The following is a 70805-nucleotide window of genomic DNA, read 5'->3' as shown; positions in this document are numbered from 1 at the left end:
TCACAATTAGTACAAGTAGATTCATGGTTCATTGATAAAGTCTTTACTTGTGTTGTAGTGAAAGTTTCAGATTTTGCTGTGTCTGTGGGAGGAAGTTTGGAGGAAGTAACCTCCCCATATACACACCTTTGTCTGACATGCTATAAAAAGCTCAGTCGGGGTAGCAGAGGACACAATATCACCATGGAGATCATTGTGTTTTTCTCGCTGTTGCTTTCAGTCTGCACTGTTTCAGCAAATCTGGCTGAAGCAGATAAGTCTTCAAACCAACAACCCTGTCCACAGGACACCCAAGCTGTGCTGAGAGCGCTGACCGCCTCAGTGGCTGTGCAGAAAGAGCGGATCACGGTCCTACAGAAAGAGACTCGAGGTACAGTATCATGTCAGGTAGTCAGAGAAGTAACAGCAAAAACAAATTGGCATATGATCCAGTGTTGTGTTAGAGAGATATCAGTGTCACTCATAAATATTCAGAATGACTGAAATGACAAATGACAAACATTCATGGTTTTGTTTTCTTGTGAAAATTTATATTTTGTATAGAAATGAAATATAAAAGTAAGTATAGAAATATTGGCCCAATCCTTAAAGAAATTGATGGTCCAGGGAAATAAATTTTATTTTGCACTTATTTCAGAACAGACCGCAAAGCTGAAGAGTGAAATTGACCAGCTGAAGCTGCAGTCTACAGGTATTGTGTGGAAATCATCATGGCTCTGATCATTTCTAACTGTTAAAAAAATCTGCAGCTGACACATTTTTGATGCTAAAATATAAAGGGTGTAAATATTTGACTTAAAACTCTGTGGATCAGCATGTGTCACTGCTATAAATCTGTCCACCAGGTGGCGCTACTGTGCTAGAAAATCTGTAGTTCATCACAGAGGCAACTTGACCACCAGCAATGTTTTTATTTGTGGTAAAGCAGGGAGAGAGCGAGGGCAAATGAGCTGCACTGCAGTCTTTCAGCATACGGGGCAGCTGTGGCTCAGGTGGTAGCAGCTCATCTACCAACTGGAAGGTTGGTGGATCGCTCTCTGGCTCCACATGCTGAAGCTTCTTTGGGCGAGATGCCTCTATCAGACTGTGTTAGACAAAGCTCTTAGACAAAGATTAAAACTATGAGTATGAATACAAGCACATTGTGTGGTCAGCTGAGTAGAAAGGTGCTATGTAAGTATAATCAATATTGGTCACCTGCTCAACCAGCAGAGCTATAGTGGCATGATAACGCCATTGTTTACATACAGTCTAGGGTTCATGTCTAAGTGAAAGAGAGAGGGAAACACAAAGTGGAGAGTTGACAGACTGTGGATAAACATGACAGCGTGAAACTGCACAGATTTCAAATGAGAATCAGTTTGTTCAGTGATGCAGTCAAACAAGTCTGCTTCTTCAACTATTCTCCACCCAGCACCTGTAGGAGGTGTGGTCCTGTGGCTCTGCAGTGTGTGAGGTGGAGGATGAGGGGACGTGGGGGAGACCACCGCTCAGTGTAGCATGAACAGAATGAGAGTCACAGTTACTTTCTTACTTACAGATAAAAACATGTGAATCACTGTGCTGTCAGTGAGATTGTTTGATTTCTTTGCTTTTTTCAGATCGTGCAGCAAAGCTGAAGACTGAGATTGACGCGCTGAAGCAGGAGCTACAAGGTACTGTGTGGAAATCTTATCTGACGCATTTACTGGCTGTGCAGATGTTTTACTTTTGGTGGATCAACATATGTCAGTGCTATAAATCTATTCATAAAGTGGTGTCACTGTGTTTGAATATTTTTATTTTATTCACAGAGATAACTTTAGTACACACAGTGTTTTTACACATCAAGTACAATTACTGGATCAACTTTTCTGAATTACATTATGAAAAAAGAATTTCTGAGGGACTCTAGGATAAAATTATGGAAAAGAAATTGAATTCCTGGAGAAATTTACCAAGAAATACATATTGCCTCTGAGACTTCATATAGTTTTTATATGTATGGACCTCTGTATTTTGGTAATTTTCACTTTTAGCATCTGCTACGGCTGGGGTGTTAAACTTTAAGCCCAGGGGCCAGAATTGACTTACCGAACACTCCAATCTGACCCACTGGTCAGCTTAGGAAAATATGAACAAGGCCATAAACTTTTGGACTTGTCACTGTTTCAGTGAGAGTTCTGTATTAGTTATTATTAGTTTTATGGCTTTTCCTACTCATAAAAACCTCTCCATGGTCATTTATACTACGCTAAAGAAAAAAAGAACTAGACAAAGAATTAAATGGCAGAAACATCATGTTTTTTCTCTCCTAACGAAATCTGTCATCACTGAAAAATGAGTTTGCTCTAAGGTTTAAAATACATTGGCACAGATGTAGGGTGAGAGCCACTCAGGGCTGGGATTTAATCCTGACTGACTGTATATTTGTCAGACCTTGATGAAGACTCAGACTTGATACATGTTAGTCTATTTTAATGTTTTATTTTTATATGATCTTGTCAGAAACAGGTGACCCCACGAACTCCTGTTTTGTATTGAACTTATGTTCACCCTGCTGATGAGCACCTGTTGGATAAGCATTTAAAGCCATGCACAGTTTCCTTTTTCCTGTTTTTTGAAAACTGAATGACATTAAACTGAGCTTATGTTTTTCTGAAGCACAAACCAAAATGCAACTAAAAGACTGAATAACACAGTTTGTTGTCTTGGCAGAAGCTACAAAATAACTTCCTGTCTGATCTAAAGGACGAGTTTGGGATCCTCAAAATTAGATTTGATCAAATTTCATTTTCAAGTCACAGAGTTTGATTTCTTCTGTGACAATGAAACGCTTCCAGCTGTCAAACATTTCTTTCATTGGAGATTAAAGTTTTTGTCATGGTCACTTTTTTGGGAAGAGTCTAACTCTACAACAGGAAGTTTAAATAATGACATTTCTCTCTCTCTCTCAGCCACACATGTGGCTTTCTCAGCAGCTGTGGTTCTTCCAGGCAGTGGACCATACATCGGACCCTTTAACACAGAGACCACTCTGATCTTCAAACATGTTATCACGAACATTGGAAACGCCTACAACCCATCCACAGGTAATAACACTGAATGTCACTTCTCAGCTATGTTGATGTCAGGCTGATGTTCCAGATGTTCTAACAGCTGATTTTCCATTTAACAAAAACAAATGTCCCACAGGTATTTTCACTGCACCAGTGAGAGGAGCCTACCACTTTGAGTTGCACATGTTTGGACATGGTGGTGTTGCTGTAGGTGCTTATTTGTACAAGAATGAAGGGCTCATTGTTATTGCATATGAACACCAAACAGCAGCTGGAGAACTGAGTGGCTCTAATGGGGCCTCACTGCTTCTAGAGGTTGGAGATCAGGTGTTTGTGCGTCTCCTCGATGGTAGAAGGATATATGACAATCAAAATCATCATACCACCTTCAGTGGTCATCTGATTTTCACCATGTGAGAGGTGTGACAGCTCCAACACTTCCTGTTTGGCCTGTCCTGTGTGGGCGGAGCTTAGCCATTTTTAGAAGTAAAACAGGAAGTAAATCGCCTGCTGGAATCAGTTTCTTGCTCTCTCTCTCTCTCTCTCTCTGGTTGGGTTCTAGTTTTGTGTTTATTTGTTTCTACTTCTCTGAATCTACTGACTCAGATAATTTACTTCTTCTTCTTATCTTTGATTCAAATCAATCCAGTTAAATGCTCAGTGATTCTCTTCTCTTTGTCCTTTCTTTGAGTCGGCTCTTCATAAAGTGCTGCTCCTCCATTAGGTCATGACTATTTTCTACAAGTTGATAAACTGCATCATTTTTTATTGGCTCCACTGTCCTGTGTTGGTCAGTCTGTTATTTTGGTGACTGCTGGCCCACATGTTTGCTTTTAACTGGAGTCTTTCCTGTTAAGTTGAGCAAAATCCAACAGTTCCTCTTTTTCTCTCCTTTGATAATCATGCAGGTGTTTTTCTTAAACTCTTAACAGATGTTAAACTTAATCTGACCATCATGATAAAAATGTAAACAGCTGATTTAGGTTGATATAAAAATGTGTGTCAGTGCTGTGGAGGAATTTCTAGAAGCTGAAATGTTTCCTTATTTTTCATCTGAATCCAAATGCAGACACAGATAACTGACTGTAAACTTACTCGGGTTCATTTCTTTAAATTCTTTACTTTCAAAATAAAAGCATCTTTGAACCAGCATTGTTGATTTCTTTTCATGTGTTTTACACATAGAGCAGCAATCAAATCTACACATGCTGGGAGTTACTATCACAGGTGGAAACGCAGAATGAGTCCTGTCCCTGAACAAAAACTAACACACACACATAAAGAGGAGGGAGAGAAAATGGTAGGCCAGCACAGAGAGGATTGGGGGACTATGACAAATCGTGACTTTAATAATAATAATAAGGAGAAGAACCAATAACATTATCGTATGTTTAATCGTTTTAACAACAAAGTTTTCCCAGTTCAATGTCTCTTTTACAGAGAAACAGAAATAAACATTGTTTCTCTTAACAAGTTTTCTGATTAGTCACGGAGGAAAACTTCAACAAGTACATTCTGGTTAAACTTTCCATATGGGATAGGTGGATAGTAAAATCTGGTTATATAATTGGAAAATTCCCCTTTTTTCCAACATTACAAGTTTATCTTAAAGCTGGGATTCCTTCTGGGCCAAAATATATATATATATATATTTTTTTTTTTTTTTTTTTTTTTTTTTTTTGTGTCCCGTTTGGATCTTTAGCCATCAGAATTGTTGTCTTAAGGCCAAGAAAGATGCCAAGCGGATTTATTTTACCAAGTGGATCATCATGGCCTTGCCATATTGGTCCATTTGATTGACCTTTATTATAATTATGTAGTTATTTTATTTTCGGTTGCTACAAACGGGACAGACGTGACTGGGGGATAGGACAGGGAGAAAGAATGAAAGAAAGAGAGGGAGAGAAAGAAAACCAAAGGGGAGAAGAGACGGTGAGAAGGGGGGGAAGAAAGAAAAAAACAAACAAACAAACAAACAAAACGCCTGGATCACCTGTATGGAGAAAAAAAAACAGAAGAGAAAGCAAACAACAAAGAGCAACATAATAAAAACAGGACCATCACAATAAACTAGCTAGCAGTAGATAACAGTAGATACTAAATAATAAACGATATTGTGCAGCACGCAAGATAGACAGCGCACAATGTGCTTTGAGGCAGCAGCCAAGAAAGGTGTAGTCCGCGTCTGTGAACACCCGTGTGTACACCTGTGTGTACACCTGTGTGGATCAGCATGCTTGTATTCCAAAGGTTTCTCCATGTAACGATCTGCTAGGGAGTGTGGGGAGCCATAGCCCCGTCCACCAGGGTATGAAGCAGGTATGGAGGAGATCCAGGCCCCAGATATCCAGAGGCCCCAGAGTACAAGGACCCGAGGAGGACCACCAAAGGGGGGGGGAACCGTGCCACCCTCCTGGGAAGAGCTGAGTAGAGCCCCAAACGAGAGGTCACCCCGCAGCTACGGAGCAGAGGCCAGAGGGGGTTGCAGTGGCGTGCCCGCGGGCTCCGCCGGCAGCCAGCTGTGCCAGAGAGGACCGAGCTTCAGGCCCAGAGGCCAGAGGCCTGAGGGCATCCCACCCCCCGGAAGGAGCCCAGCCGGGCCACAGGCGCCCGGCCCCGCCAAGTAGCCACCAGGAGTGAGCCGGTACATGCATGAGCGCCCAGCCCCAGATGACAAGGACCACCAACACACCAACGTCTAAGGGCATCAGCCACTGGCAGGGAGTGTGGTGAGGGGAGATAGGCCTCCGTACTTTAGAGGGCCTGAGATGTACCCAGAGAGGTTGAGTCTAAGACCCAACCTGACATATAGACACAGACAAACAGGCACACGCGGACACAGACGTGCATTCCCACCCCCATATGCACAACCAAATACTCGGCACTCACCCAACGTGTAGACAGACACAAATAGACACTGCACAGACAGTCGCACTCCCCAAACATACTCTATATCCCAGGTCCAGGTACCCCCGCCCCCAGAGGGGCAAGCCGCACCTAGACCCAGGAGATGTAACCCTTCTCTCTGGGGTGGAGGCAAGCGGACCACCTCCTTATCTGCAGTAGCAGGGAGGCCCCGCATCCCAGACCCCAGTCTGACGGCCAGCAGCACCTCCCAGCCCCCCAGCCCTGACGGCTAACAGAACCGGGGTGAGTGAAGACCTCAAACCTCCCTACGCCCGCTCATATGTAATGTTGTTGTGTGCTGTTCTAAAGTGCATTTAAAACTCAGGAGAGCATGGTACTAGCTTCCTCTCAGAGAGCAGCACGGCTCCTCCCGAAAACCCTCAGTGTCTAAATGCATTTAAAATTGAGGGTAGGGCACCAGCGCCAGAGGTGGGTTGGAGTACAACGACCATCCTCTGGATGCTGTAAAACGTGCCCACCCCCAAGGCCCTATATGTATGTGTTATGTGAGAGTGTGAGTAATGTGGATGTCTAGGTTGCAGAATAAAATTGAGGCACAGGCGGCCAGAAGGGGACAGAGGGGGAGTGCCTCCCCTGCACCCTGGTGACATACCTGCACCCCAAGCCCTGCGTGTGTGGGTGGGTGTGGTAGAGCGGGAATAGGGAGGCAGCTGAGGATGGGGAGGGAAGAAAGGGAGGGGCAAGCGGCCCCTCCCTGGGCCAAAATATTTTTTAATATAATCAATAATAACTAGGGATGGGTACCGGTATCCGGTGCCATGATGGCACCGGTTCTGTCATAAACGGTAGTAACCAGACCGAAAAGCAGCGCACATTTCGGTGCTTTATTTCGGTGCTTTTTTTTTTTCCTGAGCTGTGATACACTTTAGATTCTAGCCAATCATTTTACGTTTCCGAGGATAGTAGGCGGGTCCAGGTACGTCCGTTCTTTTAGAGCAGAGCTACAGATTAAAAATGCCCAAAGCGAAGCGGTCAAAAGTCTGGCTGTACTTCACAGCAAAATATGCAAACTCAGCAGCAACAAGTGCTTTAAGCTGATACTGTGATACTGTCAAAGGAGGTAACACCTCAAATCGGACGAAACACCTGGCAACGCATAGCGTTTTTTTTAAAAGCCGAGAAATGCGCCGTATTTGATAGCTTGCTGCGAGACCTCACACCGAGCACATCTACTCCGGGTGTGGTGCCTGTTATCGGACCCGGAGTTAGCAACATCCCCCAAGAACCCGAAGAGGAGAGTCCTGGCCCCTAGCCCTGCCAGTGTAGCAGAATGATGAGGATGATGATGCAGCAGCAGCCGTTCTTCTCTGCGTGAGTAGCTTAATGTTGTTCGTGTGTAATCTACGTTGAGTAGGCTAACCACGTTATTACATTAATGCACGTAAGGTGAACTAGCAAACACAGTCGTAGCTACATGCGGCTGTCTTCTTGTTTGATGGCAGATGCTCCCTTCACCCTGGCAAAAAAGGCTAAAATGACCAAAGAAAAAGTGGAAAACAGTTAAACATGAGAGGTTTTTGGACAAAGTTTGTGTTTTTTCCATTGTTTAAGCACTGCTTCCAGCCAAGAGTGATACCATATCTGCCCCATAGCTGCAGAAAAGGCTAACATTGTTATCTTTTTACAAAAAAACAGCTGAACATGAGAGGTTTTTGGACCAATTTTGTGTTCTCCATTCTTTAAGCACCGGTTTGAGCACCGTTTAAGCACCGGCACCATTTCAAAAGTACCGGTTTGGCACCGGTATCGGATAAAACCTAAACGATACCCATCCCTAATAATAACTGTATTAGATTCCGGAGAATGATGTGAATTCTCTGTGGGATGGTTGTCTTTCTTTTCCCTTTGATTATCTATGAGTCTTTTTAGCTTCTTCTTGATGCCTTCTGTTGGTGATTTCTCAAAACCTGTATGGCCTGAATGCAACATCAGGGTTTGTTACACTGGACTTTTTCACAAAGGTCATAACATATACCATTTGTGTGGTCTTTGGCGCTCTGTGGATGTCACTTCCTGCAACTTGGTGCTGTTCCCCTCAGTCCTAGAGGCCCTGTTGAGGAGATGTGGGTCAGTGTGAGTGCAGCAAAAGTGCTAAGAAGTGGTTCAAAGCTCATTTGTTTCACTCACAGAATTTTCTCTCATTTTTAGCGTTGACTGTCAAGCTTAGCAAAATATCACTATCCAGAGTTGAGAACAGAAAGCAGTGTTGCAATCTTATGTGACTCTCTGCAGTTTCTCTCCTCTTGTCATCCTTCTAAAACTGCATGCCCACAGACACTGTAACTGCTCCCAGACCACCAAAAATAGGCAAGCAATGAATTACTTGTGATTTCTGAGATTTCTTTTTAAAATCTGATTTAGTGCTCAGTTCTGAAAAAAATAATTTTAAGCAAATTAAACATTCAAGTAGTTGTTGAAAATGACAACCTGTAACGTGCGGTGGAGATGAAGCCAGCCGCGGAGGTGTGCAGGTGGAGAGCGAATGAGCAACAGCTTCTGACTTTCCACAAAACTACACATGAGCGGGAGGAGGGAGGTATGGGGTCTTCACACACCCCCGTTCTCTGCTGGCCATCGGGGTGGGGGGGCTGGGAGGAGGTGTTGGCCGTCCGATTGAGATCTGGGATGTGGGGCCTCCCTGCTGCTGCGGAGCCTGGGGCGGTCTGCTTGCCTCCACCCCGGGATAAAGGGTAACATCTCCTGGGTCTAGGTGCCATTTCCCCCTCTGGGGGCGAGGGTACCTGGACCCGGGGTATAGAGTATGTTTGGGGAGTGTGATTGTGTGTACATGTCCATTTATGTCTATCCTTACGTTGGGTGAGTGCTGAGTATTTGTATATGTGAGCATGAGGGTGGGAATGCATGTTTGTGTCTGTGTGTGCCTGTTTGTCTGTGTCTATATGTCAGGTCGGGTCTTAGACTCCACCTCTCTGGGAACTCCCAGGCCCTCCAAAGGCCTATCTCCCCTCACCACACTCCCTGCCGGTGACTGATGCCCTCAGGGGTCGGTGCGTTGGTGGTTCTTGGTGTCCAGGGCTGGGCGCTTAGGTTTGTACCAGCTCACTCCCGGTGGCTACTTGGCGGGGCCTGGCACCTGTTGCTCGGTCAGGCCTCTTCCGGGGTGCGGGGGATCCTCGGGCCTCCGGCCTCTGGGCCTGCGGCTCGGTTCACTCTGGCACAGCTGGCTGCCGGCAGAGCCGGCGGGCACGCCAGTGCAGCCCCCTCTGGCTTCTGCTCGGTGGCTACTGGGTGACCCCTCGTCTGGGGCTCTCCTCAGCCCTTCCCAGGAGGGTGGCACGGATGCCCCTCTGGCGGTCCTCCTTGGGCTCTCGCACTCTGGGGCCTCTGGATGTCTGGAGCCTGGATCTCCTCCATGCCTGCTCAATGCCCTGGGGGACAGGGCTATGGCTCTCTACACCCTCTAGCACATAGGTGTCAAACTCTGGCCCGCGGGCCAAATTTGGCCCACAGCCTAATTACATTTGGCCCGCGAAGCCATACCAAATTACTATTAGAGCTGGCCTACTGGTATTATACAGCTAATATATATATTGTTTAGTATTAAGCTTTGCTTGTTCCATATTCAGTTTTTCAGCAAAACTTGTTTGAGTCCATAAGAAAAGATTCATTCTCATATCTGGAGGAAGATTTTTTTTCAATAAATATTAACGTTAGCCCACGACTTTGTTCCAGTTTTGAATTTTGGCCCACTGAGTATTTGAGTTTGACACCCCTGCTGTAGCAGACCGTTACATGGGGAAACCTTTTGAATACAAGCGCGCTGATCCACACAGGTGTGCACACGGGTGTTCACTGTTCATAGACATAAACTATACCTTTCTTGGCTGCCACTTAAAAGCACATTGTGCGCTGTCGGTCCTGCGTGCTGCACAACAACATTCAATATCTAGTATTTACTGCTGTTTACAGTTAGCTAGATTAATGCGATGGTGTTGTGTTTAGTATGTTGCTTTGGGTTTTTTTTGCTTGTTTTCTCTTCTTTTTCTCTCAACAGGTGATCCAGGAGATTTTTTTTTCTTTCTCTTTTTAAGTGCCCTCTCTCACTGTCCTTCTTCCCTTCTGTTTTTCTTTTCCTTCATCTTTCTTTCTCCCTTTCCTATCCCTCAGTCATGTCTGTCCCGTCTGTAACAACTGAAAATAAAATAAAATAAATAATAACAACAAAGGTCGATCAAATGGACCAATACGGCATGGCCGTGATGATCCATTTGTCAAAGTAAATCCATTGGGTCTCCTTGTTGGTCTTCAGACAACAATTGTGACGGCTAAAGAACCAAATGGGACAGGCAAAAAAAAACAAAAAAAAAAAACACCCAAGTGACCTGCTCTGGGTGGTCGTGAAAATAGTCCCGCAAGGTGCCTCTCATGCAGTAGGGGCAAACAGTTTCAGCTCTTTCAAAGGGTGCAAAGCACATGTGGACTTGGGGTCTCTGTAACACAAAAGAGAGTCATACACAACATACTGCAACACGGTGGCACTGTCTGAGCTGTTCAGAGAGTCTGCTTCAGTGTCTCTGAGGAGTGGACCTGTGACATGATCATCTAACTGCAGCTGTCTCAATTGTCAGCCAGAATGACGGGGGGCAGAGTACGAATGTCCAGGCTGCCCATGACAGCATGATCTGGTAAAAGATCTGTCAGCCTGTCACTGGTCACAGGCAAAGGATTGCGTGACAGTGCGCCAGGAACTTTGTTTTGTGCACTTTTGTGAAATCAAAGTCCTGCAGGGCCCATATCACAGCAAGGCACTCCTTCTCTGAAGTGCAGTAGGGGAGTTCAGCTTTGTGAAGGGAGCGACTAGCAAAAGCCACAACATACTCACAACCCTTGTCATCCTTTTGCATCAACGCTGCCCCAAGACCAATGTCATATGCATCGGCGTGAATAGAAAAGGGGCGGTTGAAATCCGTAAATGACAGGACCGGGCTGATGTGACATGGTCTTTCAAAGTGTCCATGGCTCTTTGACAGCTGTCTTCCCAGTGGAAAGCATTGTCCTTTCTGGTGATGGCATGAAGAGGTTCAGCATTCCGGGCATAATTCTGAATGAAGCGCTGATAATAACCAGTCAGGCCAAGGAACTGACGGACGTGCTTCACTGAGGTTGGCGTATCAAACTCTTTTACCACCCTTACTTTGTCTGGATCGGGTTTAACACCTGATGATGTGATGCGGTACCCAAGGAAGAACGCTCATAAATCACAGCAGCATAGCTCCATATATTAAAGGGCTGATATAATAGCATAAAATACAATACAACGGGCAGGTTGAAGTCAAGCCGAGCAAAGGCGCCATCTTCCTGCCACAGTCGGGAATGGGAAAAAACAGAGGTGTTGGTGTTTGGACCTAATGGTCCCTGTGAGTCCTCTGTTGATTTGGGACTTCTGGAAGTTTATTTTAAACCTGCTATTACTGACCTTGGTTTTAAGTTGAACAGTGATTTAATTGGACAGCCGGATAAGAGCCGTGGTGAAGTTCAGTTCTTGTCATTTAAGGCGACTGGCAAGAGCTGCAAAATGTAGCTGCACAACTGCAAACAGCAACTCGTAAAACAGAGTATATAACCCCTGTGCTGGCCTCACTGCACTGGCTCTCTGTGTCTTTTCGAGATCATTTTAAAATTCTCATGTTTGTTTTTAAATGCTTTCACAATCTTGCTCCGCCTTACCTCTCTTCATCCATACACACCCCGTCTGTCTCTTAGTTCAGCTGACCAGCTGCTCCTGGAAGTACCAAGATCCAGGAGGAAGCTCAGAGGAGACAGGGTCTTTTCTACAATTGCTCCTAAATTATGGAATAACTTGTCCTTGCACGTTGGAGAGGCCCCTTCACTGTTCACTTTTAAAACATGTCTTAAAACACATTTTTATTCTTTGGCTTTTGGCCTCAGTGAGACTTAGTTTCTCTTGTAATTAAATTAGTTATTAACTGACTAATTAATTATTTTACTTTTTTCTTTTATTTGTCTTTCATTTATATCTCATGTAATGTCATTATTTAGTTCTAGTGATGAAGAAAAAATGGTTAAACTGAAATAGGCTGTTTTACAGCTGATCAAAACTTTAGGACCACACCTCAAAAAAAACCCGTAAAGTCCCCAAAACAGAAATCAAAGTTCCAAACATGAACTCAGTAATGAGTAGTTCCACCGTTATTGTTGATCACTTCAAAAATTATTTGCAGCATGCTTGATGCAAGCGTTTCCATGAGGTGAGTGGGAACATTTCTCTAAGTGGTGAAGACGGACACATGAAGGGCATCTACTGTCTGGAGCTCATGTCCATTTTTGTAAATTTCCCTTGCCATCCATCCCCAAAAGTTCTCAATTGGATTTAGATCAGGGGAACACGCAGGGCGGTCCAAAAGAGTGACGTTGGTCTCAGATGCCGTCTGATGGTTATGGGGCTGCAGTCGGCACCAATGATGCCCTTAATTTGGGTCGAGGATCGTCCAGTATCTTGATGGACAGCCAATTCGATCCTCCGGCTCAGTGCTGGGGAAATTTGGGGGGTCTTGACTTGACTTTTTTGTTTCATAATCCTCAGGATCATTTAAGAAATTCCAAATAACTGTCTTGCAGTGAGAGACCCTGCTTATCTAGTTCAACAACCTGACCACGGTCAAAAAAGGGAACGTTTTTTGCCTTTGCCATCAGAACGTCATGAGAGTGAGACTACCTGACAGAAAATGACAATGAATCCACATTTTTGCACAGATTTTTAAAGACATGTGGTCCTAAACTTTTAATGAGCTGTAAAACAGCCTGTTTCAGTTTGAATGTTGTTTTCAATAAATTGCATGCTCAAAAAATGTTTTCACTCCCATTTCTTCTTGTTGCATATTGAAGCTCTACTTGGAGCCTTGCTAAGAACCATTTGTCAAGTGGTCTTAAACTTTTGATCAAGACTGGCAGTTTTTTTTAAAACTGTCAAAACAAGTTCTTTTTCATGTTTAAAAAAATTGTAATGCAGTCAATAGCTAAATAACCATTCCATGTGCTGTGTCAAATATATAATACCAGAATAGAAAGAACTTTGCTTTACTTTTATAAAACACTTTGTAATGTTTATCACAGTGTTGAGTTCTTTGGTAGTTGGATAAATATAAAGATATTTGTTTCCATGCAACACCTTGTAGCTGCTGCACCTTCTTGTCAGTCTCAATCTCCTTTTTTTCCAGTTCCTTCAGTTTTGTCACATGGTCTGAAAAGTAGAGTGCAAGACTTTAAATAATTCCTGTGTTGTCTGACTTTGTTTTTGTTTGTCTATTTGTTTTACGTTACGACAATGACTTTCTGTAATGAGATATTTTCTTTTTTTAATGAGAACCAATAATGTTTGTTACTTATTTTATTTTTACTTATATTTAATCTGATTATTTCTGACCCGTGACAGTAGTAACACAACAGTGGATCATTTGAAAGGTTTCTTGACGATCTTACTTCTTTCACTGCCCGACTTAATACCGTACTGTACCTTGATTCTCTTTTTCTAAGAACGCAATCTTCACGCTCTGTTCAGCCAATGCGGCGGTCTGCTCTCTCAGCACAGCGTGGATGTCCTGTGGATAGGGTTGCTGGAGTGCGATGTGCTGGTTAACAATATCTCTCTTTATCTGCCTCCATCTGATTTGTGAGCAGATCAGAAGCAGCAGCAGGAAGAACAGTTTCTTTGCTGTTTCTGGAACTGTGACACCTGTATACCTGAGTGAGTGATCTATAAAGTGAACAAGACCATAAAAAGGTAACTTCCTCATTGTGCTATTGTTGTGATATGCAGTGTTGGGACTAACGCGTTACAGTAACTACGTTATTATTGTGGTAACGAGCACGGTAACTAGTTATTATGCCAAAATCAGGAACGCGTTACTCGTTACTGGGATTTAGATAAGCTCGTTACTTCGTGTGGTGGCTATCGCGGAGCTTCCACAGATTCAGTAACATTAGCAGGTGGTGGAGGCCAGCAGGTGGAGGAGGGAAAGGGGACGCAGGAGGAGCAGAGACCCGAGGCGGCCGCCCGTCCGAGTGTCAGGTGAACTGAACTTCAGGTAAGAAGTTATGACCTGCAGTCTATCTGGTCAGATATGAACCAAGTTTAGGTGGAGTTTATTTTCGTTATGCTGACTTTTTCCGTACTGCGTGCTAGCTAGCATGACGGGGTTTCTATACAGCTGGGTCGGGCTATGTTACTGATGTTGAACTTTATTTTGTTCATACGGTTAATTATTAGAGTTGCCAACCGTCCTGTAAAAAACGGAATCGTCTCATATTCGGAGAAAATATTACGCGTTTCGTATTGAGGTGAAAAGGAACAGTTTGTCCCGGACTTCAGCTACAGAGACGGGGAAGACGTCTCATCGTGACGTGTAAAGTTTATCTTGCCTGGCTGGGCAGCTCTCTGGGTGCTCAGCACCCCCAAAACTCTGATCCTAGAATCGCCCCTGCTACCATACATGGACTTATGACTAAAGCATGACCTTTCAAGAATCTGAGCACCTGCTGCCCCCTGTGGGATAAACATGAATTTCATTGGCCTATGGAAATTTTATTTCGAGTCATGCATGTGTATTTCTCTGGAAACCATTCTGTGAAACCTGATGATGTTGGATTTAACCAAAACCACTGCAGAGGGTACAGAGACAACAACAATCACACTGTAAGAGAGAGAAGACACAACATAAAGGTATGAAATCATGACAGGGCAGCTGTGGCTACAATGTAGCTTGCCATCACCAGTGTGTGAATGTGTGTGTGAATGGGTGAATGTAGTGTAAAGTGCTTTGGGGTCCTTAGGGACTGAGTAAAGCGCTATACAAATGCAGGCCATTTACCATTTTACCATACCCAGTGCACCGTGGGAGCTTTCCCAGCAGTTTTAGCTTATACAGCTTAACAGTGGAGTGTGTGCAGTGGTTTTTAATAATACAGTCGAAGAGGAAGCACGTGTAAAGTGAAACAATGTAAGTTCTACTGCAAAATCTGTGGAAATCCATCAAACTTGGATATGTGGGTCGATACATAAACTGCTTTTCTCAGATGAATGATTTTGTTTTTCTAAAAAACAGGCTTGAGTCTCTGATCAATGTTGTGGTGAGATTTCCTTATGCAACACACACCGACTAACTTCACTGTTGGTTACTGGTTTTCTTTTGATCTCAAAATCATAAAGATCACGTTAGTCATTAACTTATTTAGATCAGCTGGGCCTTTATGGTTTAACTGAAACACATAAGGAAATCACCTCACCAACAGTCATACACTGTCCAAAGACAGAATAAAGACAATCATGTTTTTCACACATTTCTACAAATCAGACAAAGGCAGGTAATGAAATTATTGACCAGCCAGTTGCTCTTCAACAATCCTGTCCAAAGGACATCCGTGCTGTGCTCAGTGACAGAACAGAAAGTGCAAATCATGTTCTTGCAAAAAGAGAATAAAGGTTAAGTATTATGTGTCATGGTCTGGGCGAGTGGCAGTGTTTTTCCACCTTGTTACCCTTCTTTGATATTTGTTCTACATTTAATTAGATTATCTACAAAATAGTTCAATAAGGAGAGATCGTGTGGAAAAACTGCACATGATTTATTAAAATACAGAAATTACTTAATGGATGACCCATCATGGAAAAAAAAATCCCAGCCTTCGAAGGAGGAGAGGACCCTGCAGAGTCTTGATGAAGATGGAGGCTTGGAGCTCGTCACCCTGGTCATTCCACACACCAGTGTGAGGAGGTGGGTTGCATGGCTGAGTGTCTGAAAGACACAAGACCAATGAGATGTAAAGCATGCAGTAAAGGCTGATTATCTTGGAGAAGGCAGAAAATGATTGGACCATAGAAATGATCTCAGCACTTGTTTAAGTAGTCTTTTACTAGCAGCTGAACATTTAATTTGGGTATCCAAATGTAAACTTTGACGGCGCGAATTTTAAAAATAGCACCAAAAAATAAATTAAAATGCATATTAAGAGCCTACAGGAGTTACTGGGTATTATGGAATATAATAAACATTATGCTTATATGCGCAGTTTTTGTAAAATAATGTTGATAAATTTCGGTTAGACAGAGTCCGCGAGACCAAAGGAAGATTCCAAAGTGTGGAAACAGCGCCCCCACAAACCCGCGTGTGGCCATAAATATATTTCGCCTTTAGTGGAGTGAACTACGTTTCCGTAGTGTAGTGGTTATCACGTTCGCCTAACACGCGAAAGGTCCCCGGTTCGAAACCGGGCGGAAACACTTGTTGCTGGACGACTTTTTCCCGTTTTTATTTATTTTTTAATATAAAACAAACATACTGTATTATGTGACGTGTGAAAAGGCTATATTTATAAAGTGACGACAAAATTATGATACTCTCAATATAATAATATATTTATTTGATATGTAGTGGCAAATGATGTACAATCTATGTCTTGATGCATTCTCAGTCATCCAGGAAAGTAAATCTCCAAAAGTTGATTCTGTTCATCTGGACGTAGCGTTTTGTGGGAGAAACGTTTCGTCACTCATCCAAGTGACTTCTTCAGTCTCAGCTGACTGCAGGTTTCCAATCTTATAAACAGTAAATTTGCGTAATGACTGAAACCAGCCCACTGAAGGAACAATGGACTGAGAGGTCAGTTCCTTAATCATAATTATGCAAATTCTCATGACCATTGATCAACAACCACTGACCAAAACCCACTGATCAAAGACCACTGATCAATGGCCATGAGTCCCATTCACAGAGAGTTGGGGAATGGCTGCAATCACAGCATTGTAAGATGGCAAAAGATGTACCCTTAGGCCCCCTCCTCGATTCAGAGATGGTCTTTCCCTATGTACAATCTAATTATATATAAAGCAGAAGGATGGGATCTCATCTTGACATGTCGAGATGACATTAAAGCTTGGTTGGCTTTAATCTTTTTAAATATTAATGAAAATAAAACAGAAGTGTTGGTCTACGTGAGTCCTCCTCTGTTGATTTGGGACCCTTGGAAGTTTTTTTTAACCCCGTGTTACTGACCTTGGTTTTAAGTTGCACAGCCAAATCAGAGGCTTTTGGCCTTAATGAGACTTAGTTTCTCTTGTATTTGTATTTAAATTAGTTATTAACTAACAAATTAAATCTTTTACTTTTTTTTCTTTTATTTTTATCATATGGAATTTTATCATTTAGTTCCAATATACAGCACTTTGTGTCAGCTGTGGTTGTTTTACAGTGCTTCACAAATAAAGATGATTATGATGATGAAAGGTCATAGGAAGACTAAAGTGAAACTGTATGATCTTATTTAATAAATACTATCTCGCTGATATGTGCTCAAACCTTGTCAGTACCGGTGTAATATATTTGTGGCCACACGCGTGTTTGTGGGGGCGCTGTTTCTTGCTGTGTGATCAAAATTAAAGTAATTCCTGGACATCACACTGATGTGTTTTTCTTGTGAAACATGTCGGCCCATCCTATTTAGTTTTTATAACCTATATATGTATGATATATTTGAATTTGAGAAAAAAAAATCGAGAATTAAAAGAAAAAGGAATAAAAACATGTTTCCGCCCGGTTTCGAACCGGGGACCTTTCGCGTGTGAGGCGAACGTGATAACCACTACACTACGGAAACTGCTAGTGCTGGCTTTCGTGACGTAGCCAAAAAATATGTATCACCAGAAAGAAACAAAGTTAACCATATTTATTTCTATAGTAGTAAATTTGAACAATCTAAAGTCCGAAGTGCGAGACCTTCTTCGTGTTTTCCAAAGACGTCCAACGGGCTGTGGGAGTATTTGCCGGGCTGTGTTGAATATAGATTCTTATACACCGTTTTATATTTATTCTTTATTCTCAGAGTATTAACCCACACCGAGGGAAGAAACAAAAATGAACACATTAATTTAATGTTTATATAAAGGTAATAATCAGATTCTCCCACAGTGTATTCTGGTCTTCCTCTGTGAAATCTGCCGCTCTGCTGCCAGCACACTTATCAATAGCTGATTGATCAGATGCTGCCAACACCACCTCTTTCACCTTGGTTCAACTTTGTGTGACCCCCAGTGTTAGGGTAGGCGAAGCCACAGAAACATACCGTGTGTAGCTGATTCAGCTCTCAGATGTTGGTCCTGCCTGATCTGAGCGACAGCAATGTGACTGAGGATGTGTCACATGGAGCAGCGACATCAGCCTTTTCCAAATATGACCCCCATTACTGATGAAACAGCCTGAAAATGATCTCATTCATCTAAATTTATCTCACAGTCACTTATTACCGTCTCACTAATATGTAAACAGAAAAGCGTGGGCAAAGCAGACCCACGTACCTCTCAGTACGTGACTTCACCCATGTGTGTTTGTTTGTGTTTCTTTCGGAAATGTGGTAGTTCCTCCTGTCCTGTTGCAAGAGCTCTGGCATGTCACAAGCTCGGCTCAAAGCCCCCCTGAAAGCCCACACAATCAGCTGCTGGAGTTTGTGTTTCCCTTTCTGGAAGGTTGTGAAAAACAAACGAGGGAAACTCTGAACTTTCAGCATTTCTTCAAAAAAGGTTGGAGCGTGACTCCTTCAGCTATTACAGTAATTCATCCAGCGTTTGAAAAGGAGATCAGAGTTTGTCATCTCGCCCTCATTCATTCACAGCAAAGTCCAGAAAGAAACCCTCCAAACGCACGAGGCATCAGGAGGACGCAGAGGGGACACGTCTCGTGGTTGAGTCCACGGACAATGTAAAGTAAATAAAGGAAATCATGTTTCTATCATTCCTTTACAGGGAGTGCAGAATTATTAGGCAAATGAGTATTTTGTCCACTTCATCCTCTTCATGCATGTTGTCTTACTCCAAGCTGTATAGGCTCGAAAGCCTACTACCAATTAAGCATATTAGGTGATGCGGATCTCTGTAATGAGAAGGGGTGTGGTCTAATGACATCAACACCCTATATCAGGTGTGCATAATTATTAGGCAACGTCCTTTCCTTTGGCAAAATGGGTCAAAGGAAGGACTTGACAGGCTCAGAAAAGTCAAAGATAGTGAGATATCTTGCAGAGGGATGCAGCAGTCTCAAAATTGCAAAGCTTCTGAAGCGTGATCATCGAACAATCAAGCGTTTCATTCAAAATAGTCAACAGGGTTGCAAGAAGCGTGTGGAAAAACCAAGGCGCAAAATAACTGCCCATGAACTGAGAAAAGTCAAGCGTGCAGCTGCCAAGATGCCACTTGCCACCAGTTTGGCCATATTTCAGAGCTGCAACATCACTGGAGTGCCCAAAAGCACAAGGTGTGCAATACTCAGAGACATGGCCAAGGTAAGAAAGGCTGAAAGACGACCACCACTGAACAAGACACACAAGCTGAAACGTCAAGACTGGGCCAAGAAATATCTCAAGACTGGTTTTTCTAAGGTTTTATGGACTGATGAAATGAGAGTGAGTCTTGATGGGCCAGATGGATGGGCCCGTGGCTGGATTGGTAAAGGGCAGAGAGCTCCAGTCCGACTCAGACGCCAGCAAGGTGGAGGTGGAGTACTGGTTTGGGCTGGTATCATCAAAGATGAGCTTGTGGGGCCTTTTCGGGTTGAGGATGGAGTCAAGCTCAACTCCCAGTCCTACTGCCAGTTTCTGGAAGACACCTTCTTCAAGCAGTGGTACAGGAAGAAGTCTGCATCCTTCAAGAAAAACATGATTTTCATGCAGGACAATGCTCCATCACACGCGTCCAAGTACTCCACAGCGTGGCTGGCAAGAAAGGGTATAAAAGAAGAAAAACTAATGACATGGCCTCCTTGTTCACCTGATCTGAACCCCATTGAGAACCTGTGGTCCATCATCAAATGTGAGATTTACAAGGAGGGAAAACAGTACACCTCTCTGAACAGTGTCTGGGAGGCTGTGGTTGCTGCTGCACGCAATGTTGATGGTGAACAGATCAAAACACTGACAGAATCCATGGATGGCAGGCTTTTGAGTGTCCTTGCAAAGAAAGGTGGCTATATTGGTCGCTGATTTGTTTTTGTTTTGTTTTTGAATGTCAGAAATGTATATTTGTGAATGTGGAGATGTTATATTGGTTTCACTGGTAAAAATAAATCATTGAAATGGGTATATATTTGTTTTTTGTTGAGTTGCCTAATAATTATGCACAGTAATAGTCACCTGCACACACAGATATCCCCCTAAAATAGCTAAAACTAAAAACAAACTAAAAACTACTTCCAAAAACATTCAGCTTTGATATTAATGAGTTTTGTGGGTTCATTGAGAACATGGTTGTTGTTCAATAATAACATTATTCCTCAAAAATACAACTTGCCTAATAATTCTGCACTCCCTGTAAATCCTCCCCTGCTGGAGGTTTTCTCTCTGAAAGAGAAACTCGTGCAGTAATTACCTGTGTGCGTTTAGTAAATCTGAAAGCACTTGTACTCTGTTTTAGTTTTATAAGCATAACAAACACAGGCGTTATTCTTACTATAATTATTATCATAAAAATTATATTACAGTTGAGAAGTGAAAGCAGCAGAATTCCCTTCTTTCTTTTTCTCTGTGTTGAAATGTTCACAAAGAGGAAGTAAACTTTGCCGTGGCACACAGACAGTATAAAAGCTTCGCCTCTGTTGTCTTTCAGCTCAGTTGGACTCCGCTGGTGTGTTGCTTCTCAGCATGGAGAACATCTACGTCAGGCATTTGGAGCTGCTGGGCTACGAGAAGCGCTTCTTCCCGAGTCAGCACTACGTAAGGCTGCAAACATCTTATTCTGCTGCCCTAAAACTCAGATAAAGTCCTAAAAACCCCGAGTGTAGAATCTTTTTTAACATCACCAACAGCACCGAGTTCATTTCTGAGGGTCGAGAGTCTTTAAACGTCTGATGAACTGTGAAAGTAGCTCCTCTGTTTGTGCCTTTAAATGCTGTTTAAATGTGTGCAGGTGTACATGCTGATGGTGAAATGGAGCGACCTCTCAGAGAAGCTCATCTACAGGACGTATCCTGAAATCCACACTTTCCACGTAAGTCCATCTGCACCACGAAATAAAGGCTCTGCTCAGTAACGTTTGGACAGAATAAAGTTCAGTCGTCAGAGCTCAAAAATATTTTGTTTTCATCACAGAAATCTTTGAAGGACATGTTTCCCATCGAGTCCGGTCAAATAGAACAGAGAGACAGAATCATCCCCTCATTACCAGGTAAGAAAGAGGAAGCTCTCCTACTGTAGGTAAGTTAGTTATATGTAACACTGCAGATGTCAAAATCAACACCTCAGCAGGTAATCATATGAAACCACAGAGTAGTATTAAAAGAATCATTTCCAGTCGTATCTTTTCTGTGTAAAACCCCTCCGCTTTCAGGAAGCACCTGTGATTATCAGACTCTTGCAGCCGGGCTCACTTCTGCTTTTCCTCCAAACGCAACACAGCTGAAATCAGCGGGTGTCAAAATGCAGCTCTTGAGCAGCAGTTAAAGTGAAATTTAAATACAGGAGAAAAAATACGTTACGAAAAAGAAGAAGTGGGAGAACTGTGATTAATTCTCCGAAGAATATATGGCAACACGAGTCAGAGCAGCGTGTTGCACTGGTGACACAACACACAGGTTACTTTGACTGGTCACAGCGAGCAAAGCCAGCAGCTGTGAGACGTGCAGACTTTTAGAGACATTTTAGGGCATTTCCCGTCTGATTTTTGGAAGTTTGGATCCTTTCATTTTAAACAGAAACGTGCGAGTCCTCGTTTTCACTGTCATTTTCTGTTCCTCTTCAAAGAAAACAGAACTGCCACCTTATACACTCCTCTTATGAAACTTTCATTACAAAACAGCTGTTGCGACGTGAAGGACAAGACAAAACTACATCTGTATAAATATATTTAAATATATCTTGTAAATATATTATGTTTGAGATGCAAAAGTAGGTGAGTCTTTTTTTACAGTGCAAATGTTTCGTTATATTTTGCTTCCAAACAGCCAAACCTTCTTGTAGTTTAAAGCCATTCTCCAGGTTTTCTGAAGATCTTTCAACATTTTGAACATCGGCTGCTTTCTTACTCAGTTTCAGTCAAGTTCATTAAAGCATAAAAAATGCACCTTACTCAAATAAACCACTGATGTGTGTCCACAAAACGGACAGTTTGGCAAAGAACCAATTTTAAATAGGTTCTTTAGGGACCAGCAGTCTGTCTCCAAACACATCGTCTGTTCCCGTTTCTTTAGTCGAATGTATGAAAAATTCAAGAAGATAACACAGGTCAATAGTGTAATATTACGGAGCCCCGCAGGGGACATGGGAGAAAAAAAAATTAAGACGGACTTTTGCGAGAAACCGGTCCGTGCGAGATCCCGAGTTAGCTTAGCTCGAAGCTAACGGGAGGTCGAGACCTACTACAGCCGGGAGGAACACCGCCTTCCCGGCACATAGTGCCTCGACCTCCCGGTCGGCTTCGAGCTGGCGACCTCCGAAGAATGCGGCTAAAACTTTTGCGAGATCCCGAGTTAGTTTTGCGAGATCTCGAGTTAGTTTTGCGAGATCCCGAGTTAGTTTTGCGAGATCTCGAGTTAGTTTTGCGAGATCCCGAGTTAGTTTTGCGAGATCCCGAGTTAGTTTTGCGAGATCCCGAGTTAGTTTTGCGAGATCTCGAGTTAGTTTTGCGAGATCTCGAGTTAGTTTTGCGAGATCCCGAGTTAGTTTTGCGAGATCTCGCAAAACTTTTGCGAGATCTCGCAAAACTTTTGCGAGATCCCGAGTTAGTTTTGCGAGATCTCGCAAAAGTCCGTCTTAATTTTTTTTCTCCCATGTCCCCTGCGGGGCTCCGTATAATATAGTATTGTAGCACTAAGAAGGCGATTCCTAAAGATAAGTTAGCTGACAACTTGGCACATCTCGTAGCATCCATCCAACCACTCATGTTTTTCCACCCATCTAATTCAGACAGATGGGTGGAAAAACCCATCTGACATTTTATAGTGCAGTAGCCCTGCAAGGATGGATGGATGACATCTCTGCTACAGAAAGCATTGACTGAGGCCAAGGCTGGATGTCTCTTTGCAGCCACAGGTTCTGCATCTTTTACACTGACTGTAGATCATCCAAACAGGAAGCTCTTCCTCAGTTATTGCAGGTGCAGAAAATTGAGTGTCATCAGTTTAGCAGTGAAAAGTTGGTAGCATTTACTGAGCATAAAAGAGGACCTAACATGGATCTTTGAACAACAGTTTCCTGTTGTTATAGAAAACATTACCCCAAAGACACAGACTGTGTTTCTGTCCTCAGCTCCTCGGTGGTTATGGGAAAGCGAGAAGTCAAGAGAAACCACGAAGAGCACCCTGGCTGAGTACTGCCAAAAGGTCATCAGCCTGCCGCCTCACATCTCCCGCTGCAAACACCTCTCCAGCTTCTTCAAGGTCCGACCAGAGGATGAAAACCCGCCTGCCCCAAACACGTCAGTACATCACGCACGTCTCTGTTTACGCTACGGCAGTTAAACATAGAACGATGTATAAATGACCCTTTCCTCCTCAGACTGAAAAGAGCCGAGACCTTTTTGGTGTCCAGAGACCAGGCTCGAGACGTGGCGTCCGGTAAGACTCACACTCACAGCCTTCTGTTATTCACGTGTTACATTCTGTAATTCATTCAGGACCACTATGGTCAGAAGCAGCAGTTATATTTGGTGTGATGGCAGCCATGTCCTTCTAAAAGGTGAAGGAAAGCAGCAAGACAGAGCAGACAAAAGATGTGACACTGATTAGATCAGAGACCCTGAAAGGGAGGAGCTGAGGAAAAGGTGGGCTGCAAAGAAACTTGGAGAGACCAACGTGTCTATTTCCTGATCCCACCTCAAGATTTTCCTTCATAACTCTGTTTCTAAACAGACTGTGAGCTCTTTGATCAAATGTTTTAATAAAAACAAAAGTTGGGTGTGATTTGTTTTGGCCACACGGTTACTGGGCACATGTTCAGAAACTGGAAGACATCATCATCCAGATGTTGCAGGTCTTTTTAATGAGACTAAAACAGATTCTTGTGTTTGACTTCTCAGAGATTTCCGCCCCCATCATCTTGGACACCTACAGAGTGATTGCGGACTTCAAAAAGTCGACCAAGTATGAGATCACTCTGCACACCGGTGACCTGGTGGAAATCGTGGAGAAAAATGAGAACGGTGATAAAACAACTGAATCTTTTAGAGTTTATTTGTTATTCTGAATTTTACAGCCTTCGTCTTTTCCCTGAAAATTTTATTTGCCAGTGATTGTTTTTTTTTTTTTTTCTATAAACCACATCAGGTGAAAATTAAGACTTGCTATTTGGTTTGCTAGCCCCACCTCTCGAGTGACTAGTGATTTTACCACACATCTGGTTTTTATATACATTTTAATTCTGGCCTGCCAAAACTTTGCATGTTTCTTCTGATTCTTCTTTAAAAGGAAGCCTACCAAAGGGCATTTCTTATGAGCAGCACGTCCATCATTTCCTGGTCGTGCTGTCTCTGCAGTAAACGACCATATAAAGAAGTCAGTGCGATGAGCTGATATTAGAGGAAAGCTTTTGACTCACTGGGATTACGCATACATTAGTTACCCACATTCTTTCTTAATTTCAGTAAAAAGAAAAACAACAATAATCAAACATGTCTGCAGGTAAAAAAGACAAAACGTAAAACAGCATAGTACAGAGTTTATAATAAAGGTACAGATTTGAAATCCCTATGTTAGGGAAAATGAAAAGATACAAATACTCTGAATGGGTTTTTTGTTGTTGTTGTTTTACTATTCAGTGATGATAAATTCTAGAGAAACAGGAAGTTGGTGTTACGGCACAGTTAGTCAAGTTTTATGGTGACACTGCCTGAAAAAGGAGGAGAGGTTGCAAAGTAGCTTGCAGATGCAGAAGGAAAACAAAAGTGTTTGCTCTGATGGTGGCTCGAATTGGTTTAAGTAGAGTGTTATGCGATCTGTCTTGATGCACGCTCAATCATCCAGGTAAGTAAATCCCAAAAGGTTGATTCTGTTTATCTGGACGTAACGTTTTCAGTGGGAGAAATGTTTCGTCGCTCATCCAAGAAGTCACTTGGATGAGCGACGAAACATCCTCAAGAAAATTAAGGAAGTCCAAGCTCCTCAGCATGACCCGGATGACTGAAAACCTACACAGACATCTAAATACCACCTTTACCACTCTGACTTTTACTTCAGCTCTTGTTTCCTACTTCTAAATTATGCCACTTTGGTCCAGAATCTGCAGTATTTCCAGTCACAGTATCACCAGAGATGGGCAGTAACGCGTTACTGTAATCCGATTACTTTTTTCAAGTAACGAGTAAAGTAAGGGATTACTATTGCAAAAACGGTAATTAGATTACCGTTACTTTCACGTAGGAACGCTGCGTTACTGCGTTACTAAAACCGTGATTTTTTTGCGAGAATGTCTCATGACAGTGACGTAAGCAAGTGCGACTTTCGTGAAAACAGCTGTGTGCAGATCAACAATGGATAATATATCGAGTGCGGGAGAGAGTATGAGCGTGCAGCGTTTAAAGCGTGGAAGTACTGACCTTACTTTGAGTTTGATTCTGTAAAACGTGACAAAAACATTAGTGTCCGTTGTGCGTGGGAAGAAAACTTCTTTTTACAGCGAAAAAAACCCCTAAACTTCCAAGCAAGCACCGAGTGCGCTATGACGTAATGGGAAACTCACAGAGAAACTCGCGGATTCTTCCACTGACCGCTGCGGCTCACCTGCACCAGGGTAAACCTCCGCCTACACCACTCCTGCTATACAGGTGAAAATAGAGCAACAGGACCGCTAGTCTGTGACTTTATTTATTTTCTGCTGTGTTTTACTTGCATCTATTTGAAAGAGTGAGTGTAAACACACACATAAAAATATTTTATGTGCTGGAATGTGCAGAAAATAGGTTTAAATATTAAACTAATTTCTTCCAGTCAGAGAATGTTGCATATAATTAAATTTTTGCTTGATGCATAAAGTTAAAAGATTAAAACTAATAAAACAAGTTTTAAAAAGAGACTTTTCCATTTGATTACATTTTATATGATGGATTAAGTAGAAAATGTAGAATTGGGCTGAAAGATCTATCGCTTTATCACCTATTCAGGTTGTAAATCGTTTTTAAAAAGTAACTAAGTAATTAATTACTTTTGAAAATAAGTAATCAGTAAAGTAACGGGATTACTTTTTTGGGGAAGTAATCAATAATTAGTTACCGATTACTTTTTTCAAGTAACTTGACCAACACTGAGTATCACACACCGTATATAAAAGAAAGTCTGAAAGGTGAAGCCAGTGCAGAAGTGCCTTGAATGTGCATTCTTTCTCATGGCCACCAGGGGGTTTGTTTTTAAGCCAATAGAAAACAACCCATCTTCTCACTTTAACGCTGACCTCAGTAAACACTTAGCTGAATAATTTATGTTGGTCTCGAATTTCAAGCCTTACTGAGTGACACTTGATGTTCCTGCTGTGATCAGGTTGGTGGTTCTGCCAGTATGAGTCAAAGCGAGGCTGGATTCCCGCGTCATACCTGGAGCCTCTGGATGGACCGGACGAGGCCGAGGACGCTGAACCCAACTACGAAGGCAAGAAGCTCTGGTTTTAATCTGCCGTGGGTTGTGGCACTCTTTCTTTTAGGCACATGTTCATATAAAATGCTGTGTGTCACTGCAGGAGACGAGCACATCACCATCCAGGCCTACAAGGCGGAGCAGGACGACGAGATTTCTTTGGAGGTCGGTGAAACTGTCGAGGTCATCCACAAGCTACTGGACGGGTGGTGGGTCGTAAGGTACGACGAGTCCTTCACTTCAGAGCACCTTCAGTACATTTAACAGACGCTTGATCTCACAGACTCTGCATTCATAAAAAACACAGATTCAGAGAGTTTTTGTACTTCGACACCGGTCTCAGTTTTTAACATGGAACCACTCTGCTTGTTTCCAGCTCCAGCTTCTTATACCAAGACTTGGTCTTGGTATAAGAAGCTGGAGCTTGTTCTCCTAAAAAGACAGCCTACAGCCATAGCTGTGTACCTGAGATGAACATATGAGGGATATCCCCTTTCTGTATGACACCATACAGACTGCACAGACAGTTTTTAAAAAATATATTTTTATACACTCAGCTCAACTCAGAAAGCAGGTTGCCTAATGTGTATTTCTCTAACATGCTGCACTTTAGGGTTATAAAGTTAAAGAAAAGCTGTTGTTTGAGACTAATTCCACATTTGTAAAGTTCATTGAACCTTTTTTTCCTCTTAAACTGCTGTTTTGTACAGGAAAGGAGACGAGACTGGATATTTCCCCTCTATGTTTCTGTCGAAGGCCGGAAAGAGAGAGAGATTGAACCCGGGTGGGCAGAAGCCACCACCTCGCAGGTCTGTGCCTCGTCTTAAAATACATAATGAGCTGGTTTCTGTTGCCAGGTCTGCAGTGCCTCCTCCATTCTCATACTGGCATTTTATTGTGTAACATCAGATTAAAGGGAAGTGAGTTGTAAAAAAAACCCTCAGGATGTGATTTCATTTCTCCTTGTTGCTTTATGGTCCGCTTATGTGCTCATCGAGTTAGAAATTCCAGGAAATGCTCTGCAAGGAGTTATTTTTGGGTGTCTGGGTCATTTTTCTGCTTTTTAATCTGCCACAGCTGACAGGAAATCAGCAGCTATGTAATAAAAACAGATAATATTACCAATTTTGTGTAATTACAATTTGCAGGTTTTGTTACCCCCAGATGCCCATTATGAGTTAGGTTAAAACACTGGGGTTCCCAAAGAGGATTGAGGGATTCAGGTTAAATATTTGATCTCAGCGATGGATACAGGTTGGATAAATGCTAAAATACGGGATAAATTAATTCAGGGGATGTTGAACCTTTTGAGTCAAAGGACCAGTTACAGGGGAAGAAATCTTCCAAGAGCCTCAGATTTAATACTAAACTTTTGCAAACTGTTTTCCACCCAAGAAGAAACAAAGTCTATCACCTCACCTTTTTTGCAGCTTGCAGCTGTTCCAAACACTTAACAAACCCACCACCTGTCCTTTATCTCCCTCAGATCGACCATCAGAAATGCCAAGAGCATTCATAACAAGTCTCGCCAGCGGCTCAGCCAGGAAACCTACCGCCGGAACAGCCGCCGGTACTTCCAGCAGAAAGGCAGCCGGCTCAGCGAACCACAGAGGAACTCCAAGAATGCAGCAAAGTCCCCGCTGAAGGAGAGGAAGAACCAGGGTAATGACCACGTGTCCACCACTGTCTTAAAAAGTCTAAAATCTCTGAAGTAAATAAAACATAAATTTAGCAGTATTCACATGTTTGAACATCTACTCTTTTAAAGTCTTTGAAAAAATGCTAAAAGGTTTTTTTTTTTTGTTGTTGTTTTTGTTAAATTAATTGTTTTTCAGTTCGTTCATTTTAGAGGTGTCAAAGCAAATATGCTACCGCAAACAGAAAGCTTTTGAGGCATGGCTGAAACTGATACAGGGGGATGTATGTGGGAAACCGTACGCTATCTGCAAGCTCCACATGATGGAAATCGAACTAAAAATGTTCACACACACTGGAATTCTCCACATATTTGTAATTTTCTCTAACAGGACAGCAGTCTGTGCTCCTTTGCATCACTTGCAGGTAATTTGATGTATAAAAACAAATTTTTGACTTCCTCATAATCCCATTTTGCAACAAAATGGTTGGTTTGTTACAACTGAGTTAGATGCGCAACAGAGAGCGCTAACTAGACAGTCCTCAGCCAATAAGAATGAATGGAATTAAATGGCTAAATGGGTAAAACTTCATAAAAACCATGTACAGATCTCAGCCACAGAGAGACCTTTTACCAACACCAAGCCCAGACATACGATTGCATGAGGAAGATCAAAAGGCATAAAAATCTTTGACAGGTTGAATATGGATTCAAACTTGTTTCATAATACTGGAATATTTTAGTCCCAGGAGGAGGCCAACGATCCACTGAGATGTCCAGCTATCTTTATTAGAACCATCAGAGTAAACCGTAGAGCGTTTTGGTTCCTTCAAAGGCCTGTTTGGGGATTGGAAGCTTGTTTTAGGGTTTAAAGGTAGACTTGAATTCAGAGCGAAGGTTGAGTACATGTTTGTGGTGGTTAAACATCGTGTTAAGAGTCTTGGGAATACATTAATGAACAGTTCTTGTGATACAAATTCGGAATTCGGACAATATTTGACAGGAGCAGAGGTGGAAACTAATGAAGTACAAATACATATGTTACTGTACTTAAGTAGACTTTTCAGGTATCTGCACTTTACTTGAGTAGTTTGTCTTCCGACTACTTCTTACTTTTCTTCCCTACATTTTTGAAACAGGCTTGTTTGCTTTAACACATTTGAGACGAGTTATATTATCAAACATGCTGCAAAACAAAGTGACGTACTTCAACTGTTACTGGAGTATTTTTTAACACTCGTATCTGTACTTCTACTTAACTACAGAATGTCTCTGATAAAGTTGTGCCACCTCTGGACAGGAGTCTCAACCAGACACTTAAAACCAAACAACTGGTGACACTTCTGTTTCAGTTAGTGTGAACTTGGTCTTTAATGTTATTCCTCGAACCCCGGGCTGACCTGCTCGTGTTGTTGTTTCTGACTCACAGATAACATTCCCGAGATGTCCGGCACCAGCTCGGAGAGCGAGCTAAAGAAGGAGGCGCCGGTCATCCCTCCCCGACCCAGCCCAGAGCTCATCTTGGAGCGCTGCACCGACAACACCCGCAAGAAAGTCAGCATCCACAAGCCACAGTCCAGCTCCTCAAGCTAGCACAAAAAAGATTTGACGGAGCAATCCTTAGAGAGCCGTTTTGTTAACAAGAGTCCTAGTTTTAGAAGATGTTCATGTTTTGAGTTTTTAGATATATTACAAGGTGTGGATAAAAGGGCTGGAAATGTACTATAATTTTCTAACTGCCATCAAACGCATGGAAAGACCAAAAAGCAGCCACGTGTCAGTAAGTTATTCATTGGTTTGTGAACACGTCTTTAATTCAGCCTTTCAAACATTTCCTCACTTCTTAGGACGAAACGTCTTTTTCGGGAATTATTTTCAGTGGCGTAATAATCCATATTTTCTAACAGATGGACGGTCAGAATAAATGAGTGTAAAGTTACGTGGTTTGACTTTAGGCAGCAGTACATTTTGTTTCAGAGCTTTATCTTTTAAAGACTCCATGTTTTATATCTTTGGACTACTAGAGCAGCTTTGTATGGTTCAAGTCCAAAATAATGCCTGTTTGTCTTACACTGGGCTTGAGCGCAGCTCCTAAGTTACTCCTCTGTCTAACATAAGCTGTTTTAGCTCCTCCTCTTTTAAGCCAGCTTTCTTCTGATTGGCTGCCCCTCACAAACAGGTCTGAATAGCAGGTTGTCTGTTGTAGATGTTAATCTCAAAGATAACACAATTAATTTTTATTATGATTATAAGCAGTAATGGAACTCTGACCCACCTGCACCATTAACATGTAAATTTGGAACTTTGGTGATAAAAGAATAACCGTGTCTTTGGCACATTTTTATTAGTTATCTGGGGGTAAAAATGCTTTGTTTTGTTGTCATTTGTAAGCTTATTTTTAATTTATGTCAAATATCAGAACAAAAAATGGTTTCGGAGTGAGTAAATACCTGCATTTGTGGAGCATCACCTCACCTTTTCATTTGCTTGTTGTCCTATTTAAAGTGTACATGTTACGCGACTCTGACTGTCATACCTCTATTTTTTTGTAAATTGCTTTATAAAGTATAAAAAACAGTTCGAGGTGTTCATTGGGTAATTTACTTTTATTAGAAAATAAAGGCCATTGCACAGCACGTGTGCTTTATGTACATGAAACTCTTTATGTAATTTTTGGTGATTCAGTCATCTGTGGTTGCAAATTTTAAAGCCATCCTGATACCTTCTCCCACCAACGATGTGGAGATCCAACTTTTTTAGATCCAGTTAAAATCAAGGTATTCAAACAGATGCTCTGGAAAAATTCCAGAATTCTTGGAACAGAGTTTAATACACCGAATCATATGAACAGCAAGAAAATACATACAATGTATAGCAAGATAACACATAGCAGAAAGCAAGCAAAGCAAACCCCGGAGGTGTACAGCCTTAAGCACAGACAGCAGAGCAACACAGAGACGGACGCCTCTGGTCCTCTAATATATGGGGACCAGTATCCCCGCCCCCTGCTGCAGGGTAACTTTCCCACCCGTCCTCCAGCCAAACACAGCTGCAGGGTCAGGTAGCAGCCAAGGTCCTGGCCAGAGGCCAGTCAGGACTGGCTACGCTTTTGGCTTTGGCTTATCACAATAGGTCATGACACAGTAAAACATCACACATAAATCCTAATTATTAAATCTTACACAGCAAGTGGCATAATCTTATAATATACAATCTTATAACTACATAGGTTACATGCTTAACACAGTGATTCTCATACATTAAGACACTTCAGTGTAGGTTCAAAGTGTGTGTGTGTGAGTAATTATATTGTATGATATTTTATTGTGATGTGCTCAGGATCTCTGTTACAATGTTACTGTTTTGGTTGTGTTGCATGAAAGACATTGAGTGTGTATTGAGAGAGGTTAGTTACCGGATCTGGAGAGTGAGTTATTCAGGAGAAATTCTCTCCTTACATTAACTGCCCTGTTACTGTACCACCTTAATAAACCATGTGCTTAAGACTGTACATGGAAGTTAAAATATATGTTCAGTGCAGATAAGGTAAGGTTTATTTATCAAGTGCTTTTCGTAGACAGGCAGTCACAAAGCGCTGTACACAAAGGTTAAAATAAAGAAAACATTAAGTAATAAAGTAGACAATATAAACAATGCAAATTCAAAACAATTCAACAATTCTATCTATATATAGTGTATATAGTTATATAGGTATACATGTCACACAAGTCCACCACACATACTGCCATCATTACGTATTCGCATAATTAGTGACTGTTTCACTTTGAGTTTGTTTGATAAAACCTAAACAATTAACAATTTTGATGTAAAATTATGAAGGGAAAAGAAATTTGAAAAACAGGATGACCCCGACGTGATTTGAACACGCAACCTTCTGATCTGGAGTCAGACGCGCTACCGTTGCGCCACGAGGTCCTGTGTGCATGGAGTGGGTATATGGTCATATGAATAAGCACCATTCATGCTAAAGTCTTTTTTTTTTACATTTTAAATCACAGTAAAAGACACGTGCTACCGTCATTTGTAGCATCACGAAACAAAAGCGACATAAAGCCACCGTCATGTGTCGCGTCGCTGTCGCTCTGAAAGGTAAAGCTAGCGAAAGCCGCTAGCGAAGGGCTAATGGCTAAGCAACGCTTAAAAAGCAGGGCTCTAAAGTAGTTAAAAGTGAAGGGAATTGTTAGTTTTGTGTCGCCGTCAGTGTACCGATATAAAAGACAATGAACAGTTCTTCTGCTCGTTGATTAATATTAGCTACTGCACATAACCATCTCATATAACGTATATGTACTGTACTATGAATTGAACTGGTGAGAGATGACTGATATCTGTCCCTGGTGGTCTAGTGGTTAGGATTCGGCGCTCTCACCGCCGCGGCCCGGGTTCGATTCCCGGTCAGGGAACATCTGTTTTATAATATTGCTTCAATAACATGAATTTACAAACTTTTTTTTAAAATGAAAAGTGATTCTTTAGTTATTGATGTCAGTATGCACAGCACAAGATTCACTAAAGCAAAGATACTCTCAGGCTGTTGTATCTTTGGTGCATCTTAATGTTCCCTGCAGAGAGATTGCGTGTTCTGGCTTGCTGCATAAGGGCAAGACAAGTCATTCAGAATTAATAAAGCGAGAAGAGGAAGTCAGGTGATTAAAACTTCCCTTCAAAATAAAAACGCAGTTTCACATTAGAAACGTCTCTCACCTGTCAGAGGAGCAGGGTCAGCAGGACACCATATGCAGTGGATGGGTAACCAATTATGACGGGGGGGATCAAGTCACTCTGGTATTCACAAAAATCAACGAATCAATAAATAAAATTGTATAACAGCAGCAATAAAAGTGTAAAAATATCTATCTTAGATTGCAGAAGCAAATTGTCTGCATAGGCTAGGGTGACCAACCGTCCTCTTCTTTTGCACTTGTTGACTTGTAAAAGCATATAAAGACATTTTTTATTTCATAATTCATTAACCACACAGAGAAGGCATCGTTTAAATATGTTAATGTTTTCTTGAAGCAAACAGTATTTTTAAAGTTCTTCATGACTGGTCCAAGTGTCCTTTATGGAAATCAAAATATGGTCACCCTAGCATGGGCTCATCAGTGTCCTCCTCAGTGATTATTGGTGATATGGTTGTTATCAGTTGTATATCAGCAGAATTCAGCTTAAAGGGGACAGTGATTTATTGGGGAGCCTGGACCCTTGAGGTCCAGCTATAATCCCAGCACTGTGGGAGAGGAACGTTATGACCTCCAAAACTAATGTTTAGGTATGCATGTGACATCAGTGACTGAAAAATATGTTTCATTTATACAGCAGCCATCTCAAGGCAAGATCAAAGTAAAGTTAAAGTAAAGACCCCACAGCACCAGACAGAGAAAACCACAATGATCAGATGATCCCTTATAAGCAGCACTTGGCAAGCACGGGGAAAAAGAGCTTCCCTGTGTGATAACTGCAGAACCAGCTTCAGATATTGTCATTCATCATGCTGAAGGGGGACAAAGTGAAAATATATTAACGTCTCATTGATTTCTTAGTGTTTGACATATCTCTCTCACTTACATGTTTCAGATCATCAAAAAAATGCAATAAAATTACTTTTAACAAGGCCATGGATTTTTCCTCTTAATAAAGAAAAACATAAATCGAATTTGTTTTTACTTGGATTAGCTTTGTGTTAAATATATTAAAATGTATTTAATGATCTTAAAAAGTGTGACAAAAAGAAAAGTAAGGTATTGTCATGTACATCCTCTCTCACTTCTCTAAATCTGTTAAACTGGTAAATCTCTTCTTAAAACTGTCTCATAATTTTAAGATTATGTTTCTTTCCACAATTTTATGTATGTTCTGTATGTTATTTTATTTATTTATTTATTTCTAAATCATTTCTGTGAAAGTCTAAAAAGGTGCTATATAAATTCCATATTAATTTACTTAAATGTATTATTTATGTTTGAAAATCTCACCGGAAATGCGCCGGTCGTGTCAGTGCTAGCTTGTTGCTCGATGCAGCAGCAGGAGCAGCCTGCATGGTGACCGTCACAGAGAAAGACAGTAGAAAAGAGAGGGGCTAAAACGAGAGAGGAGGACTCACCGCTCCCGGCCTCCGCTCATGCATGCGGACACCGGTAGCGGCCTGGGACCGGACGGACGGACAGCAGGACCGCGAATCACCAGAAACATGGCGGCGGGAACAACAAGCTGCTCGGAGCCTTAGCGTCCACAAATCAGAGGTAGGAGGCGAGCGGAGGAGCATCACCTATACAGGTCACCTCAGACATCTCTCTCTGTTGATGTGTCTGTGCCGAGCCAATGCCCGGCATGTGTTACTGTATTTACTTTATTCTTGTCAGTCATTAATAATCTTGTGCTGTGTATCTACTGTGCAGCATCATCATTAAACCTGTTATTTTTCACACGTTTTTAAATGTCTTGTCCTCCTTTCTTCCCTTATTACTCTGATCTTTGCTGTCCAACAGCAGCATCATGTGTCTGTCCTGGTGCCAGTGAAGCAGACAGTAAAAGTGCTCCTGAAGGCCTTTTAGTCCACAGTGCATTAATGCAGCAGTGATAACAGAACAAAGCAACGTGCTGCACATTTATCAGGAAGCTATCATAAAAACACAGTCTGGGTTTGTTTACTCTGACACGTTTATTATGAGTCTTTACTAAACTAGACTGCAGCTTAACATTTCTTTATTTTTTGTTCTAACACGTTTGCTCCAGTTTCCTTCATTAAGAGTTTATTTTAGATAAACTGTGAAAGAAAGAGAGTCGACTGGATGTGTATGAACCCTGTATTTACTGTATATATTCCTTTCCACAGAGGCAATGAGGTGAGCGCTGAAAGCAGCGTCCTGTTTCAAACCATCAATACGATCAACGCACTAAGACGAGCCATGGCCTACAAGGTAATGTGCTCACTTCGCCCTCTCAGGTCATCTGCAGTGTTTGCTCTGAATCCTCCGAGCGAGATAAATCCGTCCTCTCTGAGCCTGTGTTTGAAATCTCAGCCTCTCTGCGCTCAGAAACGTGTGCTTTGTGATGAAGCTGACTCACAGAGTCAGCAGTAGTACCAGCAGCAGATGCTGTGGGTGTCGAGTTTCATTCACACAGCTTCAGCTGCGCTGAGTATCAGTACAAACATCACAGGGGTGGCACAGCAGCTGTTATAGTAAACAGGAAGCAGCGCAGCAGCGAGGTGTTTGTTCACAAAGCAAACCCGTTTCTGCGTCTGCAGGGTCGATCCATCGACAATCAAACTGTACAAAAGTTCCCGGCAGGCCTCTCAGTAACCTTCAAACTATGACTGTAGAAGTACATGACGATGTTAAGACCTTGATCTATGCCCTTCAAATTTCATTGGAGATCTGTCGTACTAATGAAGCTCAAATATGCAACATTAATTAAAAAAGGCCAAATTTCACCGTGCACCCTGTTTCCAACCAGCCGGGAACGTGTGAGGATTTTGGTAATTTAGAGTCAAACCAGTGAGTGCTGCGTTAAACCGCTGCGCCTGTGTTCAGTGATGATTTCAGGAGATGTGATCTGAGGCGTAAATGTCCCACTGCAGCCGACCAATCAGCTGCTGTGCGCTGTGACGCCGCTGCCAACCTCCCTCAGTGGACGGATTAAAACACGCACACGCCGGCCTTTTTAATCACGGGTAGTTTATGGCTTCATATCTCCTTGCATGACACACACACACGATTCTGCTCTCTGTGTGAGGAGCAGCTTGATTTTGTGATCTCCTGAAGAGAGAAGAGGCCATTTTGTGTCAGTCTTCACTTCCTGGCGTCTTTAAAGAGCCGTTTCAGCTGCAGAGTGAGTATCTTCTCAAAGATGCGTGTGAGTGGGGGGGGGGATTTGTCTTAACATCTTTAATCAGATGCCCTGTCACAACATCTGTTTGCAGTCAGCAGCACTAAACTGATGCTGCCTCCGTTCATTCATTCACTGGATCATGTTGGAGGCTGGATAAGCTGGTAACCTGCAGGTGGACGAAGCCGCTCGGATGCAAAACGCCTCAGATGCTAAAAACTTTTTATTTAATAAAACCTAAAATGAGCAAATAAGGAAAATCATCAGATTATTATCACCAAATTATTTCACAATAAGAGCGTTTGTGGGAAAGCACCCACTGCACAGAGTTTTATTGCTGTGGCGCTGACACCTCCAGTTTGATTTCTAAGTGCGAGTAAATGAAGGCTGTTTCTCGCCGAGCGGCTCCCACTGAAGACACGCTTCATAATTTGAAGTGAACGTGTTGAAACAAAGTGTGAGCACAGACAAAGGCTACGTCCACACTAACCCGGATAGATTTAAAACGGTGTTTTCGTCTGAAAACGCTCGGCGTCCACACCAGCGTTTTCAGTCGTTTTCACAGAGTTGCGCGTCCACACGGCTGAAAACGCTTACGTTCCGGTCCTGCACATGCATGAAACGCAAAAGCGAGTGAGAATCAAAGAATTTGATGTGTAGCACGTACAGACTGATATTAACCTTTAATAGGGCTGTCAGAGCTGAGGGCAAACACAACAACTGCTGCCCTCCGCTGTCTTAGTTTAATTGGTCACATGACTGCATCATATGACTAACACGCGTCATCGTTTTCGAAAGTCTCCGTTTTCGCTGTCCACACTGCGACGTGAAAGCACCGTGTTCAAATGAAAGCATTTTCAAGAGTGTTTTCAAAACGCTGCGTTTTCCATCTCAGTGTGGACGGGACAGAGAGGGCTGACGCAGAGACAGGCAACCATATTCACACCTGATTCAAAGTTACCAATTAACTGTCACGTGTTAGCGCTGCCACCGGCTGCCGACCTGTCCAGATTTCATTAATTTATTCATAAAGCACGTTTAATAACAACAGGGAGCTGACCAAAGTGCTGTACAGAGTAACAGTTAAACAACGACAGGTAAGAAAATTAAAAGAAAATTAGGATAAAAGATTTGGTAACTCTCATACCGTTTCAAAAGCCAGAGTAAAAAACTATGTTTTAAGATGCGATTTAAAAAGAGTAACAGTCGGGGCCTTTCTAATGTGGAGAGGTAGATCATTCCACATTTTCGGTGCCACAACCGCAAATGCCCGATCTCCTCTATGAACCATCCTAGACTTATGTAAGGTAAGGAGCAGGTGATAGCTTGATCGAAGGGCTCTAGAGGGCGTATAAAGCTGCAATAGGTCAGACAAATAGTCCGGTGCCTGGCCAACTAGCACTTTATGAGTCAAAAGTAAGATTTTGAATTTAATTCTAAAACGCACTGGAAGCCAATGAAGGGAAGCAAGCACCGGAGTAATATGTTGGTGTTTCTTCACACGAGTCAAGAGGCGAGCTGCAGCATTCTGTACCAGTTGGAGCCGGGCCGAGCTGGACTGACTGACACCCGCATACAGTGAATTGCAGTGAGATAAAAGTTGAGATAAAACGAACGCATGAATTGCTCGTTCCAAATTTCTAACAGATAAAAAAGATCTCACTTTGGATAGGAGCCTTAATTTAAAAAAGGACCGCTGGGCAACTGAATTAATTTGTTTCTCGAATGTAAGTTTGCTATCCAAGAAAAACCCCAGGTTTTTTACATGCGTTTTAACAGCACATGTTAGGTTGCATAAGTCCAAATCTGGGGCATTGAAATTACAGCTCGGTCCAAAAATAATTACCTCAGTTTTATCCTCGTTGAAGGTAAGAAAATCTGAGGCCATCCAGGTTTTAACTTCGTCAAGACATTTGACTCCATGGGCGTGGAGGTGTTTCTATTAAACCGAAGATAAATCTGGGTGTCGTCGGCATATGAGTGAAAACAGATGTTATGCTTCCTAAAGATTAGGCCTAGGGGCAACATGTAGATTGAAAAAAGAATTGGGCCTAATGTGGAACCCTGCGGGACACCACAAGTAAAAGGAGCTGGAGAAGAAATGAAATCGTCAAGGCTCACGGAAAAAGTCCTGTCGGAGAGGTACGACCTAAACCGTTCCAAGGGGATACCTTTGATACCACATTGCTCCAAACGGGAGAGCAGAATGCTGTGGTCAGCAGGATCGAAGGCTGCAGTTAAGTCTAGGAGCAGGAGCACAGCTGGGTCTCCTGAGTCAGTGATTAATAAAATATCATTAAGTATTTTTAGGAGGGCAGTTTCTGTGCTGTGGTGGGTTTTGAAGCCCGGCTGGAACTTCTCGAAGATATTATGACTATTTAGAAAGGTTTGTAGCTGCACTGGCTGCACTACAGCGTGCTTGTATCCAGTTGGTACCACTCCAGAGCTGAGACTATTAAAAATAGTTAAAATGTGGGGACCGACTACCTTAATAATCTTTTTTAGAAAATGGGTCGGGACTCCATCTGAAGGGCAGGATGATGTCTTTATGCTATTGCAAAGCTCTTCCACCTGGTTAAGACATACAGCCGCAAACTGGTCAAAAGCAGTTGAGGAGATAAATGTTAATGAGACATTATACAGAGACGGGGTAGATGTAGATCGAAGCCTTTCTATCTTATTAATAAAAAACTGCAAGAACCTATCGCAAGTTTCAGTGGAGCTATCTATATGGAAAGCGGGGGAGGTATTGAAGACCGAATCAATAACTGAGAAAAGAGATAGGCTCCTCCCCCCGCAACCCTGAAGAGGACAAGCGGAGGAGAATAGATGGATAGAAATTTAAGCTGAGGTTATCGTGGGTGATGATGTACGACACAGCCTAGGACTGGTTGATATGACCCAAAATTCATATCTCGATATTCTTTAGCTGGATGGCGATATACGATATATATCTCGATATTTTTTTAAAGCCATAAAGTAAGAACAAACAGAGAGTTTAGTCACACTGTGTCCCAGATCTCACACAGGCACTTTTATTAACATACAGCGCAGATGTACATGGAAAATTACTCAAAAATAAATTATGAGCATTTATTAAATAATCATGCTCCATAAATAAAAGAAAACAATGTTGTTTTTGTGCATAACAAAGAGCTCGCAACTGTGCAGTCAAACTGTAAACTAACAGACGCTGAGCATAATAACAAAGATTTCACAGCTGCTCTGTTCCCAACTTCTACTGCGTGACTGACAGCCGGGAGTTTGAAATCCTCTTCGTAACCACGTCGCTGAACAGGAGCCATTTATGGCCCTTATACACACACAATACGGTAATATTACGTTGAAGCACAGTACGTATCACTCCGCGAGGCTCCTCGGTAGCCGTAATGCTCCGACAATCCATCAAGCGGTGCGGCCTCGTAGCTTAGCAAAGTCGTACTAAAACATTTATTGACAGATTGCTGAGCGCCGTGCACATAAAATCGGTTCGTGGTCATCAAGCACAACCAGAATTCATCCATAAGGCGCGCTGTCAACTTTTGAGAGAATGAAAGGATTCTAGGCTGTGCAGATGGCGTTAGCGCGGTTAGCTCGTTAACACGTTGACGCCGTCCAGCCCCACGCACGGGGCGATGCGCAGTAACTCGTTAACGGAGATTTGCCGGGTCCATCTTGTCGCTGCCTGCAGGTGAAGCAATGGGGGAGGAGGGGGAGTTGTGTTCAGCGAAGGAGAGGCGAGGCCGAGTAACGTTGCGTAGAGACAAAAGTGGACGAAAGAGAGGCAAACTTGCGGCTCCACAAGTATAATTATAACGTAACATAGATATAAAGATATAAAGGATATTGTCACATCTCATATCTCGTATAAAAATGTATCGATATTTTTAAAAAACTTGATATATCGCCCAGCCCTAACACAGCCCTGCTTGCCCCAAGACGCCTCCTGCTGGTCATTGGCAGAAGGGTTGCCTGCGCGTGCGTCCTCAACTCTGCTGCTCCACCCACAAATTCATCCTCCTCACTAGTGAGGCGCCGTGTCAGAGGACTAAGTCAGCTTTTCAATAGTCTAAGATTTATTACTGAGAAGCACCGTTGCACAAATAATCAGCCAAAGGCAGGTTTTCTTACTTTTTGTCCTAAGTATAGTAACCATTGTGGCTATTTCCTTTTTTTTTTGGATGCTATATTTCTTATTTCTTTCTCTAATAATTTCTCTAACAAACAGAAAGCAGCCTTTCAAACGGAACAAGTTCACTGCACACAGCTGTAGTCCCTCGGGCATCGCCTGCCCCCTGAGACTATCAGAACAGGAAGAAGTTGTCAACACGAAAATAAAATTTAATTTAACAACAATCTCATAATGATGATAATACTGATTTAAAGCATTAACCCGACACTATCAGAGCACTTTGTGTGCTTTTATTCCTGCATGCTAAGCTCAGTGGGACTGATGTAATGCACATCTGATTGGTTTTTGTTACGTGTGGTCTGACCAGGATGTTGTGATCAGCATTTAGCATTTAGTGCTGCTGAGTCTCAGTCTGCTTGCCGGAGTTATTAGAGGCGCTGAAGAGCTCGTGATTAGACGTGTTGGAACGTCTTTTCAAAAAAGTAAGATGGTTTTTATCTCTTTACTAAAAATCATCATTTCAGGAGATGTTGTTGGGTGGAGCTGTGCAAACAGCCGTAAGCATCAGTACCTAAATGTCCTGTTCTGTCTTTGCTGCACTTTCTTCTCTGGAGCATGTTGTTGGTAGACTTGTACTAATTTTGTGTGTGTGTGTGTGTGAGTGTGTGTGTGTGTGTGTGAGTGTGTGTGTGTGTGTGTGTGTTAGACCTAATGATTTATCGATAGGGCTGTGTGATATGACCAAAATCTCATATCCCGATATAAGACATCTATCGTCCGATAACGATATAAATCACAAAAATGTAACATTTCCTGTAAATTCTGTGAATCTCGGGCAGCTCGACTTGCGTGAAGTGTTTCCAGCTGCGCGTCATGTAGCTGGAGTCGAGTGTTTTAACCGATGCCTGAAACGATACATTTTTAGACATAAGTTGTAACAGCCGCCGTTTTCTTTGTATTTATTACACGGCGTGCTGCGGGGAAAAGCCTGTTCTAACGTTTGAGTCTAAGGTTTATTTTTTTAGCACCTGGCGGCTCTTTTTTTACTTCTCATCCGTAAATAATCTGCATCTTTCATGTGATTCAGTTTATTTTGAAAAGTCTCAACAGGATCTTGAGCTTTATTGTGAAAGGTTTATGTGGAACATAAACAAGCGGACACGCGGTGGTGTTACCGTCGTTGTTGCTAATGACAACGCATAAAAACAGGCGCTTGTCCGTCTGTAGTGTGGTTATATTAAATATAAGAGAAAGAGAGAACTTTAAGAAACTAATATAGCCACTACAGTGACCATCAGAACGATGAAAAAATATTGCCGTAAACAGTTTATTTTGCGACAGCACGAAACAAATGACAGCGTAAAATGAAACGATAGACGTTTTTATATCGTCATCCGATATATATGGTTATATCGAACAGCCCCATTTATCGATTTGTTTATTAATTATCAAAAAACGACTACACTACACACTAACTACACACACCAAACACCTTCAATGTTGCTCACATCTCTAAACTCGCTCTCGCTGTCTTGACCACAGCTTTCTCCTCTTCCTGAGTAACAAACTGTGACGTGTCGCCGTGTAGTTTGTTTGATTGGTTGACACGGTGCAGGCGGCCTGCTCTGCTGTAAACGAATGACGTATCAGTGGCGGGACTATGACGCAGGATTTGGGATTATTCACCAACTCTGGAATTAATCCTGGATTTTCTGTGCTGCCTGTCGGGTTTATTTTATTAGAGGAGACGCCATAAACTCAACGTACAAATGTCTTTCAGATTTATTAATCAGTTAAATGTTCGAGTTATAAACGGATCTGAGTCTCTTTGTTCACTCAGGAGACCGAACGAACAAAGAGCCGCACGCTCAGGCTGTAAACACAGACTCCACTCTCATCCTCACTGTCCAGGTGCTCCAACATACGCCAACATCTAAGGCTGTTTTATTATGAAGAACCAACTGCAGCACTTAATAACACTGAGCACCTCCCCTCTCTGTCAGGAGCATCTCCTAGATCACCCTCAGTGATGTGCAAACAGACCAGCGATGGTATTTTCAGATTTAGTTCGCCGATTAGACATAAACTTAATTAATGCGATCCACAGTTTATTAGGGCTCATCCAACAGGATGGATTTAAATTAGTTTGCGGTTTAATTAGGTAACACATGTTCATTAGATAAACCTCTCAGAACTTCATTAACACCAATTTATATCAAAATCTCTATTAAATCAAGATCAACATTCAGGACTCATCATAACTGCACTGGTACGTGAGCGAGGTTGGACCGGCGTCCTTACAGTCACTGGAAGCACCAATCTTACCGTCGTACGGGTTCCTGACCACGTCTGAGGCACCAAATCGAAAAGTCTTTTCCTCCACAGAACCAGAGGAGGTCGGCCCTGAAAGAACGAAGGATCTGAGAGCTGTTAGACCCATTCTTAATGTTTGTTACACCACGCAGGCTCCACCTCACCCACCTCTGTGGTATTATGATGAGTTAGACGTGTGTAATTATCTTCCTTTGGTGTGGAGACAGATGGTGCTGAGAACATAACAAACACCTGCTAAGTAATCATTTTATATGTAAAGCACCTTTTACATGTATGGATGTGTGTGTGTGTATCTGTACTTATAGATATCTATTACTTACATACTAATATCAGTGGTAGAATACTTTATACTTTATTTCTTGAATATTTCCACAACCCTCTATTTATAATCACATACTGTGTATGCTGCCATGTATATAGTGTATTATCTTATTTATTTTGTGTTTCTTGACTTTCTGTTCTTCTGCTATCTCTACCTGAGCTGAGGTAACGCACGAATGTTCCCCACCGTGGGATCAATAAGTCTCATTGTATCTCTTATCTTATCTTAATCATAGAGTGTAGACCTTACAACTAGGGCTGCCACGATTAGTCGACTAGTCACGATTACGTCGACTATCAAAATCATCGACGACTGATTTAATAGTCGACGCGTCGTTTGAAGCTTTGTAAGATCCCAAAAGACGCAGGAATAAGTAGTAGGATTTAAGAGTGTAATAACGGACTGAAACAGAAGATGGCAGCACTGCATGTACAAGGATGCCAGCTGCCGTTAAACCCCGAAGAAGAAGAAGCTGTGTCCCAGAATTCATAGCGCGGCCCAGCTCAGTTTCCAACAATGGCGGCAGCTAGTCAGTTTTAATATTACTCTTATTATTCTTTCTGGGTCACAAAATAAACGTTTAACATATTTTCAGGCGAGAATGTAGCTGTGTAAACCTCAAATATCTGCTCAGTTTATCAAGACACCACATATTTTCAAAAGCGCTCCGTCTGTTACCCACTAGCTCGATAGCTACCCGGGGGCTAGGCTCACTAGAGCCGTGAGAACACCGGACTCCCGGCAAATCGTTTTCAAACCCACCGCCGTCTTTCGCTACTCAGGTTAAACATACATAAGTCACTTAGATAACTTCAAAATGTTATTGTTTGGCTTTTTTTTTTTTTTTTTTTTTTTTAGTGTTTTATTTGTTCCTGAGTAAATCGGTTTGGCTGAGATTAAAGTTATAGTTTTTACACAGCTGAATAAACATCAAGCAGACAGCTGATTATCAGAAGTGTGAGATGCTCGAGAATTTACTCCGGTGTCCTGTTATATTTTAGATAGCAAGAAGTTTATTAAACTTCACCGAAACAATCTGCAAATGTCATTAAAATTTAATAAACTACCATCTTGTCTTTATTTTTAGTTAGCACATATCTTAAACACTTAAAGCTGTAAGCTAGTGATAGTTATATAAGAGCAGATGCTGCTGGTGCAATAAGCTGTACGTTTTACGTCCAATGGATGATGATCTGATTAGTCGACTATCAAAATAATCGTTTGTGGCAGCCCTACTTACAACAACAAGTGTACCCTCAGGAAGATTGCAACAGCAGTCACTGATGATGTTTAGCAACAGTTTGGCAGCATGGATGAGACGGTCATGTTGATAAAATATGCAAAACCAGAGATATGAATGATTGAGCTCAACAGAAATATGGAAAACTCAGACCTACTAAAAAGGCTGATTAACAGAAGGACTTTCATTCCCTGCAGCAAAGCTCATCTGTAATGAAATACACAAATTAAATTATCATTTATCATGTCATATATCATTTATTAGTCAACTATAAGTTAAACATTGCTGATATGGTTCAGTGACTGAATCACTTCTGTTGCAACAAAACAGCAGAAACAAAGACGGGGCTAAAAATGTCACAGTTGCAGGAACCTGAACTGAAAAAACAAACTTTTTTGTTCAGTTTAGTTTTAGTTTTGGCCTCAGTGTCACTAAAATCCAGAACAGACTGTTGAAACTGCGCTCTGCAGTTTGTTTGTTCTCTTCTTCTCTTCATCCTGAGACTCTTTGGTTGATTTCTTTTCAGTCTTGTCTCCTCGGCCTGATTCAGATGAAGATCTGGCAGGTTTCTCCTCTGTGGCCTGAAACGTTTGCCGTCCTGCGGGTGTCTCGCCTCAGCCTCCTCAGCACAGTCATGTTCTTTGGAGGTCGTGGTTGGTTTTTCTGGAACGTTGCTGTTTGTTTTCAGTAGCGGGCAAATCTAGTTTGGCCTTTTTCTGTGTTGTCCAGTCTTGAAGCGTAGTTCATCACTACTCGTCTTCCTCCCTCCTCTGTCTGAAAGAGGAAGCGTCACCAGGCGACAAGGAGAGAGGGGAACACACATCATCATTTATGGCCTTGTTTTCTTGCAGGTATCACAAACCCACACGTCCTTAAGTGGGGTCGTCTCTGTGTGTGTGTCTGTGTGTACTCTGTGTTCTGTTACACTGTCTGTGTAATGAAAAAAAAAACATAAATGTAACAATAATGAAGTAAACATGTATTAAAGATAAAATATAAATTCTAACATACCAATGCAGTTCACTTGTTACGTTGCTATGGTAACTTATGCTGCCCTGGAGTGTTGTGTACTATCTTAGAGATCAATCATGTCCTACTGACCAATCAGTTATCAGAAAAATAGCCCCTCGACTCCTGAACATCGCTCAGACATCAGAGTGTGGAGAGAGCGAGGCTCTGAAGTCATTCCCTAATGAGAGTCGCTAAAGCTGCGCGGAGCGTCGGCGCGTTACTTCAGACAGCGTGACAGCGGTCAGAAGAGTAAAGTCTGATTATTGGCGTCATGTGACAGAATGTCAGTCTCAGACGTGCAGCGTTTACACCTCTGGACTGTCAGTGTGGTCGTTTTGCTCCACGCCTGCACAAATAAACCACATCGAGGTGAAAGATGGACACAGCTCGATGTTAGCAGACTTAGCAAACCAGCTCCTCTCTGGTCTTACTGAGCGAAGGCCATGAAGAGGTCACACCCAAACACGTCCTGTAAAAAAACTAAACAAAAACAAAAGAGCTTGTTCGTGACTCGAGGCGTGCTCGCAAAAGTCTGTGACGAGTCTGACACTGTTGTAAAGACTCACCTTTCAGCACGCTCTCTTCACCAGATGCTCCTTTTTTCTTTTCCTGACCTTTGGCTGTGTGTGGTGGTTGCCCTGAGCAACTTCATATTGAGTTATGAATTTTAAACATCACCACAACCTTCGGTGTCCATCACTCCCAAAGTATAGCGTTTTGAAGTCTGATGGTTCCTCTTTGATGCATGCATCATTTGTTTGTCTCTGTGGTGTGAGCGCGCTGGTAGCTAGGCTGATAAACGGTGGGTTGGTTTATCGAGTTGATAACCTGCTTCATGTGATTGCAGATGTTAGCATAAGAGGAGCTGTGCTGAGCTGACAGTCGGGGTTTCGTGTTTCATGTTAAATCGCCGTGGTAACTGACACTGAACACATCACCTGGTCAGGAGCTGGTGATGTGCAGAGCGAAGAACCAAGAGTAAACTGTGGATTGCAGTGTGACTGAAGCATGCATGGAATAATTTGGTGATTTAGAAGATGTGTAAATGTTTTTATAGTCTGATCTGCTGCTGGAAACTCAGCACGCCAAGAAAACCTGATCAATCAGATTAATTTCACTTTGATCTGCGACAAGCTGAAGTGATTTCCACGCCTTCTTTTTCAGGCTGTGGCACAGTTAGAAGACTTACCTTCAGGACTTTGTTTCTTTCCACCATCCTTTTTGTCTTTTTTGGTATCTGGATTGTTTTGAGGACCTTCTGTGTGAACCAGCTTTTTATTAGCACCTGCTGCTTTGGTTGATTTTTATGTTCAGCCAGTTTGTTTCTTCTCCCAACCTTTATTGGGTTTTTTAGCCATATGTTTTGTTCCACATTTTTATTTGTAGCTCTGTTTTTGTGTGTTGCGTTCGTCTGTCAGTTTGAACTCGTGAGTCGCTCCCGAGACCAGAATTTGATCCGCCGTCGTCCAGTTAGGAGTCTGTGTCGTCTTCCACTCAGCTGATGAGCTCAGGCAGTTTTAAACTTTTAAACTTCTGTTTAACCAACACTTCTGTTCAAAGATGGTCTACGACACCAACTGTCTGCCATCTATAATCTAGTTTTGAGATCCTCCCCAGACGCCTTAACGCCCACTCACATCCTGGGCCATCTGACCTCAGGAAATCACATGATAGGGTGGGGCCAGGTTTCACAGTGAGCTCACCTGAAACTCTGGCTGATTGTGACCCACACCCGTTTTCACACCTCGGCTCATGTGGTTAGGTAGAGGATCATCAGGGGGTCCTTTGTCCCTCTTGGGGGGGAAACTCCCACTGGGTTTAAATCTGGGACTCTCCACCATTTGACCTTAGAACTGAAGAAGCTTCTCGGTTGAGAGGTGAAACGTCTTCAAGCAACTTAAAGAAGTCCAGACGCTTTTCTTTCCAAGCTCCTTAGACTGCGATGACCTGGATGACTGAGAACCTTCAGACATATTTGTGAACACTAAAAATTTGTTTTATTGTCTCAGGTGACAGAAAAGCATCAGCTACAGTCAGCTGTGAAGCAGAGATTAACTGAACAGTCACGAAACACATCACCTTGATATTGTCTTAATTTCATGTGTGAAATTTCTTAAACAGCACTGACGGAGCCGTTACAGGAAGCTGGTCTCTGAGCTCTGTGGGTTCTCATCAGCTGCTGTAATGAAAGCTCGCTGAATTCTCCCGATGCTGAATATGAAATGTGCCACACCCTCACCCCGTCTTTTATAAGCTGACCCACCGCTTCAAAGTAAAACACAGAGTCCAGATGAGACACAGCAGCTCTGACGTGTAATACAAACCTTTCATTCTGTCTTTGCAGATACCCGGGGCAGCGATGGACAGAGTCAGCCTGCTGTGGCGTCTGAGGCGGCGGGCTCGCCGCGGCGTGCTCTGCATGACCTTCTTCTGCATCTCCATGGCTCTGCTCTACGCCATCTGTGCTGAAAACAGCGTGCCCGTCACCGACGCCATCTTTGGCGTCCGGGCACGAACCCGCGCGCAGCCTCATGCACACAACGTCATCAAGGTGTGAAAAGTTTAACCACAACCGAAAACATTTCATTGAATAGTTTCTATTCAACCCACAGCAAAACTACAGCAAGGAAAACAAAGTTTTAAATTCGGGTGAAAAATGAAATTTGGCAAGAAAACAAACAAACATGCACTGTGCAAAAGTCTTGAGCCACCCCTTGTTTCTAGATATTTTGCTTCCAAGCAGCCAGATGTTTTAAAGTGTTGTTCCTACACATAAGAACAACTTTTATTAGCAGACTGTCACAAAAACACATCATTTGTTCTCATTTCTTTGGTTAAATATCGAAAAGTCTCAAAGGCAATACTATGTTCGCACCAACAAGATGATTCCCAAAGAAATCTTTGCACGGAGTGCAGTGTGTCCTTAAAAAATCTGAGAAAACTCAGTGAGTGGAGGCCAGAAGAAGACGCAGCAGACCTAAAAACAACTACAGCTGAACAGTATCTGAAAGTCATGTCCTTAGAAGACCTGACACAGAACCACAGAGAAGCATCTGGCCCGTCAGTCGGTGCTCTGCTGTTCCCTGAACCAATCAGAAATAGCCTCAAGGCCAAAACCAGGGTTTAGTGGTCCAGCTTTCGTTCTCTCCATCGTCATATTCAAGGTGTAGCAGCTGCGCTCCAGCGACAGAAAGCTACAGGCTCGATGTTTGAGCTGGTGTCATGCACCACCTGCAAGTCTGCACCACTTCCTGAAGGAGGAAGAAACGAACAGACTTGAGTTATTTTTGGTGAACCACAATAATGTTGATGCTGCTGATTCCCACAGGTGCTGCGAGGTGGAGCCAAGCCCATGTACACGGACCCTCAGAAGCTCCCGGGCGTCATCCCAGGTGACCCTCGCCGTCCGATCCCCGTCCTGTCCTCATCCAACCACAGCCACGAAGCCAGGGATTCGTCGTCGAAGCGGAAACAGCGGGAGCCCCCGGGGTTTTTCAGCCGGCTGCTGCCGCGCCCCTTCACGCGAGCGCTGGAGACCCTGTTCGGGGGCCGGCGGAAGGGCGAGCTGAGCGGCAGAGGCAGCGACGCCGAGTTCTTCGGGCCTAACGGGCTTTTGGGAGAGGTGTGGGACGACGAGATGTCCAGCAGCATGCTGGGAACCAGGATGAAGAAGGTGGTGCAGAACTACCAGGTGAGTGGTGGACCAGTGACGCAGCGTCTACAAGTTACATGCAGGCTAAGTCCAGTTTTATACATGGACTGACGCGCTCCTCTCTCCATGTTTCCTGGTGTTTCTGTCAGGCGATGAACAAATATGGAGTCGAGCTGTCGGGCCCCGGCGGCGTCTCTGGCACGCCGAAGCTGAGCGGTCCCGAGCTTCTCTGCCAACTGAAGGACAAAGTAGAGGTCGCGACTTTGACCCCTGACCTCCAGCCCTTCTCCTTGCTGCCCTGGGCCACCCAGCTGCCTCCGCAGCAGCTGACCTCTGACCTCGGACCCTACAAGAGCTGTGCTGTGGTGTCATCGGCGGGGTCGCTGCGCTACTCTGGGCTGGGCAAAGAGATCGGTGAGACATTTAAATGTGGATTTGATGCTTTTCACTCCCAAAGTCTGGGATTTAAAAAGGACACGTCCCTCACATCTGGACAGTCCAGAGGATGAGACGATATTTCTCTGTCGAGAACCTCAGAGCTGCTCTTCTCCTCCCAGCATCAGCAGTGAGCAGCACGCGAAACAGAAGTTAAAAAAGTAAACAGCACAGTTCAAAGTGAGGTTTGGTGTAAGTCCTGAGCCCTGCTGCTCTCACACAGGATCGTTTCCTGTGTGACCTCCCAGAAGTCCATGTGGAGCTATTTTAAGCCCTTTTCCCCTTAAAGTTGCTCTCTGCAGCACACTGTCCCTGAACCACAGAGGAAGGATGTGTTTGAGCTGTTTCCTGCAGAAGTCTGGTAGCTCCAGAGTTTCTCACACAGCATGTCTTTAAACACAGTTTGCTTGGCGCTCTGACTGAAGTGTGAGCTGCGTGCAGCGCCTGTATAACCAACTGCCGTGCTGGTGGGTGGAGGTTTGGTGGTCAGGATCATTTCTCTGTTGTTGGAGGATGATGTGCTGGCTGTTGGCATTAGCCATAAAAGGGTGGAGTGTCCCCTCCAAAGGCCCCTCGAGGCCCCGGGGCAGTCTGGGAACATCTTGCTGTTGCCTCAGAGGAGGCAGGAAGAGGAATGTCTGCTGCCCACACGGCCCGGACAAGCTGCAGAAAACGGGTGAATGGACAGACTGTCCAACTGAGACTAAGCTCCACCACTGTGGGACAGAACAAGTCAGCTGCTCTTTTCTTTTTCTGCTGTTTGTGTCCGAAAACGTGGAGGAGGCACAAAGTAAGTGTGAAAATAGGCTGAAAAGAAGCACATTTAAGTGACCTCAGACTGCTTTAAATTCACCCAGTGTTCCTGCTGAACTCAGCTCTTTATGTAATAACTGACTTTATCATCATCTTTTAAAATACCCTGTTGAATTAAGTGTGTGTGTGTGTTTGTGTTGTTGGTTGATGAACAGAAAACGCGTCACTTCAGCGAATCACAAACTTTCACTTCTTCTTAACCAAATTAGTTTTCTCGTTTTTCAGACTCACATGAAGCCGTGCTGCGCTTCAACGCTGCGCCCACCACCGGGTACGAGAAGGATGTCGGGTCCAAAACCACCATCCGCCTCATCAACTCACAGGTAGGCACAGAAACAGCCTCCAGGTGGTGACAGCTGCGCTGAGAGAAAGTGCTTCACTGCAAACGAAACAAACGTGGTGATAATAAGACAAGAATCCAAAGATCATCTGCGGCCAGTTTTATACGATAATTTTCTCTGTCACACTTATTAACTTATGTTTTTCATAAGCAAAATATTTCAACAGTAGATCTGATTGAGATCTCCCCCTCTGTGACATCACAGAGATCCAAGAGGAGAAAAACTGTGTGAAACGAAGCGTTTAGTCTGATTTTGGCCTCATTGTTAGAAACCTGGGTGTCTAATATGAACACCCACCAATGGAACTAAACACATGTGACAGAAATAATGTTTTTATTTATTTTTTAATAACTTTTCCATACAACACGTGCAGCTTTGTTTAGTGTGTGTGAGAGCGTTCGGCTCTCCTCCACAGTTTGGAGTAAAGTCGAGTTTGTAACGACGCTGCAGGCGATGGTCGCGCTGAAGAGGTCGAACTCAGAGTTTGCAGATGGGCTGTGGGCGTTTTAGTGCAGAGGAGCTGCCTGTGGCTGTTTTTAGATGCTTGTATGTGAGAACACCTCGCTGTGAGGATCTGCTGAGTGCTTCTGAATACGGCATCGTCATCAAAGTCAAAACTCTACTTAGTGGATTTGGATTAATAAGTAGAACCAGAGAATTTAGCTGCTCTGTTTTCACAGCTTTTCATTTTTAAAGAGTTTTAAAAGTCATGAAAACAGGTTTTATTTATTAAAGCTTGTGAGACGCGGCTCGCTAAGCGACGTGTGTCAGTGTGCTTTTTCTCTGAATCTTTTCAGGTGATGGCGTCTGATGACCACCGCTTCCTGTCCAGTTCTCTGTACAGCTCAGGTGTTCTGGTGGCCTGGGACCCCGCCCCCTTCTCTGCTGATCTCACAAAGGTGATGTTTTTGGATTTAAGCTAGAAGCTCTGTCACAACCAGCGTGCGTTTAATAACTTTTGTTAAATTGTTCAAATTAAATGTAGAATTTATTCAATTTATTCAAGTTTTTCTCCTACAGCTCTGTCGGGTGCACATATTCATGCACACGCTTGTATTAATCAGTTTGTGGTTTCTTTGGACATTTGTGGATTGTAGACTAACATAGACGAGCACAGGTAAACATGATGGTGTCTCTGACTGCAAGAATTCTGTTTGGAAAATGTCACGTTTGTGCAAAAACAGTGAAACATACAACATAAAGCACGCAGCTTACTTTGCTGTGCACACAGTCGATACCTGCATCTGTATTTGAGTCTAATAGGCCACGCCCCTAATAAATAAAATTTAAAGCTTTATGACGGGAAGATTCGCTCCAGGGCAAAGCCAAACATTTTAACACGAGTCTGTGGGGACTGGCTCACTGCTGGGACCTCTAGTGGACACTTGAGGGACTGCAGGTTGTGGCTCTTGCGCACTGGCTTCTTTTCAGAATCAGAATCGTGTTTATTGGCCAAGTATATGTGCAGACACATACAAGGAATTTGGTTCCGGTAGATGAAGGCTCTCAAGCACAGCAATGTAAATCACACACACACACGTGTCTATATATACATTACACATGCATACACAAAGCTGTGTAAACCAACTATAAATAACTAATCTAAACTTATATACATAGAATACAGAAATGAGGTTGAATGAATACTACAGAATGTACATAAGGTGCAGCTGCAGTCTGGCAGTGGGAGCAGTGTGACAGGTCAGCTGTTTAGAAGGGAGCTGGCGAGGGGAAAGAAACTGTTCCTGTGTCGGGTGGTCCTGGTCTGCAGGCTTTTCTCAGGAGCTTAAAGGTTGACATGATGAAGTGTTCCCCTCGTGGATGCACAGAGCGTGGAGCCGGTCTGACTCTGCGCTGCAGGGAAACTGAACGAGTCGTCAGTAAATCCAGTTACCAGCAGGAACAACTGCTGGTTTTCCAGCTTCAGAAGCCGTTTCTCTGATGCATAATTCATGTGTTTATCCTGAGAGGAGCGGACACGTCTACCACTACAGAGGATTTCTTCTGCTCTTTGTTTTTATTCTTGGACTCCACTCGAGTAACCTGGCACGATTAAAACCCAGTGGACAAAAGACGTCATTTATCTTGTGCTGGTCCTTTATGCAGCCCAGTTGGTCTGCTCTGAATGCATCTTGTCTGTTGTCCCTTTAAATGGAGACTCTTTCGTTACTGGAAGCTGCATAAAGGACAACTCTGACATTTAGGCCTCAGTCCAGCAGTGGTACTGAAAGATTTGCACATGAAGGACACCCCAAACAGCGGGGGGGCCCTGGCCCTTCTTTTCCTCTCCGAAGCCGCCGCCCCCTACATTATCTCTGCAGCCTTTATGTGGTAGAAAAGTCATGATCCCAGTGAGATTCTCAGGGTCTGAGCTTTTAAAGTTTCTGGTTTATTTGAGCTGCTGTTTTCAGTATTTTTGTGATGTTTGTATTTATGGAGTTTATTGGTTCCTCTCAGTGTTTTACTCTCACGTCTTTGTTCCCCTGTTTTCAGTTATGGTTGCTCACTTTCTGTTCTAAAACATCCTTCAGTTACTAACTAGTTAACATCCTGTTTCTGCAGCCTGCACAGAGCGTCTCCCTGATAACTCAGCCACGTATTCAAAGAGAAGCATCAGTAAAACAAAGACTGAAGCAGCAGGATTGGTGCTGATACTGAATGTATTTTGAGGTGTCAGTTAAAACTCATACCTGTATGCCCCTCCCCCCCGCAGTGGTTCAACAGGACTGATTACCCCATCTTCGCCCAGTACCAGAGGTACAGGAGGCTCCACCCTCTGCAGCCCTTCTACATCCTGCATCCTCGCTTTGAGTGGCAGATCTGGCAGCGAATACAGGACAACATGGCCGAGCCCATCCAGAAGAACCCGCCCTCCTCCGGCATGCTCGGTATGGTTTTCTCTCACTTCCTGTTTATGCTACAACCTGCCTTCATAACACACGTGGGGCAACGTCTTCCGTTCATGTCACGAGTTTCACAAATGCAGGATCTGATTTGTAACTGGAGCTCCGCCTCCTTTGGTGTCTGATATTAGAGCCTCAGTTCATTATAAACATCTCTCCTCCAGGATCATCAGACAGGAAGTAGATCTGTTACACAGAGGTGATTGTATGTAATGAGAAGGTTGTTTCTGCTAACAGACCTGCTCTGGTTCTGCAGCATGTGTGCGGGCCGTGGAGGACGTGAACGTGTTGGCAGACCTACAGTGCGTAGGTAGCTGTGCTGTTCGTTACACAACTGAGGACAAAGCTGTGGGCTGGATGAAGAACACATGAAGGCTTCATGCTTGTAGATGTTGCTCCAAAGTGAGGATCAGTCCTAACCAGCGCTGGGCCACATGGGCAGAAATGATATCTTCATATATTTAGTCTGAAAGACGTCTTTGTTTCCAGTATTTCAAAAGAAATCCTTTTCACTCAGTTGGGAATATTCTGTGTCAGGTTTCATGTCCTCCTGTGACCTTCTGTGGTTCTGGTTACTCGATTTTATTTGATTTATATAAGCACAACAGAGGAAGCACCAAACTGTCTGAAAAGCTCTGCAAAGTGTCCTCATACCCTCTGCTTCCTGTCCAGGCACCGTCCTGATGATGTCGCTGTGCGAGGTGGTGCACGTGTACGAGTTCCTGCCGTCCCGGAGGAAGACGGAGCTCTGCCATTACTACCAGCGTTTCTACGACGCCGCCTGCACGCTGGGCGCCTACCACCCGCTGCTGTACGAGAAGAACCTGGTTAAGCGCATGAACCAGGGCTCCGACCGCGACATCTACACCAACGGACGCGTCACGCTGCCCGGCTTCAGGAAGCTGAACTGCAGCCAGACTGCTGGAGGAGACCGCTGACTGCATCAACGCACAAATCTGAGTCCTGCATGAAGATGAGCCGACGCATGCAAACCTCATCCTCACTACCGAACCACAAAGAGCGCTCTATAAATATTTCATGCTGTTAACACACACACTGGAGTCCGATCAACTCATACATGTGCTGCTGTACACACATCCCTGTGAGGTCATTGACGCGTGATCACTGGATGCTTCTTAGTTGCCCAAATTTTGATGCTCATGTTGACCTTAAAGAATAATTCTGGTGGTTTTCAAGCAATCTCAGTGATTGCCTTTAACTCAGGGGTGGGGAACTCCAGGCCTCAGGGGCCGGTGTCCTGCGGGTTTTAGATCTCACCCTGGGCCAACACAGCTGAATCAAGTCATTACCAGACCTCTGGAGAACTTCAAGACATGATGAGGTCATTTAACCACTTAGATCAGCTGTGTTGGATCAAGGACACATAACCTGCAGGACACCGGCCCTCGAGGCCTGGAGTTTCCCACCCCTGCTATAACTGCGAGGTGGAGAGAGTACGAGTGAGTGACAGACCACCAAAAATGTCCTCTGATCAAAAAGTGCATATTAATATTTTCCAGGACAGATTCCCTAACATCCAGCCTGTTTCGAGGGGTCCAAAATCATTTCTTCCTGAAGTTAAAAAGCAGATAAAATCCAAAATTTAGCAAACTGGGTCATAAATATCAGTCGTGCGCAGGTCCAGCGACACCGTCTCTGCTTGTGTGTTTGTGTTCTGGTGACAGTTTTGTTCAGGCAGTAGGAGGCCGCTGTGCCCTCTGTGTGATTACATACATGATGCTTACACACCTCACTGAACCTGTTTATTGAAGAAGATACTGCCTGCAGAGGAGTTTACTTCTAACTTAACCCAAAAGGTCACTTCGTAGGTTTTTTACACACTTTGTGAGTCCTGCCATTTCCAGTAATCTTTTTGTAATCCTCATGTAGTGTAAATATTATGAAAGTATTATAGGAGGAGGGTCTTTACTGTGATATCAGCATTTGATTTTTCTCTAACGTAAAAGCCCCACTCGGTTTATATGAACATGCTAACTGGCTTTACATACTTGATTGATATTTTATTTGCAGTATTTGTTTCTTCAGTCCATGACACACTGAGCACGTGGCAAAAATGACACAAAATCCAAACTTATAGTTTAACGGTTCCTGTAACATGTTGTGGAAAAAAATGCACTGTGAACAAAATGAAGTGGACATGTAGCCACGATGAGCTGGTCCTGATGCTTCTAAACAAGAAATGGAAACTTCTCAGGAGAAGACAACAGCAGGGGGAATGTGATGGCCTGATCCAGGACTTTATCACGACCGTGGATACTTCAGGGTGTCAGTGAGGCAGTTTGAGCTCTTGTTGGCAGAGTGTGGACCTCATCTCAGGGTGCAGACAAATCATTTAACAGAGCTGATTGTCCCAGAGCAGCATGTAGCTGTGCGTCTGATGTAAAACAGTATTACTTTACTATTTGTGTATTCAGTAACAGTGCACGCTTTGAGCTACAAACGCTTGATGCCAAAAGCAGAGTTCTGATTGGTCTGATCAGCTGATTTGAATCGTAAAAATTGAGCATGGCTCGCAAAAATAAATGTCCAAATTAATCCAGTGAAATCATTCGCTCTGTGTTATCGAAGAGCAGGTGAGTCTGGCAGTTTCCACCAAAACAGTTAGTGTGACTGAGCCTAAACGTACACCGCTGCTTACACTGGTGTAAAACTGCATTTTCTAACAAAGCCTAGAAAAGAGTTTCACATAAAGTACACGTATTGTTGCTGTTTGCAGACAAACACCCTCCAATTAAACATCCAGCAAACTAGCAACAAACTGAAAAACTGACATTTATGTCTTCCATAAAAAACGGTTCTTGCTAATGGTACTACCGCAAATCAGAATTGATTCAGAATTATGTGAGGCTTTAGGTTTTTTAGCTAATCTTGAAAGTATAAAGTGCAGGTATAGCTAAGGTAGAAGATTACAAATATTACTTTCATATAGTTTACACACAAGCAGTTTCTACCACAACTTATTAACAAGCAGCTAACACTACTAGCATAAAAGACAAGGGGTAGGTAGCGCTGTGTCTTTCTAGAATTATCAAAAGTGTTAGTTTGTTTTGATTCATTATTTTATATATAAGGTGAGCTTTCTCACTTCAGGACATTTAAGGGCCATTTCATTTAATTTGCAGTTCAATATAACATTTTAAAAAGTCACTAAATGTCCAAAACGTCTTCGAGTCTTTAAGCTAATTTAAGCAATTTTAATGCAATATTGAGTATTTTATTTAACAAAAGAAATTGCATTATAAGAGTTTTATGATCCATATAATGCTCCTTGTGTCATTTGCACTAATTATTGCCTGCTGGTTTGTATTTATGCTGGATTTTGTGCAGAAAATGTTTGGCTTAAATGATTTTAACTTAAGTATGTAAACCGAGTTTTTCTCACTAGCTTTAAGGCTACTGGAGAGTCTGCTGAGTGGTCATTTAGCTTAGTGAGTTATCTTACCTATGAACTGATGGCAATTTCTTCTTTACTTTTCTTTACTGTAACATCTGTATGAATGCTCCATTCTCAGTGCTATCACAGTAAAGATCAGCCTCGGGAGGATTTTTGACTTAATCTCTTAATACAGATGAATGTTTAAAACCAGTTTTCCCTAAACTAGTGTTGTAACAACGAGAAAATATCAACAAAATAAATCTCTGAAAAAATAGAGAAAATATCTGCATGACACTAACGCAGCTCCTTATTTTCAATGCTAACTACAGTTCACTGTAAAACATGTTATTCGCTAGCTTCATATTTTCGTTCTTTGATTCTCGCTACAGTAGCTATGCATGGTTCACAATCTTTATGCAGACCCCCCCCCCCAACAGCCTACTCTTGTCTGATTGGTCAGGTGGGGTGCAGGTATTCAAACAAATAAATATATATCACATAAAATACAGAAAAGCTAATAGATCCCCTTGAAATATACGACTAGCTGGGCTAGTTAGCATTTATCAGGACGAGGTTAACCGATGGTGATTTTTCCTCTGTTATAATCAGATGTAGCTCAAATTTTATGTAGTATTTCATATACTACGATGTTATATTGTATATGTGAATATATGAAACATGCAAAAGTGGGGAAATCAGCTGTAGCAAACTTAATCGCACCAGCTAGCTTTAATTAGCCACGATGCAGACACTAGAGATTTTTAGATGCTGTTATTTTTATTTTTTCACATAAAACACACTTCTCTGCTGTAACAAGTACAAGTTTAGTAACGTGTAATAAGTGCTTTTTAACTATGATACATGCTAGCACAGCTAATTTAATCCTGAAGCAGAACGACTCGGAGCTCGAGCAAAGTCGTCAAGAACAAAAATGACTCTGCTGTTGTGTTCTGGTCACTTCAGTTTCATGCTTACCAAGACTTCATTGTTTAGTCATGAGTCACACACTTGAATAATTGATGTCATTGCATTTCAGAGCAAAGCTATGAGAACATTTCCTCCCTATGCAGTCTTGTCTCTGTGTACATTCATGTGAAGCCTTTTGATATTCTGTTATTTCAGCTTACAGATGCACTTTTTCCTCTGCTTTGCCTTCATCCTCTTCTGTTTCTGGGAGGATTGGTTAAATGTTGTGAACTTAGATTTAATTTCTTTATTTTTTTCTTTGCCGTCTTGTAACTTAATATCAGACTAAAAATGTGCAGAGTTCTAGAAGCATGCAGCTGATCTGTCTTTGAGATGATTTGATTTGTTTGATCCTTTTCTGTGATATTTTCTAATGCTCAGCTCTACCTTCTGTTCCTGTTTGAAATATTTTTTTTAATTAATTGTAAAAAAATAAATAAATATGATAATCTGTAAATTCCAAATGTATTTATTACTTGTTCCTAAAAGATGCACAAGTCTAATTGTTGGCTGACATTTTGTAGACTTGTGAGTGAAATCTGGCTTTGACTCCGGCTCCACAGAGATTTGTACTCGAGCTGCTTTCCACAGTCCAAAGAAGTGCAGGTTAGTGCGATGGGTCAACTGTCTCTCTGTTAGCTCTGCATGTTCAGGTTTACCCCACCTTTAGAGCACATTCTCACTGGTAGAGTTCAGTACGTAATCTACGTTCAGTATAATAATTAATAAGTGCAGTTATTTTCATATCAAAGAAAAAAGTGAACATGTAGATGTTGGGTGCCAGCACACAAAAGTATATCAAATTTAACCTCTGTCAGTGGCCCCAGGGCAGCTGTGGCTACAGTGTAGCTGCCATCACCAGTGTGTGTGAATGTGTGTGTGACTGGGTGAATGACTGAATGTAGTGTAAAGCGCTTTGGGGTCCTTAGGGACTAAGTAAAGCGCTATACAAATGCAGGCCATTTACCATTTTAACACTTACAGCGGTCTTTTTTTTTTTGTTTGTTTTGCTTTGGTTAATTATAATGTTATAACTCCACCGATGTGCTTCAAGTCTTTCAATGTAATACCCTCTCTAGCCACAGTGTGTCGCTGTCTGGTGGCAAATGTGGTTTGTTTATGAAGTGCAATGAATCCAAATGATCAAACAGTGACAGTTGTTGTGGTTAATCTCAGTATTGCAGTAGTATGTCATTTTAATGCCTTAGAAATTCAGTAAGAATTTACTTTTCTAATATAAGCCTCTTTCATAAAAGATAATTGTTTTACAGACAAATGAACAGGAGCAGTATGTCAGACAGGAGTTTTTTTTAAAAGTTCAATTGGGTTTTAATGAAAAGAAAACAAGAACCAGTTATGGAAAAGCAGAAAATATATGATTCTGTTTTTCTAACACTTTCCCAGCTTAGAGTGGATACCTGAAACTATCACATAGGATTCAGGTACACACAGGCCATCACAGGGTGACACAGACACACAATTCAGAATCACCAATTAAATTTAACATGCATGGAAGAAGCCGGAGCAAAACACATTTTGAACTAGGGCTCTTGTATGGGCAGAACTTTGTGCCATCAGAAACTGAATTGGAATAAGTTAAATTGGAATTTGAATTGCTCAGATTGAATCTGAATTTCAATACATTGAATTGAAATTCAATGTATTGGTTTGAAAATGTTCGTCACTAAATTGAAATTGAATTTTATATTTTGAAAATGAATTCATTTGCTTTGAAACTGTATTTTATCCTTTAAAAATGTAGCTTCGGATAATTTGTTTCACTTTTCACCATTCAGTTTCAGTCTACTCTGCGCGCCTTAGCATATGCTACCCCGGTAGCGCCAAAACAAGTCAACCAAATGGATGAATCAAGCGACGATTTACATTTCTCAAGATGTCTTGGGCATTTGCCGAATATACAGTGGGATGCAAAAGTTTGGGCAACCTTGTTAATAGTCATTATTTTCCTGTATAAATCGTTGGTTGTGACAATAAAAAATGTCAGTTAAATATATCATGTAGGAGACACACAGTGATGTTTGAGAAGTGAAATGAAGTTTACTGGATTCACAGAAAGTGTGCAAGAATTGTTTAAACAAAATCAGGCAGGTGCATAAATTTGGGCTCCACAAAAAAAGAAATGAAATCAATATTTAGTAGATCCGCCTTTTGCAGAAATTCCAGCCTCTAAACGCTTCCTGTAGGTCCCAATGAGAGTCTGGATTGTGGTTGAAGGTATTTTGGACCATTCCTCTTTACAGAACATCTCTAGTTTATTCAGGTTTGATGGCTTCCGAGCATGGACAGCTCTCTTTGACTCACACCACAGATCTTCAATAATATTCAGGTCTGGGCTGAGATGAACGTTGCAGGACGTTGTACTTGTTCTTCTGCATGAATGCTTCAGTGGACTTTGAGCAGTGTTTCGGGTCGTTGTCTTGTTGAAAGATCCAGCCCCGGCGCAGCTTCAGCTTTGTCACTGATTCCTGGACATTGGTCTCCAGAATCTGCTGATACTGAGTGGAATCCATGTGTCCCTCAACTTTGACAGGATTCCCAGTCCCTGCACTGGCCACACAGCCCCACAGCATGATGGAACCACCACCACATATTACTGTAGGTAGCAGGTGTGTTTCTTGGAATGCTGTGTTCTTTTTCCTCCATGCATAGTGCCTCTTGTTATATCTAAAAAACACAATTTTAATTCATCAGTCCACAGCAGCTTATTCCAGAATGAAGCTGGTTTGTCCAAATGTGCTTTAGCAAACCTCAAGCGGCTCTGTTTGTGCTGTGGGCGGAGCAAAGGCTTCCTCTGCATCACTCTCACATACAGCATCTCCTTGTGTAAAGTGCGCCGAATGGTTGAACGATGCACAGCGACTCCATCTGCTGCAAGATGATGCAGCAGGTCTTTGGAGCTGGTCTGTGGGTTGACTGTGACTGTTCTCACCATCTGTTGCCTCTGCTTATTCAAGATTTTCCTTGACCTGTCACTTCTGGCCTTAACTAGATCTGTCCCTATGGTCTTCCATTTCCTCACTGTGTTCCTCACAGTGGAAACTGACAGCTGAAATCTCCGATATAGCTTTTTATATACTTCCCCTAAACCATGATGTTGAACAATTATTGTTTTCAGGTCATTTGAGAGTTGTTTTGAGGCTCCCATGTAGCCACTCTCGAGAGAAGATGCAAAGAGAAGAAGAACTTGCAATAGACTATGTGCACGTTAGCATATGCTACTTCCGGTGCGGAAACTCCTGTGGGGAGCTTTGTTTCCGGTGTCCTATTCGCGCCCTGTTTACGGTCCAAAACAAGTTAAAGTTGAATGAATCAAGCGGCGATTTACATTTCTATAGATGTCTTGGGCATTTACCCAATATATCTGTAAATGATGTTCATCGACTTGTCGATATTTTCCCCCCGCGCCTCAGAGCAAAAGAGAAAAGGGATTCAAATGTTATATTTCTCAGCTGTCCCTCGTTTATCGGGTGTTATGTTCTAAAAATAACCAGCGATAGGTGAAATCAAGTAGCCAATTTTATTTTTTGACGGTGCAAAACGTATCGTGGACATCGTGGACATACAGTACTGCACTTCAGAGTCACACTGCTAGCGATCGATGCAGCGATTCTGTACTGTACAGGAGAGACGTCACGGAGGAGATCGTCTGCAGCGATCAGGACGCAGGACAATGTGATGTAAAAAATAAGCATGCAAACTTGCACTAAAAAATCTGCGAAACAGCGAGGTGAAAGGTGAATCGTGTTATAGCGAGGGACCGCTGTGATTTTGAAGGTAAGTCACAACATACCCTTCGTAAATACTAATGTATAGAAACCCTTACCAGCAATCATTCACTTTTTGTGTGGCTTTTTTCATGGTTTGTTAACATGCTGTGTAGGTGTGTACTTGACTAGCCGATATCGACATAACGGAGGAAACATCTGGTTTGACTATTGTTCACCTGTAGTGTGAATGCTGAACGTTTGCCTGTTTAAATCACAAGACCAGTCACTATACAGAGATGTGCTTCTGAATGTGGACGATGTGTCTTCTGCTGCAGTGATGCAGTTCTGCTTGTGTTGAGTGATGTAAACAACTGATCGATCTAAACTCTTTAAACGTCAAAATTGATCATTCGATTTTTTTATGACACAACAGTGGTGAGTGTTCCCACCTTCTGCTCTTTGTAACTTAACGCGATCTTTCCGTTTTCGAGTTTTGGACATGATTTTGGAGGATATCTTCGCAGTAGCGATTGACTGCAAAGTAAAGCTACCGGAAATGTACAACCCCACATCCGGTCTCAAACCAGGAAGTTAGCATTTTCTCGTGCACAGGGTCAATTGGCCACCATAAATACCCTTCCTCATGACTGGATTTACCTGTGTATGTAGGTCAAGGGTCAATGAGCTTACCAAACAAATTTTATGTTCCAATAATTAGTGCTAAAACAACAAGGTTGCCCAAATTTATGCACCTGCCTAATTTAGTTTAAGTAACTGTTGCACACTTTCTGTAAATCCTATAAACTTCATTTCACTTCTCAAATATCATTGCATTTGTCTGCTATATGATATTTATATATGATATTATATGATATGATTGATTTCATCAATCCTCAATGGACACGTATGATAACATAGTGCATTAACTTCTATCCTCTTCTATCTTTCAGGCTCTGAACATGCAGCCATGTTTGTTCATGCATATCTTTGAATATTACAGGAAATTCAAAGATATGCATGAACAAACATGATTATTACAGAAAATAGACTCAAGAGAAGGTTCATGTTCTCCATCAGTGACACAGTACAGACGTTATTTCCTGTGGATGGATTCACTTTGTTTAAAACAGTAACACACGCCATTCACACAAGCAGTATATTTCTTTTACTAGGTTTTGATGTTAGTGTACTCTCTCTGTCCTGCTGAGAATCTGTATTTCTCAGGCAGATCAGGAAATCCCAATCGATCACGTCAGCCTCTGAATGTTCTCTCCATCCAATATTTCCAAAGAAACATTAGAAGCTTCCACAAGATTTTAAGCCTAAGCTCACAACATAATCAGCTCATGACCAGTCATGTGTTCAGCAGACATTACCGTAGTAATTTAGCCAGTTTCAGCTCGACGTAGCTCGCTAAACCACTAATCTCACTTCATAGGTCACCCCTCAGGTGTCACTTTACCTGTGATAGTAACTCCCAGCATGTGTAGGTTTGATCTCTGCTCCATGTATGAAACACACATAAAGAAATCCACAGCGTGAGTTCAATGACGCTTTTATTTTGAAACTAAAGAATTGAAAGAAATGAATGTGAGTAAGTTTACAGTCAGTTATCTGTGTCTGGATTCAGATGAAAGGAAATAAGGAAACATTCCTCCACAGCACTGACACACATTTTTATATCAAACTAAATCAGCTGTTTACATTTTTATCATGATGGTCAGATTAAGTTTAACATCTGTTAAGAGTTGAAGAAAAACACCTGCATGATTATCAAAGAAGAGAAAAAGAGGAACTGTTGGATTTTGCTCAACTTAACAGGAAAGACTCCAGTTAAAAGCAAACATGTGGGCCAGCAGTCACCAAAATAACAGACTGACCAACACAGGACAGTGGAGCCAATAAAAAATGATGCAGTTTATCAACTTGTAGTAAATAGTCATGACCTAATGGAGGAGCAGCACTTTATGAAGAGCCGACTCAAAGAAAGGACAAAGAGAAGAGAATCACTGAGCATTTAACTGGATTGATTTGAATCAAAGATAAGAAGAAGAAGTAAATTATCTGAGTCAGTAGAATCAGAGGAGAAGTAGAAACAAATAAACACAAAACTAGAACCCAACCAGAAAGAGAGAGAGAGAGAGCAAGAAACTGATTCCAGCAGGTGATTTACTTCCTGTTTTACTTCTAAAAATGTCTAAGCTCCGCCCACAGCGGACAGTCCAAACAGGAAGTGTTGGAGCTGTCACACCTCTCACATGGTGAAGATCAGATGACCGCTGAAGGTGTTATGATGACTTTGACTGTCAAATATCCTTGCACTAGCCAATAGACGTACAAACACCTGATCTCCAACCTCTAGAAGCAGTGAGGCTCCATTAGAGGCGCTCACTGTACCAGATGTTGGATTTTCATATGCAATAGAAATTTGCTCCCCATTCCTCAACAAGAAAGCACCTGCAACAATGTTTCCATGACCAACTATGGTCCACTCAAAGTGGTAGGCTCCTCTCACTGGTGCAGTGAAAATACCTGTGGGACATTTGTTTTTGTTAAAAGGAAAATCAGCTGTTAGAACATCTGGAACGTCAGTCTGACATCAACATAGCTGAGAAGTGACATTCAGTGTTATTACCTGTGTATGGGTTGTAGGCACTTCCAATGTTTGTGACAACATGTTTGAAGATCAGAGTAGTGTGGTCATTAAAGGGTCCAGTATTTCCTTCACCTTGATCCAGCAGAGAGGCTGAGAAAGCCACCTGTTTGACTGAGAGAGAGAGAAATGTCATTTTAAACTTCCTGTTGTAGAGTTAGACTCTTCCCATTAAAGTGACCATGACAAAAACTTTAATCTCCAATGAAAGAAATGTTTGACAGTTGAAAGCGTTTCACTGTCACATAAGAAATCAAACACTGGATAATCCACATACTGTGTCAGCAGGTGATTAGTTTGAAGCTTTGCCCTCAGATATCATGTGGAAGAAATACAAAATATTGTTGGTACTAAAGATTTTCAAACACAGTAGCGCCACCTTGTGAACAGATTTATAGCACTGATATATGTTGATCCTCCAGAGTTTGTTGGCTTCTGTCTGAAGGTGGCGCTACAGCACGAATACAGCTTCAGATGTTCACAGAAATTGATTTGAGCAGCAGAGATGGATTACATCCTGTAAGCACGCTGCGTTACTGCGTTACTACTGACTTTTTTGCGAGAATGTCTCATGACAGTGACGTAAGCGAGTGCGAAGTTTGTGACAACAGCTGTGTGCAGATCAACAATGGATCATATATCGAGTGCAGGAGAGAGTATGAGCTGCAGCGTTTAAAGCGTGGAAGTACTGACCTTACTTTGAGTTTGATTCCCTAAAAAGTGACAAAAACATTAGTGTCCGTCGTGCGTGGGAAGAAAACTTCTTTTTACAGCGAAAAAAACCCTAAACTTCCAAGCAAGCACCGAGTAGCTACGACGTAATGGGAAACTCACAGAGAAACTCGCGGATTCTTCCACTGACCGCTGCGGCTCACCTGCACCAGGGTAAACCTCCGCCTACCCCACTCCTGCTTAACAGGTGAAAATAGAGCAACAGGACCGCTAGTCTTTGACTTTATTTATTTTCTGCTGTGTTTTACTTGCATCTATTTGAAAGACTGAGTGTAAACACACACAAAAAATTATTTTATGTGCTGGAATGTGCAGAAAATAGGTTTAAATGTTAAACAAATTTCTTCCAGTCAGAGAATGTTGCATATAATTTAATGTTTGCTTGATGCATAAAGTTAAAAGATTAAAACTGATAAAACAAGTTTTAAAAAGATCTATCGCTTTATCACCTATTCAGGTTGTAAATCGTGTTTTTAAAAAGTAACTAAGTAATTAATTACTCTGGAAAATAAGTAATCAGTAAAGTAACGGGATTATTTTGGGGGGAAGTAATCAGTAATTAGTTACTGATTACTTTTTTCAAGTAACTTGACCAACACTGTTGAGCAGCGTTGTGTCTTTAACTGTAACACATTCCAGTCACCTTGTGATGTTGAGCTGATCAGAGCAGGTTTTAGTTTCAGTGTCTAACATTACGACATTCAAACATAAATACAATTTAATATCAGATTTAAGATATAACATTAATTCTAAAATGTAAGAATGTATCAATTATAGAAATCTTGCAACATTTCTCTTTCAGATTCCCACACAGTACCTTGTAACTGCTGCTTCAGCTGGTCGATCTCAGTCTTCTGACTCCAGCTTTGCTGCTAGTTCTGATAAAATATAATAGAAATAAAAAGAAAAATCCCACTGACAGCACACAGTGATTCACAGGTTTTTATCTGTAAGTAAGAAAGTAACTGTGACTCTCATTCTGTTCATGCTACACTGAGCGGTGGTCTCCTCCACGTCCCCTCACCCTCCACCTCACACACTGCAGAGCCACAGGACCACACCTCCTACAGGTGCTGGGTGGAGAATAGTTGAAGAAGCAGCTTGTTTGACTGGATCTCTGAACAAACTGATTCTCATTTGAACTCTGTGCAGTTAAACTCTGTCATCTTTATCCACACTAGGGGAGATTCTAGGTTCTACCTTGCAAGGGATCAATAACAATTTAAAATTTATAATTTACAGTTTGATGATTTAAATCTCACACACAACCTGTCAAAAGGGGAGGGGCCTGCTGCTTCCAAATAGAGCACATTTCATTCATAACGTTGTAAATCAAAGACCATCATGTATTCATGATTTGTGTGAAATCCCAGAAATAAACCTTAGACAAAGCGAATCTGTGAACTAAGGTGTAGGTCTGTTAGGTTTTGTTGTGGTGATCCTTGGGTTGGGGGATGGGTGTTCATACTGGAGTGCAAAATGAAAACCAGTGGAAGATGGACAAGAAAAGTTCAAAGCCATCAGGTGCTCAGTTTAGAAAAAAGAGAAAAGAAGAGGAGGAGAAACGAGCAAAAGATGAAGGTAAGCAGATGTGTCTTTGGATAATTTCAGGCAGTGATGGGAATAACGGCGTTACTTTTTTCAGTAACGAGTAATCTAATTACTATTCCTATCGTTACAACGCTGTTACCGTTACTAAGAAGAAAATGCGCTCCGTTACTATTTTTCAACAAACAGACGACTGAAGCTGTGTTCAGTTTACCGCACCTTATATCAGCTGCACGGAAGTAGCTGTAAGTAATCTGGACGCTACAGCTTTAAGCAGCTGCGCTCCCGCGGACGGTGATCACGATCACTGTCTGGCACAACACCTGGAGCTCAGGGGGCAAAACAATCGCATGAGTGCTGCTGTTTGACTGAGGAAGAATAAAGTAGTCGTGGTAAGACAATCACATGACCACTTAAAGACAAAGCAACAAGGTGACATATACCAGTTTATAAACTGTGTGGCCACGTAAAACCAGAGTCATGATAAACAAGATATACGCAGCATCTTTTCCTCAATAGTTTCATCACTCTTACTGTCTAAGGACAGCGCAGCGAGACCTCTCTGCTTATGAGCAAGAAATAAAAAAACAAAACATAAAACAGCCCGTTTGTGTTGGTGGAAAAATGCACCATGTCGACCAATCAAAAAATGATATGGCAACATGACATTTGGTTGTTTAGGAAGAGAGAGAGAGAGACAGCAGAAAGAGAGAGAGCGAGTTTTGAGATGTGAGAGATTTGTGACGTTTAGCGTGTTTGGTGTAGTTAATGTGTTGTCTTGTGTAGTTAGTGTGTAGTGTTGTGGATAGTTTTGTGTTGTGTGTCAGAACAATGAGGCGACTGCTGTCTCCAGGTAGAAACAGGAGTGACACACCTGCTGCTGTCAGACCTGCAGGTATCAGGCTGTGATGTTCTCCTTTATAGTGGACAGAAGTATTTTTTTTGGAGTGGCACAAATAATTTGTGCGGCATCTTATTGAATGCAGAACAGCTGATTGTTCTGAAAATGGTTATTTAAAAAAATCAAGGTAAAAGGTAAATGGATGCAAATAACTTTGTTGTTTGCAAAACTTGTGCATATGATTTTAAAATTGACAATTTATATTTGCATTTAAAGTTATGAAATATGATCATTAAACATGTTTGTGGTTGTTACAGTAAAAAATATAACTTTTTCTACTCTGATTTGATGTTTTTTGTCTGATTTTAGATCAATTGTGTTAATACAGTTTGTCAAAATGAAAACATAACTGTAAATTCAGACGCGTGAGGTTGTGCTGAAAAGGATGAGACCAAACAAGGCAAATAAATATTTTTAAAGGTAAAATGTGGAGGAAACATCAAAAGTAGTTAAAATGGCCAATTATACCCTGGACCCCAGAGGGTTAAACGTTTTTTTTAAAGTAACGCAATAGTTACTTTTCAAGTATTTAATTACTTTTAGAATCTTGTAACTCAGTTACTAACTGAGTTACTTTTTTTTAAAGAAGTAACTAGTAACTATAATTTATTACTTTTTCAAAGTAACTTGCCCAACACTGATGGCAGGTCATGTATCATGAAACACTCAGAATCAGAATACTTTATTAATCCCTAAGGAAATGATTGGGTTACATATTCTCCAAGAAGAAATTCTAAAAATAGTAACAGTAACAGACTAAACTCCAGACAATACATAATGTTAGCATAAAAGTAGCACTAATATATACAGATCACTCAATTATAAATATCAAGGATTAACAGACGCGATTATAAATAAATACCAAGAAAATTGACAAGGATATCACAGCGTAGAAAGAAACATGTGTAAAAAGGGAGTAACTATTGCAAAGACCCCACACACACCCGACATGTTCACTCTTCTGCCCTCGGGTCGGAGGCTCAGAACTATGAAATCCAGAACATCCCGACTCAACAACTCCTCCTTCACTGCTATCCGACTCTTGAACAGCTGAAATATTTTGAACAGTAATAGTAATTTTTGCACATCAGGTCATCTCACATATCAAACCAGCATATTAAGCTCATAGCTCTTTTGCACATAAATCTATTTAACGCATCAATTTTTTTTTGGTCTCCACTTATTTATTCCTGCTATTTGTATTTTATCTATTTGTACATATTAACCGGCATGTGTGTGGACAGCAGAGAAAGAATTTCATTGCACAAAGAAATGATTTGCTTTGTACACATGACAATGAACACTTTCAATCCTTAAATCTTGAATCTTTGAATCGGTTAGTGAGCTTCCACCTCCAGGGGGCGCTACAACACAAACACGGACTTTAAATGATGATTCGAAAGTTTGCATCAACACAGAAACTGCTGTTTAAGTAAATGTTGAAGTATTTGGTTTGAAGAGTTTGCCATGAAGAGGAGCTGTGAGCTGTTTCATTATAAACACATTCCAGTCAGTTCCTGATGCTGAGATGAAAAGAGATGTTTTTGGTTCTGCTATAAAATCTTAAGATGTTTTAAAGTTTTATACTTTTACAATCAAACATGTAAAAAAACATTTTAATATCACACATCATTAGGAGGATATATTTACAGCTCCATGATGGTTTCACTACAATCTCTTTTGACTGCAGCTTCAGCTGATCAGTCTCAGTTTTCTGTCTCCACCTCTTTAAGCTTCTTTACCGGCTCTTTAAAGCAATTTGTTTCCTTGCATCATTAATATTCCTGTGATAAAAATGTTGAGTCTCATAAGAAAACACATAACCATGAATGTTGGTCATTCCTGTTTCTGATCTTCTGGATATTTCTGAAGTCACATTGATGTATGAAACTGTACCTTGATTCTCTCTCTGTAGGACAGTGATCCGCTCATTCTGCACAGCCAATGAGGCGGTCAGCTCTCTCAGCACAGCGTGGATGTCCTGTGTACTGGACTGTTGGCCTGCAGTCTCAGTCTGATCTGCTGACACAGAGCAGACCAGAAGCAAAAATGGGAGAAACATGATGGTCTTCATTCTGTCAACAGAAACCTGCTGTATAACTGTCATCTGTTAATCTGAGAGTTTTATAACGAGGGGAAAAGAGGCGTGAATGAGGAGCTTACTGCCCCACATGTCCCCTCATCCTCCACCTCACACACTGCAGAGCCGCAGGACCAGAATCAGACTTTGACTGCAGGACTGAACCGGGCCATGTAAACAGAGCAGGAATGTAGAGATGTTCTCCTTTGAACTCTCTGCAGTTAACTGTGTACGCAGAGTTCATGCATATATACATGCGGAGCTGGGACTTATCAGCTAACACTAGCGTTAGCGTCCATGACCCACTCTGATGTTTAACAGCATTCTGAGTTTCCTGGTGCAAAAACCAGGCTTAAAAATATTTACTGGAAGGCTGAAAGGTTGATGCCGTAGATCTTTTAGAAGAACTCACTGACTCAAGGCCTTTTCACACAGGAAGCAGATATTTATTTTAAAACAGTCATAAAAAGATGAAACTATTTTTGAATGCTGGTTTGATCGTGTCAGCTTCACAAACAGAGCAAACGTTTGTTTGTCGAGCTTGTTGAAAGAACCAAAGTACAATTCAACAATACGAAGAACCCCAACACACTGACCTCAGCACCTCTATGGTTACAGGAAATCAGCTGCATGTCTTTCTGACACACACACACACACACACACAGACACACACAGAGAGAGAGAGAGGGGGGGGGGATTTGTGACTCGCAGCTTCACTGTTGCAGCTATTTCAGAATATCTGGAAAGCTCAGTTACTAATGACATCTCCTTTGGCTTTCACTATGACTCAAATGTTATTCTCTGTCACAAACACAAATCACTCAATAAAAAAAATCAGAAAAACTGAAATCTTTTTTTTTTATGTTGGCTTGAACATTTTAGCTGTGAATTCATAAAGAGAGCAAACATTTGTTTGTCAAGCTCATTAATGTGATAAAAGTAGAGTTTGAAAACACATCAAGAATAAAAGCCAGAGTACGAGCTAACTTCCTCCCCTCACCCCCAACCAGTTACTGCAGATAGCTGCTCCTCACAGAGGTCTCTTATTATTAGAAGGAGTTTTTCCTTTGTCATATGACCTGGGATAGAAAGAGATTAATGACAAAATCTGTTACAATGAATGTTCATGTGAAAATGTGCAAAAACAAATCTAACTGAAGTAGAATTATATAAAACTGAATGAAACATGAAGTTAATTATTTCCATATGTGATGTGAAAGTGATTTTTTTATGTTAGAATAACAAAGATAATGTGATAAAGATTTTAAAGTTTAAACTTTGTATTAAATCGAGTAAAGCAGACAGAAAAAGATAAGCGTGGGTGGACATCAGATGATGTGATGTCCAGTAGGATGGGGGAGGAAAGGGTGAGCAGGTATAAAAGTGAGGTGAAGAGGAGATGGAAAGAGAACCACAGTCCAGCCTGTGAACTGGTTTTGTCATTTTGGCTTTTCGCCTGTTGCCGTGTTAGATGGTTCATTCAGAAGGATTTTGACTGACATCATACGTCCACTGGATGCTGCTGTCCTGTTGGGTGATGATCATCAACACAGGACTTGGGGATAACAGCATCTTTACACCTGGCTGT

General features: G+C 42.1%; 3 protein-coding genes, 4 non-coding genes and 1 pseudogene across 8 annotated transcripts; 5 read left to right on the top strand and 3 right to left on the bottom strand.

The window, feature by feature from the left end:
- Window positions 1-157: 157 nt before the first annotated feature.
- On the top strand, window positions 158-4184 carry LOC146379681 (complement C1q-like protein 2). The gene is made up of 5 exons (XM_084941009.1): window positions 158-370; window positions 638-691; window positions 1602-1655; window positions 2937-3071; window positions 3175-4184. The coding sequence occupies exons 1-5, from the start codon at window positions 184-186 to the stop codon at window positions 3453-3455; spliced, it is 711 nt and encodes a 236-aa protein (XP_084797135.1). The 5' UTR covers window positions 158-183; the 3' UTR covers window positions 3456-4184.
- Window positions 4185-16151: 11967 nt separating this feature from the next.
- Window positions 16152-16224, top strand: trnav-aac (transfer RNA valine (anticodon AAC)). Its single transcript has one exon. It is a non-coding gene; the product is annotated as a tRNA-Val (tRNA).
- A 1300-nt stretch (window positions 16225-17524) lies between these two features.
- Window positions 17525-17597, bottom strand: trnav-cac (transfer RNA valine (anticodon CAC)). The gene has a single exon. It is a non-coding gene; the product is annotated as a tRNA-Val (tRNA).
- A 3009-nt stretch (window positions 17598-20606) lies between these two features.
- On the top strand, window positions 20607-30758 carry ncf1 (neutrophil cytosolic factor 1). Its single transcript, XM_084941008.1, has 11 exons — window positions 20607-20699; window positions 20893-20973; window positions 21075-21150; window positions 23229-23397; window positions 23478-23536; window positions 23998-24120; window positions 26450-26557; window positions 26646-26763; window positions 27253-27351; window positions 28029-28204; window positions 29608-30758. The coding sequence occupies exons 1-11, from the start codon at window positions 20628-20630 to the stop codon at window positions 29769-29771; spliced, it is 1245 nt and encodes a 414-aa protein (XP_084797134.1). The 5' UTR covers window positions 20607-20627; the 3' UTR covers window positions 29772-30758.
- Window positions 30759-32042: 1284 nt separating this feature from the next.
- On the bottom strand, window positions 32043-32114 carry trnaw-cca (transfer RNA tryptophan (anticodon CCA)). Its single transcript has one exon. It is a non-coding gene; the product is annotated as a tRNA-Trp (tRNA).
- A 416-nt stretch (window positions 32115-32530) lies between these two features.
- trnae-cuc (transfer RNA glutamic acid (anticodon CUC)) lies at window positions 32531-32602 on the top strand. Its single transcript has one exon. It is a non-coding gene; the product is annotated as a tRNA-Glu (tRNA).
- Window positions 32603-34179: 1577 nt separating this feature from the next.
- st6gal1 (ST6 beta-galactosamide alpha-2,6-sialyltranferase 1) lies at window positions 34180-58032 on the top strand. Its single transcript, XM_084941007.1, has 9 exons — window positions 34180-34441; window positions 35035-35119; window positions 47413-47619; window positions 48397-48759; window positions 48870-49134; window positions 50194-50291; window positions 51107-51208; window positions 53023-53197; window positions 53885-58032. Exons 2-9 carry the CDS (start codon window positions 35108-35110, stop codon window positions 54148-54150), a joined length of 1488 nt encoding a protein of 495 aa, XP_084797133.1. The 5' UTR covers window positions 34180-34441; window positions 35035-35107; the 3' UTR covers window positions 54151-58032.
- Window positions 58033-62848: 4816 nt separating this feature from the next.
- LOC146379674 (complement C1q tumor necrosis factor-related protein 3-like) lies at window positions 62849-69325 on the bottom strand (annotated as a pseudogene). The gene is made up of 5 exons (XR_014801454.1): window positions 69034-69325; window positions 65683-65693; window positions 65506-65566; window positions 63939-64070; window positions 62849-63835 (listed from the first exon to the last, which is right to left on the bottom strand). The product of XR_014801454.1 is annotated as a complement C1q tumor necrosis factor-related protein 3-like (transcript).
- Window positions 69326-70805: the final 1480 nt, after the last annotated feature.

This window comes from Perissodus microlepis, chromosome 10, assembly GCF_051167445.1.
Source record: "Perissodus microlepis isolate ML-2025 ecotype Zambia chromosome 10, ASM5116744v1, whole genome shotgun sequence".
In the NCBI taxonomy this organism is placed as follows: domain Eukaryota; kingdom Metazoa; phylum Chordata; class Actinopteri; order Cichliformes; family Cichlidae; genus Perissodus; species Perissodus microlepis.
The sequence above is the reverse complement of the archived record's forward strand: the minus strand, read 5'-3'. Positions and strand labels throughout refer to the sequence as shown.

Excerpts from the sequence above, each read along its gene's own strand:
- LOC146379681 (XM_084941009.1), top strand. The coding sequence starts at position 184 with ATGGAGATCATTGTGTTTTTCTCGCTGTTGCTTTCAGTCTGCACTGTT. Across the intron at positions 371-637 it reads CCTACAGAAAGAGACTCGAG|AACAGACCGCAAAGCTGAAG; the intron begins GTACAGTATCAT and ends CACTTATTTCAG. Across the intron at positions 3,072-3,174 it reads CGCCTACAACCCATCCACAG|GTATTTTCACTGCACCAGTG; the intron begins GTAATAACACTG and ends AATGTCCCACAG.
- ncf1 (XM_084941008.1), top strand. The coding sequence starts at position 20,628 with ATGGAGAACATCTACGTCAGGCATTTGGAGCTGCTGGGCTACGAGAAG. Across the intron at positions 24,121-26,449 it reads CGTGGAGAAAAATGAGAACG|GTTGGTGGTTCTGCCAGTAT; the intron begins GTGATAAAACAA and ends TGCTGTGATCAG. Across the intron at positions 27,352-28,028 it reads CAGAAGCCACCACCTCGCAG|ATCGACCATCAGAAATGCCA; the intron begins GTCTGTGCCTCG and ends TATCTCCCTCAG.
- st6gal1 (XM_084941007.1), top strand. Across the intron at positions 48,760-48,869 it reads AGGTGGTGCAGAACTACCAG|GCGATGAACAAATATGGAGT; the intron begins GTGAGTGGTGGA and ends TGTTTCTGTCAG. Across the intron at positions 53,198-53,884 it reads GCCCTCCTCCGGCATGCTCG|GCACCGTCCTGATGATGTCG; the intron begins GTATGGTTTTCT and ends CTTCCTGTCCAG.